This window comes from Zingiber officinale, chromosome 6A (assembly GCF_018446385.1).
Source record: "Zingiber officinale cultivar Zhangliang chromosome 6A, Zo_v1.1, whole genome shotgun sequence".
Classification (NCBI taxonomy): Eukaryota; Viridiplantae; Streptophyta; class Magnoliopsida; order Zingiberales; family Zingiberaceae; genus Zingiber; species Zingiber officinale.
Genome location: NC_055997.1, coordinates 105,767,288 through 105,839,376, shown reverse-complemented (window position 1 = coordinate 105,839,376; position 72,089 = coordinate 105,767,288). Strand labels below are relative to the sequence as shown.

Genomic DNA, 72,089 nt, shown 5'->3' with positions numbered 1-72,089 from the left:
CCCGACAGGGTAATTAGGGTTAGAACTAAAAGGGCTAGGTTTAACTTGACCTATGGTATTGGTGAAGTTCTGAATGATAGTACATTAGGGAAGCTTAGTCTATGCATATCTAGGAAGATATGGCTTCGACCTGGTGCATTTGGCTAATCGGAAAGGGTAATATCGAACTTAGTTCCAACTTCATTATTCAAAACATTTAATTAGTTGAAAATTTTAACTTTAATTTACTAAGTATAAGTCAATTGTGTGATAGTGGCTACTTAGTTACTTTTGATAATTCTGGGTATTTAGTTAAAAATATTCATAACCCTGAAATTATACTTAAAGGGCTTAGGAAAAATAACTTCTACACAATTGACCTGCCCATATCCTCAACAAAGTGTCTCTTGACACAACAAGAGGAAACCAACCTGTGGCACAGAAGACTGGGTCACACGCATGTCAAACTCATTTAAAAAATGAGTCAAAATGGCTTAGTTAGAGGGCTACCCAAATTAAGGAAGTTAGAGAATACAATTTGCCAAGCTTGCCAACAAGGTAAACAAACCAAATCAACCCACAAGTCAACCAATCTAGATAGAACTGACTCCTTACTTGAGCTCCTATATTTAGATCTATTTGATTCACATGGAGTCAAGTCACTAAGCAAGAACCAGTATTGCTTAGTCATAATTGATGATTACTCTAGGTTCACTTGGATAAAGTTTCTAAAAATAAAAGATGAAACCTTTGAAACTTTTAATAATTTTTGCAAGATAACAGAAAATGAAAAAGATACCAAAATTAAAAGAATAAGAAGTGATCATGGGGGTGAATTTAAAAATCATAGGTTTACCTAATTTTGTAAAATCAATGGATACAAACATGAATTTTCATGCCCTAGAACCCTCCAACAGAACAGTCTAGTGGAATGGAAAAATAGAACCCTATAAGAGGCCGCTAGAACCATGCTAAATGAGTATAACTTAAGTCATCAATTCTGGGCCGAAGCAATAAATATAGCAAACTACATTCAAAATAGAATTCTGATTAACAAATTGTACAATAAAACCCCTTATGAAGTATACTATAATAAAATTCTCAACTTGAATTATTTAAAAGTATTTGGATGTAAAGTTCATATTTTAAACACTAAAGATTACTTAGGAAAATTTACACCCAAATCAATCCAAGGAATATTCTTAGGGTACTCCTCAACCAGTAGAGCCTATAGAGTCTATAACCAAAATACCCTAAAAGTTGAAGAGACAACTAATGTAATCTTTGATGAAGAGAATAACCTACCTAATATAAATAAAAATGTTGATATTATCCCAAGAATTACAGAAGATGATGAAATTCAACCTAACACTAGTAAACCAGAGGAACCAATTGCTGACCCAAGCATAAGACCCACAAGAATAAGTACTTCTCACCCACCTGACCAGATTTTGGGTGACCCAAACCTAGGAGTTAGAACTAGATCTTCTTATCGAAACCTGAGTCAGATTGCCCTTATCTCCAAGATTGAGCCGAAGACTATAGAAGAAGCTCTTCCTGACCTGGACTGGATCATTGCTATGCAGGAAGAGTTAGCCCAATTTGATAGAAACCAAGTCTAGGAACTTATACCTAAACCCATAGATAAGTCCATAATTGACACCAAATGGGTATTTAGAAACAAATTGGATGATCAAGGTGATATAGTAAGAAATAAGGCAAGACTAGTAGCCAAAGGGTTCAGCCAGGTTGAAGGGTTAGATTATGACAAAACCTATGCACCAGTAGCTAGACTTGAATCCATTAGGATGCTGTTGGCCTTTGCAGCACATAAAGAATTCGGATTATACCAAATAGATGTCAAGTCAACCTTCTTAAATGAGTTTATTAAAAAAGAGGTATATGTAAGCTAACCGCTAGGATTTGAGGACCTAAACAACCCAAACCATGTGTTTAAATTGAAAAAGGCCTTATATGGACTAAAACAAACACCTAGAGCATGGTATGAACGGTTATCTAACTACCTTATATCCAAAGGCTTTAACCAGGGTCAAATAGATCAGACCCTATTTGTCAAAACCTTAGAAAAAGATATTTTTATAGTCCAAATCTACATTGATGATATAATTTTTGGCTCAACCAACACTAAACTTTTAAAAGAATTTGTTAGATTAATGGAAAATGAATTTGAAATGAACTTGGTGGGGGAATTTAATTTCTTCTTAGGCTTACAAATTAAACAAACCAGAGATGGAACATATATTTATCAAACTAAATATGCTAAGGAACTGATTAAAAAATTTTGCATGGAAAATTCTAAAATTATAAATACTCCAATGGCAACAAATATCAACATTGATTCTGACACAGAAGAAAAACCAGTAGACCCAAAGTACTATAGAAGTTTAATAGGTAGCTTACTCTACTTAACTGCAAGTCGACCCAATATATTATTTGCAGTAGGTATGTGCGCAAGATACCAATCTTGTGCAAAAGAGTCACATCTAACATATGTTAAAAGAATACTTAGGTACATTAAGGGGACCCTAAATGTAGGACTCTGATACCCTAGAACTTGCACCATTGACCTATATGACTATTCTGATTCAGACTATGACAGGTTCAAACTAGATAGAAAAAGCACAGTGGCAGTTGTCAATTTCTAGGTCAATGCCTAGTAAGTTGGTCAAGTAGGAAGCAACACTGTGTTGCCCTATCTACCACTAAAGCTGAATACATAGATTTAGGAGAATGTGCATCTCAATTATTATGGATGATGCATACCCTAAAAGATTACCAATTAGAATATCAAAATACTAAAATCTCAATCGACAACATAAGTTCAATCAATTTAACTAAAAACCCAATTCACCATTCAAGGAATAAACATATAGATGTAAAACATCATTTTGTAAGGGATCACGTAGCTAGGGGAGATATTGTACTTAACTACGTTGAGTCTAAATCAAACCTAGCCAACATATTCACAAAACCCTTACCTGAACTTGAGTTCAGTGCACTTAGAAGATAAATAGGAATATGTTTAGTAGAATAGAACTTATTCAGTGTTTTTTTTTTGTATTTTAAAACTTCTAAGAAAAATGTTGATTTCAAAATTTCAACTTTATTAGATTTTTAAAATTGAACTTAGCCTAGGCACTTACCTTTAGATATCATGTTCTCCTAGTATCAGCCAGAGCATCTCACAAGCACACTAGGTATAACTTGTTTGTGATTGAAAAAACTTAGAACGACGTGAGATGCATAGGGTGTAACCTAGACTTCAGTATGCTTATTTTTGTGCATCGCAGGAAATCTGGGCATTAAATACCAAAAATACAGTAATCAAGTTGAGTGATCCTAAATTAGTCAAATCTAACTGGATTTTCAACTTAACTTGACTAGCCAAGTGAAAGTTGTTACCTTCTAGGTAAGCAGTGAGTAGCTAATGGTTAGACACTTGACCTAGGGGATTAAATAATTAATTTTAATTATTTGTGCTTGGACCTTAGGACTACTTAAATGAACAACCTTAGTTAGAATTTTTACGAGTTAAGCTCCTCCCTCTTAGCAGCTAAGATTTAACCAAATCTTTCAAACTAAATATCTTTCAAAAATTATCTTTTAAAATACTTTTCAGTCCAAAATAAAGCAAAGTACTTTTTAACTTTAGCTATATTTTCTAATAACATTTTTTTTCAAAAGGCTTATTAAAACTTTTAGCTAAGTGACTTCTATAGTCATTTTCATATATTTTTGCAAATGCCTTCAAAACTTAACCAATTTTGAGAAAAATTCTATAAAGTCCTTAAAATCTAACAAACTTTTCTCACAAAGGTTTTTCTTTCAAAAGTTACCCAAGTACTTTTTCGAATTTTGGTTTTTCAACATGTATATGTTTACAACATCAATGCATGTGTCATAATTTAAACCAACAATAAAGCCAAGAGACTTCTAATGTGGAACTAAACCCATGCATAATAAAGTCTCTTCGTTTCCACCTCTTTATTCCATTCACATTTCCAATAATCCCCCACATGAATGGAAAACAAGGTATATGATAGCATTCAAAAGTTGAGTCAAATATAGGATAGGTAGATTTTGTTGGTGCGGGAAGCATCCGACGATCGAACCCGTGTTTTGATAATGGAAAAGAGTTCAAAGTTAAGTTGTTTTGTGATCTAACAGTTTGAATGAGCTTGCAGCAAAGTCCTAACTATACTTAGGCAAAAGTCCTAGTTGCGGTTAGCAAGTGGAAACCCCTAGAGAGAGGTAACTCTAGGTCATAGGGGGTGGTAACCCTATGTGGAAAGTCTCGGCGGGTCGAGGGCTTCAGGCAAAAGTCCTAGGGGTGGTAACCCTAGGTGGAAAGTCCTGGTGTCGCGAACCAGGTGGAAGACTGGAGGGGTCGGGGAGCGGGCATCCAACAGAAAGTCCGGAAGCATCGAGCGCTGAGCAAAAGTCCAGTCGATCTAGAGGATCTCACTGGAAATAGGTAACTCTCCTGAGTGGAGTAGGTGAGGACGCGTTTCCCGCACAGAGAACAATAGGCGTCTGGTCGACCTAGGGTTTTTGATAAGAAATCCGAAGTCAGACCAGGACAGTCCGAAGACTGCCAATATTTTATTTACTATGACTATTATGTGCTAACTTTGTTTTGCAGGGTATGTGTTTGGGACTAACACATTTTGCAGGAACAAAGGAGCAAGTCACACCTTAGATGAACAATATCCGAGGTGCCTCCATGGAGCTTGGAGGCGCCTCGGGTGCAAGGCGGAAGCTGTCTGCAGTAAGGAGCTGGAGGCACCTCCATGGGACTTGGAGGCGCCTTGGATTGTTGCTTGGAGGCGCCTTAGAGTGGCGTTGAAGGCGCCTTCAGATGGATAATGGGCAGCAAGCAGAGGCTTATAGTAGAGTGGATTTCGGGATCAAACTTCAGGTTGGAGGTGCCTTGAAGCGTGATGGAGGCGCCTTGACCACCCTATATAAGAGGGTCTCAACCAGCAGCTTAACAACACACATTCTAAGCGATCCTTCCATGACAAGCTGCTAACAAGAAGTACCCGAAGTGCTGTAGCAACATCCCAACGACTCGGAGCTCCATATTTGATATTCTTGTTGTCGATATTGCTTTCTTTATAGTTCAAATTGTAATAAGTTTGTAATAATCTTTCGAGCTTATAGTTGTTGCCTACAGGAAGCGATCATCGATCGCGGGCCTTGGAGTAGGACTCGCCATAGGCTCTAAACCAAGTAAACAACCTGTGTTAGCATTTGATTGTGTTCTTTTCTTTTCCGCTGCATTTATTATCTCGAGTGTTTTAAATCGAACGAAATAGCCACGTGCGCTATTCACCCCCCCCCCCCTTTTAGCGCTTCTTGATCCAACAAGTTTTACCCTTTGAACCTTCTCTTGTGAAGATTTGTTTGCTTACTAGCTGATAGTAGACGCAATGTCCTTGAACTATTCTGTCATTTGTGAAAGCATTGACATATCTCACCTATGACTCTTCCTCAATTCTCATTAGTATGTTCGTTCTTGGCCATGAATACGATATGATCATCTAGAAATAATTATTCTTTATTTTCTTTGATTTCGATCATGGTATCAGAGTCATGATCTATTATACCTATTTCTTCTTTCCGCATATTTGTTGACATTTATTTCTCACCTTCAAGAAGGAGTCAGGATCGAGAAAGATAAGAGAGATATACAGCCAGGTGAATGTATAATTAATAAGATAATGAGCGACCAGGTAAAAGGCTTTTTTGTAGGCGCTCGGTTAGATAAAGTCTCACCGAGTGTAAAGGTACTTAACCTTATAGAAGCTTTTAGTATATTACCTACCGAGTGAAAGCCAAGCGAGCACAAATGTGTCTTCGCACACTCGGTTAGACAAAGTTCGACCGAGCGTAAAGGTACCTAGCCCTATAGAAGCTTTTAGTATATTACCGGCCGAGTGAAGGCTGAACGAGCACCACTGTGCCTTCGTGCACTCGGTCAGGCAAAGTCTGACTAAGCGTAAAGGTACCTAGCCTTATAGAAGCTTTTAGTATATTACCGGTCGAGTGAAGGCCGAGCGAACACCAATGTGCCTTCGCGCGCTCGGTCAGGCAAAGCCCGACTGAGCGTAAAGGTACCTAGCCTTATAGAAACTTTTAGTATACTACCAGCCGAGTAAAGGCCAAGTGAGCACCAATGTGCCTTCTTACGCTTGGTCAGACAAAGCCCAACCGAGCGTAAAGGTACTTAGCCTTATAGAAGCTTTTAGGTGGCGTTTGGTTTATGGGTTTGGGAATGAGGGAATGGATTCATTCCCAAACCTTGTGTTTGGTTAATGGGAATAGAATCAAGATTTTGGAATGAAACCCAAAAATTTGGATATGGATGAAACCCACCCCCTCCCTTGGGTTTTGATGGAATAGGATTGTGAATTAAGTTTTAGACAAAAATACCCTTAGTATATTTGTTCAATTTTTTTTATTTCGCACACTCTCTCTCATCATATTTTCTCTCTCCTTATTTTATCATCACATTTTCTCTCTCAAGATACTTTTTCATCATACTTTCTCTCTCATCGTACTTTCTCTCTCCTCAATCTCTCTCAGCATACTCTCTCTCCTCATTTTCTCTCATCACACTTTCTCTCTCTTTATTCTCTCTCATCACACACTCTCTCTTTATTTTCTCTAATCACACTTTTTCTTTAAGCACACTTTCTCTCTCATCATATTTTCTCTCTCCCAATCTCATATTTTCTCTCATCACACTTTCTCTCTCTTCATTTTTCCCATCATTCTGTCTCTCTCATCATACTTTCTCTCTCCTCACTTTTTCATCTTCTCTCATAATACTTTCTCTCTCTTCATTTTTTCCATCATTCTTTCTCTCTCATCATATTTTCTCTCTCCTCAATCTCTCATTTTCTCTCATCATACTTTCTCTCTCTTCATTTTTTTCAATCACTCTTTCTCTTTCAACCCACTTTCTCTCTCATCATACTTTTTCTCTCATCATACTTTCTCTCTCCTCACTCTTTCATTTTCTCTCATAATACGTTCTCTCTCTTCATTTTTTCCCATCACTCTTTCTCTCTCATCATACTTTTTCTCTTCTCAATCTCTCCTATCATGCACTCTCTCCTCATTTTCTCTGATCATACTTTCTCTCTCTTCATTTTTTCCCAACACACTTTCTCTCTCATCATACTTTCTCTCTCATCACACTTTCTCTCTCATCATTTTCTCTCATCGTATGTTTCTCTCACATTCAACTTTCTCTCCCATTTAATTTTTTCTCTTATTTTCCTATAAGGGTAAAAAAGGAAATTTAGGTTCATTCCGATTGAAAATATTTAACTAACCAAACATCATTTTTAAGAATGATACCCAAACTCATACTCATTCCCATTCCATAATACTATGATATCCATTCTCATTCCGATTCGTAGGAGAGAACCAAACGCCCCCTTAGTATATTAGCGGTCGAGTGAAGGTCGAGCGAGCACCAATGTGCCTTCGCGCACTCAGTCAGGTAAAGCTTGACCGAGTGTAAAGGTACCTAGCCTTATAGAAGCTTTTAGTATATTACCGGCCGAGTGAAGGTCGAGCGAGAACCAATGTGCCTTCGTGCGCTCGGTCAGGCAAAGCCCAATTGAGCGTAAAGATACCTAGCCTTATAGAAACTTTTAGTATATTACCGGCTAAGTGAAGATCGAGTGAGCACCAATGTGCCTTCGTGCACTCGGTCAGGTAAAGTCCGACTGAGCGTAAAGGTACTTAGCCTTATAAAAGCTTTTAGTATATTACCAGCTAAGTGAAGGCCGAGCGAGCACCAATGTGCCTTCGCGGACTCGGTCAGCAAAGCCTGACCGAGCGTAAAGGTACCTAGTCTTATAAAACATTTTAGTATATTATCGGCCGAGTGAACACCGGGCGAACACCAATATGCATACACGCGCTCGGTCAAGCAAAGCCTGACCGAGCTTAAAGGCATTAAGCCTTATACAGCTTATATTATATTACTAGTCGAGTGAAGGCCGAGCGAGTGCCAGTATGTGCATATGCACTCGGCTGGATAAAGACTGATTAAGCGTAAAGGCATTAAGCTTTATATAGCTTGTAGTATATTACCAGTCGAGTGAAGGCCGAGCGAGTGTTAGTATGTGTATATGCACTCAGCCGGATAAAGTATGATCGAGCGTAAAGGCATTATGCCTTATATAGCTTGTAGTATATTACCGGCCGACTGAAGGTCGAGTGAGTGCTAGTATGTGTACATGTGCTCGGCCGGATAAAGTCTGATCGAGCGTAAGGACACTTAGCCTTATATATAGTTTTTAGTACGCTCCCGGCCAAGTGAAGGCCAAGCAAGCACCAGTGTGCATATATGTTCTCAGCGAGGCAGAACCCGACCGAGCGTAAGGACATTCATCCTTATAAAGCTCATAGACATTCTCAATCGAAACATGCTTAGCAGAATGTATTCTCAAGGTATTTTCAATATATACACGACCGACTTTAATGATCGATCGAGACATGCTTAATAAAAATATATAAGTATGACAGCCTGGTAAATTTGGCGGAAAATATCTTCTATAAGCTTCTTCAGTTATAATGATGTGTTCCTATATATACCTCATCATAAATATGAGTCACAAATGAAAAAAGAGGTACATCTGAGGTACAAAAAAGATTCCTTAAAAGATTATTACATGAAGCTTAGAAGATGACTTCATCTCCTAATAAACTCAAACAAATCGGGGACCACTTCATGACTACGGAGATTACAAAAGGTAGTATAAAAAGGGGGGTCCTCTCCGTTGGCCAGGTAAGTAAGTTCTAGCATCCAAATTCTGTTTCTAAGTACTTCAGTTACTATTCTTATTCTTCTTCTTCTACCCTTGAGAGAGATGCTGACTTGAGCATCAGAGGGCCTAGCCAGAGATCTGCGCCTCAGTCTTAGGTCACTAACGCTTTGTTGGCTTGTCTCACTGTGTGCAAGATCGTGGAGGGGTTCTTCCGGATCTTTAGGAGGTCATCTTCATCAGAGATCATCGTTCGTCGGAGCCAGCGTACCACTTCACAGATTTCAGACAAGATCAATGATCATCTAAAAATAATTATTCTCTATTTCCTTTTATTTCGATCATGGTATCAGAGTCATGATCTATTATACCTATTTCTTCTTTCCGCATGTTTCTTGACATTTATTTCTCACCTTTAGTCTCTGAATCCCTCTTTACTAATTCTTTTCTTTCAATTTCCCACACGTTCTTTTTCTTTCTGTCTTTTCTTTTTTTTCTTTCTCTGTCTTTATTTTTCCTATGTTTTTTTCACTTTCACCTTTTTCTTTCTCTATTTTTATCCACTATTTTGGTTTTTTGCTCTTCTCCTTTCCATGTTTTTATTCCTCTATCGCCACACCAAACAATAAGGTGTTCCATCGCCGCCCCTTCTTCATCCGTCTAGCTCCATCGGTGAGCCGCCCCATCAGCATCACTGCCCAGCAGCTCTAGTCTCTAGAAATTAGTAGACGGTTTCTACTGCTACCCAACCAAGAAGTTGTGATCTCCTTGCGCCGTCGGACAACAAGTTTTCAACCACCAAAATTTCTTCCAGCAAGCCACAGCCGCAAACAAGGTCTACTACTATCAAAGGACGAGTTATTTTATTTTCGATGTCAAATACTCAACGACATCATGGTGGCCCAAAGCAAAGTTCAAACTGATGTCAAATTTGTCGCCTCGTTGGTCATACTGGTATCAATTGTTCTAAAAGATTTGATTGATCTTATAGTCAAAGAAGATGTCAAATTTATTTCAGAGTTGGACATATTGGTATTCAATGTCCTAAAATATTTAACTCAAATTTTGTTGGTGGTCTTGCAACATTAAGACAACCAACTATTTCACAAGAAAAACTTGGAGCTTTAAATCGACCATCTCCTAATATAGTTTCATCGATTCCTGAGAACCCAAGATGGCATCAAAATTCAGGAGCAACTCATCATGTTACACCGGAGTATGATATTCTCACAAAAGTTTTACCTTATCATGGACCTGACATGGTACAAATAGGTAATGGCTTAGGTTTGCAAATTACTCACCTTGGAAACACATCCTTTCACTCATGTGGTCGAACTTTTCGTATGCGTAACACTCTTCATGTTCCTTCTAGCACCAAAAATTTACTTTCTGTGCGTCAATTTGCTCTTGATAATAATGTGTTCTTTGAATTTCATCCTCATCATTGTCTTGTAAAGGATCTCACAATAGGAACTACTCTATTCCGAGAAAACATTAAAGACGGCCTTTATCATCTTCAACCCACTTATACTAATGCTTTTGTTGGAGAACGCACTGACAATTTCTATTGGCATGCACATCTTGGTCATCCATCTCTCCGTCTTATTCAGAATATCATTAATCAGTATAGTTTACTAATTTCTTTAGCATCCTCATCTCATTTATGTGAAGTCTATATAAAAGCAAAATCTCATGAATTACCTTTGTGTCTTCTATTCACACCTCTAGTTTTCCTTTATAAATTATTCACTCTGATGTATGAGGTCCTGCTCCTATTCTATCTAATCAAGGTTTTCTTTATTATGTTATTTTTATTGATAATTTTAGCAAGTTTACTTGGATTTTTCTTATGAAAAGAAAGTCTGATCTCTTTGATATTTTTTGTCATTTTCAGAAGCATGTTGAGCATTTTTTTATCGTAAAATACTCTCTTTTCATTCTGATTGGGGAGGAGAGTATCAAGCCCTTCATCGTCATCTTACCTCCTCAAGCATCCTTCATCGAGTCTCTTGTCCCCACACTCCTGAACAAAATGGATCAACTGAGAGGAAACATCGTCATATAATTGAAACTGCCTTAGCACTTCTTAGTCATGTCTCAGTTCCACTTAAATTTTGGGATGACGCTGTTCAAACCTCAGTATACCTTATCAATCATCTGCCCACTCCAATATTTCAAAACAAAAGCCCTTGGAAAGACTTTATAATCGCTCTCCAAATTACTCTTTCTTCCGTATCTTTAGTTGCGTATGCTATCCTTGGTTGCGACCTTACTCTAAACATAAATTAAACCCTCAGTCTCAACAATGTGTTTTCCTTGGTTATAGTAGTTTACATCATGGGTATCGTTGCCTACATATATCAACTGGGCAGATATATATTTCTCGACATGTTACTTATGATGAGTCTCTCTTTCCATTTGCAGTTGTTTCCTTGAACACTCCCTCAGATAATCAAGGTACTTTTCTGATTTCCCCTAATAGTATACCAGAACTATCACAGGTTGCTCCAACAAGACATACTCAAAGTACAAGGGAAGATGGAATTTTGGGCTCTGCTCCATCTCCACCAAATCTTGCAAACTCAACATCTAGCAATGTTCCGCTCTCTAGTCCTGATTCCCATCAATATGACCACTCATCTCTGAGTAGTTCTGATAATGATACTTCTCATTGTATGCTTCCTCTAAGCGAGATTTATGCCCGATGTCCACCAGTCTCCACCCGTTATCCTCTTCCACGGGCTCTAATTGCTTCTTCAAGTTTTGTTAAACCAATTAGCTTTATGCAGGCAGTCAAAGACCCAAATTGGCGTGTTGCGATGGCAACAGAGTTAGATGCTCTTCTCCGTAATGAAACATGGACCTTAGTTCCTTGTACTCCATCTATGAATATTGTGGGCTCTAAATGGGTTTACCGAATTAAGTATCACGCAGATAGATCCATTAAACGCTACAAAGCTCGCTTTGTTGCAAAAGGTTTTAATCAACAACCAAGCATTGACTTCAATGATACTTTTAGTCCGATCATCAAAATTATAACTATCAGATTATCACTATCTATAGCTGTTAGCTCCAATTGGCCGATACAACAATTAGATGTTTTCAATACTTTCTTTCATGGTCAACTTGAAGAAACTATTTTTATGGAGCAACCACCAGGTTTCATCCACCAGTAACTTTCAACCCATGTTTGTAAACTTCAAAAATCTTTATATGGTCTTCGACAAGCACCTCGTGCATGGTTTCATCATTTATCTAATTGGCTTCATATTCAGGGGTTTTCTCGATCAAAAACTGACTCTTCGCTATTCTAGAAATACAATGAAAAATGTACCATATTTTTCCTAATTTATGTGGATGATATTTTAATAACTGGTAGTGATCAAGAAGGCCTCTCTTCTTTCCTCCATCTTCTTAATCAAAAGTTTTCCGATTCGGGACCTCGGGAAGGCTCATTTTTTCCTTGACTTCTCTCTCAGAGCAAATATATCACCGGACTTCTTCAACGAGCTAAAATGGATGGCGCGCATCCTATCTTCACACCAATCATTAAAGGAGATTTTAATGCTTCTTCTTCCTTTAATGGTTGGCCCCAGATCTACCGAAGTATTATTGGTACCCTACAATATATCACCATTACATGACTTGACATTGCTTTCGCAGTTAATCATGTCTGTCAATTTATGCATTCTCCCATCGAGTACCATTGGGAAGGTGTTAAGAGAAGTTTTCGTTAACTTAAAGGCACGATTTTACATAGTTTTCTTTTATATCATCAGTCCTCACTAGAGTTGAATGCCTATAGTGATGCAGATTGAGCCGGATCTCTTGAAGACAAATGTTCGACTAGTGGATATGCAATATTTCTTGAACGAAATCTTATTTCTTGGCTCTCAAAGAAGCAACTTACAGTCTCACGCTCTAGTACTGAAACTGAATACAAAGCTATCAACAATGCGACATACGAAATTATTTGGCTCCAATTTCTTCTTTCAGAATTACATTTTTCTCCACCCACTACACCCAAAATCTGGTGTGATAATATAGGAGCAACTTATCTTGCGGCAAATCTAGTCTTTAATGCTCGTACCAAGCACGTGGAGATTGATTTTCATTTTGTTCGCGAACGTATGACGACTCAACAACTTTTGGTTTCTTATGTCTCTACGGAAGATCAAATTGCTGATATATTTACCAAACCATTATCTAGACAACGTTTTACTAAGTTAGCAATCAAACTCAACGTTCGACCACCTCCGTTAAGTATGTCGGGGAGTAATGACAATAAAGAAAGCAATTATAAAAAATAATCTCGAATTGATTTCAATCAATTGAGATTTATCATATTTGACATCATAATTAAAGATTGACAGCAAAAAATAATATTTCTAAATTTATTATATTCACTACTACAAATTATTAGTCAGATAATTTGTTTAAATAAGCATTTGTCTTCATCAATATACATAATTATTCTATATTTTCTTTTATTTCGATCAGATGTCTTATTTCAAAATTACTATAACTAGGAACATCTGATAGTATCATCTTGTGCTCTTTAGGATCATCTCATATCATTATAGATTTGTCACTAAAATATTATTATTAGGAAAATCTTTTATTATAATCTGTCACTTGCATATAATATGAGACTGACAATAAAAATAATAAATTCATTAGTATACTGAGCAATTATAATACAGTGATTCTCTTTACAACCATATTGTTTTAGGGCATCACTATTAGTTGCTAGAGGATGATATAACGTTAATTAGCTTTTATAATTGGATTCTGATTAAAATTAATTATTTTGTTCTATAATTATCAACTTGGCATTGTTTTAACTAGATTAAGAGTCTAATGCTATTCTTTGGCCCCTTGTGAATTGATTTAGAGAATTTGGTTACAAGTACTCACAAATTGTAGGAAAGTAGGACTCCATCTAGATTCTAGAAAGAAGTGAATAGATGGTATTGTATTTTTCTCCAATATCAAATTTTTACAACAGTCGATCCTCAACCATTAGAAATATGTGTCTAACAAGATCAAAGTGATAAAAATATATGCATTGGAGAAATAAGAGAATCAATAACACAATTAGTTTAAAGTGGCTCCAAAAAGAGTTCCTACTCCATGACCATGTTGATCTAGCATAATAATTCCAAAATAATAATCTCAGTGAAATTCTCCTTAACACAAGGCAGCAAAGCAATCCTTTATAGGTATTGAGGATAAGACTTCATGAGGATGAAACCTCAAGTTCACAATCTAGATCGGGACATAATCAATCAAATCTCATCCTAAAGAATAAGGATCAACACAAAAATAAGACTAGGTATACAAAATGTGAGATTTGGAAATAAAAACAGAGTTTATATCACACAATTTTAACCATGGAAAATCTAGATCCAAATTGTTAGACATCATAGCAATGAAGTTCATCATCCATGTGAATTATCATACAACACAGTGGATGTGTATACCTCTTAGAGGGAGTGTGAAAATGGCTCCATTAGTAACTAATACCTCGGGTATGCCCTCTTTATGTTTTTGATCATGGCTTTATTTGGTACTTGAATATGACTAGTAAGTCATTGGATAACACAACATTTGTCAATGGTATGAGATGTTGGTTTGAGTGAATAATATTTCAATGTACATCCTTCTATGTTTAAATGATACTATGTACTTGACTATGACATCTTTTGCTAAAAAAAAAGCAACCCGATGTATAAAGCTCTCGTCAATGTAAGGTCTCAGGGAAGAATTTTTTATACGCAGTCTTACCTTGCATTGAAAGAGGTTATTTTCACTGCTCAAATTCAGGATCACCAAGTCACATGACAACAATTTTACTATAACATCTTTTGCTTAATTTATAATATTCCTATTGAATACTCATAATTATTAATCTTTTACAATAAAATTGTACCCTTATATGCACCTCTACATCATTCAATGCATGTTATCTACATGTTATCTTGGCAGTCGGTTATAAACTGACTCTGTGATTTACCTCTCTTCACATAACTTAGAGAGCTATGAGAGACGTCTGGGTTGAGCATAATCACCTTTTACTACAACACATGTTATCTTAATTGCTTTAAATTTAATTTCTATATCTTATTATTTGAACACTTAGCTTTCTATATATAATGTTTGACCTTATTCTAGGGAATCTACTTAGAATGTCCCTAAAATGTTGCAATGATTTTTACATCTTTTAGTAGGAGTTGATAGGAAGAGATTTATATTTTGATGATTTTAGCAAGGCTATAAAAAATTAGAGGAGATTTTACATTGAAAATGTTGTATTATGTCATTTAATTTTTAAAAATATTTGCTTCTTTTGATGAATTTTGTAAGAGAAATACATGCACAGTATGGTTCATATTGTTAGGTTGTATTGCGGTGTAACATTATCTTCCTCAATAAGAGTGAAGGATGTTCCTCTAAAAGACTAAAGATTGTTTTTCTTTTTGTTGTTTAAGATGAAGAGCTTTTCGGCTCTATCTCATCAGAGGATATAGACAACTTGAATACATTTTCTCAAGCAAGTGTGGATGACTAAGTTGTTTGTCTTTATTGGTTTTCACAAGTAGTGTTCAATTCTATAGATAATTTTATGGGTGTATGTATTTTGATTTCTGAAACTGTGTTTAATTTTGGTTGTTATAATAACTATGCACACAAGACTATGCTTCGCTTAGCCAACTGATTGAACCATCTCTACTGGCACTATGTTCAAAACCATTCTGTGAACCAGGAGCAGCATGGAGATCAATGATGCACTTTTTTAGACTATGGTTCCTGCATCAAACAAACCGAATTTCAAAATTTGAAGAATTTGCAAACAAATGGAATTAACCCCAAAGTTTTTTCCATACATGTTGCAAACAACATTCTAAAAAACACAAATAACATTTCCAATGCTCTTTAAATGAATTTTAGCCTAATACCCTTCTCAAAAGAACAATAAGCTAAGAAATAGAAACATACTCTGCCCATGCGAATGCTCTATCCAATGCTGCCAAGGATCCTCCAATAAAAGGAGCAGGTGGGTCAGGATCATATGCAATCCACCATCCAACAGGAATTCTAACAGTATTGATACCATGTTGTGATAGGAAAGCAAAATCTTGAGACGAAACAAAGTTGCTTCTGTGATCCTGAACAAATATAAATCGATACCATGTCTAAGTCAAAACAGTATTGCTTACCATGCAATAGGTAGAAGATTGACCCAAGTGATAAGAAGCACCCTACATCACCAATCAACATTATGGAATAGCTTTCTAGTGGATATGGTATTTAGTGTGATAAAGATGAGAATAAAGAGTCTAACCATTCATACGATATATCCGACTGCAAGTCACTAACCATCAGGATCTCTTCAGCTTTGTCATGTCCATATCCATTCGCAAGCTGGAAATCTCCAAGCAACTGGTGAACAATAGTCATTTCAAATGTTGCCTCATTATTATCCCAACCTGGTCCCCCTTGATAATTCGCCATGAGAGTTCTTTCTTCTGTTACCTATTTTGAAATTTTATAAATTTGAGATGTCCCACTTGGCTTTTCTGAAATTTTTCTAATTCAAAATGCCTTGATAATTATGCTGGCCTAGTTACTATAAAAGTTAAGGCCTTAATAGTAATAATAACTTTATGTAGTTTCCATTTGAAAGTCTGATGTGAATCCTGGTGTTGTTCTTTTCGATATAAAATGGTTCATTCTCTGATGGTGAATTTGCAGCAGCAGAAACTGGACCCCCGCCATTGTTTGATGTTAGAAACTGACCTCCAAAACATCTGAACTGAAATTCCCACTCAGATACTCGCCACAGCTGGCATAAAGCAGCTTCAATCAGAATACTAGTTATCATGTTAGGACGAACTCTTACCATGAAACAGTTAAGATGTTCCTTGAAGAAGAGGAAAACCAAGATAATTTAAAAACTAAATCAATAACAGTAAAAATAAGAGATTAAGTGTAAATTTGTCATTAATAATTTTTAACACTATTTACCAGATTAGCAACAAGTACTGGCATATATCTTCACTATAACAAATGCAGTTCACCCACATATACCTCCCTAGATTCCATAGCATAGTCTCGCATTTGCTTAGCCATACTGATTTTGTGGCAAGTGTTGTAACAAAATGAAAAGGTTAGTTGTAGGCTCCTAATTTTTTTGTATAATATTCAGAAACTCTCATGTGAAGCAGATGTCAAAGTCTGGCTTACTTATAAACTCATCGAAAATGCAATTTCTTAGTGTTAAGCATTTTTAAATGCTACCACATGAAACTAAAAGATAGGTGTCTTCATGTATTCCCAAACAGTAAGGAAGCAAAGTGACAATAAAAAACTAAATAACATAAACACTCGATTTGAATTTGTATGCATGAAGCCTAGCTGTGAACTTTACTGAGGAAACCAAGGTACAAAAGACATTAATTATTTCTTGAGTACCTAAATGAGGTTTAAGCCCAAACATTATCGATGAAATACCAAATCAGGGTTAATCAAAATGCTCAAAATTGCATATTCCATCCGAATTTCAACTTCCCCTATTATCTATTTTGATCACCTAGAATACCTTGTTTAAGGATTTCAGTCATATTGGTTCTTGGCTAGGAATGTAATCTCAACCAAATGTATAACAACCAAAGAAATGAGTTAAGTATGTTCACCCCATATCTAATGTCAAAGCTTCAAGAATCAATCAAAGTCAAATGAGTATCAGAAGGTTGAAATACCAATTGAATAATTATTGATCCATTATTCATACTAGTGTTGGATTTTATCCCTTTTGGTCGGCTCACATGCGATTTGTGATATACAGACCTATGTCATTAAAAGAACCAAACTCATCAAGTGATCTAACTCGTGCTTATTAAGTTTGAGTTATTAGATGCGGGGTTCACATGTATAGTGTCACGCCCCCAGAGGAGTTCCTATCGACAAAATTTCGGCAACACCGCCTCTGTACTAGTGACAATATGAATCAATATGCATACACAAACAACATATAACATATTCAGCCCACACGGCTGGATATAAACATAACCACGCAATTTAATATTCTACAGCCTACTCGGCTGGAACAAAACACAGCGGAATAATGAGAAGAAAACCCACAAATGCAAAGTCCACAAAACATCGTAGATACAAAGTCCACAAGAAAAGTATTAAAACATATTTAGTTCTCACAACACCAAATCCAACGAGTATGAAATGCAAGTGAAGAGAAACAAAATAAAAAAGAAAGTTATCATCAAGTGTGACATGAGACTGGCAGCCGGGACTCTCCAAGCAACTTCTCAATCATTTACTTGTTACCTGGCGAAAGAAAACCAGTTTACGAGGTGATGAGTATTGGAACTCAGCGGGTAAAGGTAAGATAGTGCATGAACAAAATAAACCAATAGAGAATGTCAAAAGGAATAGAGTCTCATAAGGGAAGTAGCAGATACTAAAATAAAATTATAATAAATGCTCATACCTGAAACCATATCCTAGGCTAGTAATAGAAGGTCAAAAGTAGTACTAATCTGCTACAGTACTGCTCATAACTACAGAGGAAATATGTAAGGTATATATAAAGTTCCAATAAGTAAACCTACAACGAGAGTATATCTCAACATAAGCAAGCATAGCAGCATAAGTGAGCAACAACAGTAAGTAAACAATAATAGCATATGTAAACAGCAGCAGCCAAAGCAAGTATAATAATAGTGTATGCACGGATGGTCATTCCCGCCCACCCCTCTGCACCATGACCCTTGTATGGTCGAAAGGTCGGGTCAGTGACAGACTGTACAACACTCTAGCTACCACTCCCATGAGTGGCCGAGTGGACAGTTGCATAGTAACTAACTAGCTACATCTGCGACGGGGGTCTCTGTTGCTCGCAACTCCATCTATCACTACCTATGAGTGACCGAGTGGAAGCACGATAGGACAAGCAGCATCAACTCCAACTACCACTCTCTCGAGTGGCCGAGGATGCGGCCCTGGTCAACGACTCTCTCGACTGCAAGGGAGAATTGGTCGTTGACATGCATGCCATGATATGATGCGCCAAATGCAACAGTCATCATACAATTATAAGTAGAAATTAGGTATGTTACATGAAGCCAGCATGCTCAATACGGTACATAAATAAACAATAGTCATCATACCAATATAAGCAAAAATTAGGTATGCTACATGAAGTCAGCATGCTCAATATAGTACATAAATAAACAACAGTCAAAGCATACAACCATGGTATCTAATATCTGCTACCTATCATGAACAACAACGAGAGACTTTATAGATATGGAAACGAGTTTCTCAAAGATCGCGTGGAAGTATCAAGCGCAGGAAAATAAGAGTGGAGTTAAGGTAAAAATAGCTTCTTATCCAAAATAGTTCATGCACCAAGGTCAAAGTACTAAAAGAAACAAAGCAAGAAGTACCCGCCTTTATACGTAGATCGTGTCCAAATCGTCTTCTAGTCCGTGAAATCGCATCGAGCTCAAATCCTACAATTATAGGATATAGGAAATCTAAGAGTCTATTAATCAATAATTAAAACCTATTGATTAATTAATCAACTTATTAATTTATTCCTCTATCTATTGATTAATTAAATCAATCTATTAATTAATCAATTAAATAACTTATCTATAATAATCGATTAACCAAATTAACGAATCAACTACTATTCTGTAATCAAAATTACTAATCAATTCATAGATTAGTTGAGTTAAGCCACTTACCGTAATCTAACATGAAACAATAAACCTGATACCTCATTAACTACTTCTTCTTCCTCGGCAGCGAGGCGACACACATTGCGACATCCATTACAGTTGGAAAAAGCTTGGCGCAGCGGGGGCCGACAAGAGGGGGTGAATTGCCTGCAAAATTAAATATACCCTCCTCAAGACTTTCAACTCAAAATAAATAGCAATAATAATAAAATAATAAGACAAAAAGAATCAGAGAAGACTAGAAGTTGACTTGATTACAACCAATATGTTTGTTAATCCAATACGATGAAAAGCGCACTAACGATCTCCTTCTCTGAAGGCGGAGAAACCTTTTACACACTAAAAGCTCAGAACTATTGCTAGAAATGAATACAGAGTTGATTGCTTGAATTGATGAAAAGATCTGGACCAAGGTTTTATTTATAGCCTTGGTCAGGGCGCCCTGAAGGGTTTCGGGCGCCCCGGGGGGGGGGGGTCAAATTTTATCCCCCAACGTTCATATCGAGTTTTGACTCGATCTGGTTAAAATCCAACTCCGGACGCCTGGGATTGATCCGAGCGCCTAGACATGAAAGTCAACTCAAGTTTGACTTTTGGTCCGGGCCTTCTGCTCCGTTTTCAGCTCGCCTCGGTCCGGGTCTTTTCCGCTCCGGCTCTGTTTGCTTGGGTGATTTCCGCTATCCAGAATAGGGTTCACCCGAACCCATCTTCCGATCTTTTCCTCGAGTAGGCTTCCATCCCGATTTCTCATCCCTCGAATGTCGTGCACGTTCTTCTCGCCCACCGGAGTACTCTTTTGCAGCTCTCTCGTCCTTCGGACGCACCGAGCCCATCGGCTCCCTTCCTGTGCTGTCCTTCTCGCTAACTGCGTCTTCCGCTTGACTTCCTGCGCTCCTAAGTTCCTGCACACTTAGACACAGGGATCAAATAACAAGCATGACCTAGCCTAACTTGGTTGATCACATCAAAACAACCACGGAGTTCAACAGAGTAAGTAGCTGTGGTTGGCGGCATCTCCAAGCGGTGTGTTGTGGGGGACAAGGAAACAGCAGCAACCTCGATAAGGACAGGGAAGACCGACGGGGCTATGGGGCTGCTCGTGGTGGTGACGGGGTAGGAACAACAGTGGTTGCCGGTCAACAAAGGAACATATGCAACGCCTGCGTCAGCCGATGGCGTAGCAAAGGAGTGGTGCCGGCGGTCGGGCGAACATGTACTACTATGGGCAGAACAGGGGTTGGCGAAGTAGCGACTAGTGTTCACAATGCAAAAGGGATGCGCTCGATGGTTGGAGAAATCGGCGACGGCGGTCCGCGCCTATGGTCGTGCATGGAGAGGCGAAGTCTTCTTCTCCGGCGGCGACACACGGTACAGGCAGTTGGCGCGGAGGGGAGGAGATGCCAAGGTCGATCGGTTACATCGGCAGGGATGCGACCCCGGCGGTCGGTGCGTAGGCGATGTCATGCATCGCTCTCGCGCGGCAAACAGAAGAGTGCTCGTGGGCGTGGGGAGGAAGGGGCGCGATCGAACTTAGGGTTTAATATAAAGAAAACCTAACATTATTTAATCAACTCCTCATTTAAATGTGTATTTATAAACAGGTCTTTCTCGAGCCCATAAGTGCATCCCCTTTAAATACATCGTATGAACTCCGATTAATTCCAGAATTTTTTTTAAAAATTCCATTAATACTATTAGTCTATTAAACCTTATTATTTAATTATTATTTGTTCAATATTTTACATATAGAACCGGTTAACCCGCATCTTTATCATTAATGGATTGATAACTTATAGGCTCTTATATATAGGGCATGGTCTCCGTTGGATTAAGTATTCTAACAGATCTCCCTGCTCCCATCTGTGAAGAGGCTACGACTCCGTCAACCTAATTCCATTGGAAGACCGACCTTTTACTCTCCTTCTTCTGTAGGATTTACGGTGTTTTGAACAATGCATATAGACGATGGCTATTCTGCTACATTTAGATCCATCATCTTACCTTTGTATTTATTTTCTACTATAGAACTTGATGAAACTAGATTCTTGTGCATCTCTTGTTTTCTTGTGTCAAGTTCATCTTGTTTAGAATTCATGCGGTTAGGAAACAAAGATTCTCAACAAGTGATATCAGAGTCACAACTATTTCATCATTTTCTATAGCGATAAAGTTAGAGTTTTCGTCGATTTCATTGTTTCTGTGCTATATTCGGTTTTCCTTGCATAAAACAATTCTTGTTCATTGAAATCTAAAAAAGAAAACCTAGGGTAGGCGATGTGATTGAGTGTTTTGCATTTTTCTGTAAAGAACGACGGTAACTATCGTTGTTTTTCAAAGAAAATCATAGTTTTGATCTGATTTAGGGTTTAAGGCTTTGACATGCTACAATCGTATTGAAAAACATGGCTAGGTTGTGTGGCGTGCTAGTGCGCACCATGGCAGTGTGACACACCAGGACAAACACAACCGAACACGACTGTATAATGGTTGGGCCAATTTTTGGTCGAGTCGAACATAACCATGTGGCTTTTTGGATGAGCTAAACATGGTCATGTTGAAGAACACGACCAGGTCATGTGGCATGCTGGTGCATGCCACGATCGTGTTAAATAGCATGGCCAAGCTGTTGTTAGTATTAGCCCTAAGAGTCAATTATAAGATGATTAGACTTTTTGAGTTACTCATTGAGTTAGACTCATTGGATTGGATTGAGTCTAATCCAAGATAGATTCATTGAGTTAGACTCAATTGAATCCATTCATTAAAGAAGGAAGATCAAAATACAATGATTATTTTTTTGATTAATCATGCATTAATAAAAAGGAAAACCAAAAGCCAAAGGACCTTTAGTATTCCTTGGATGAGTACAAAAGGTTTGTAATTCATTTTCATTGGGTAAGACTCTTGATCTTCTTCTTCTTCCTCCTCTTGGCCAAATCCTTCCTATGGTCGAACCTTCTAAGTGGCTAACACCATAAAGTTAGTTTTTCTCTAAATTATGAGTTCGTGAGATGGGTGGAACGTGCTCATGTGGATACTGTAGAGGCACGATCACTTAATCGTACTGAGATCCACCGAGGACAAAATTATTGTCGGGAGTTCGTGTTTACGCAACAAAGGTATAACTCCCTTTTAACAAACTTAGTATATGGGGTTCTCCTTTGCATGGATCTTCTGGAAAGGATCTAGATAGTTTTTCTATTACGCTTTCTGTATGTTTAATGCTCTAGATTCTTATAGTGGTATCAGAGCTACTTGCGAAGATGTATACTAAGTTGTAGTTAGATTTTTATATGTGATATAGAAATTGCATGAGATGTTTACTATGATTTGCATGATTATGAGTCTTTGTTTTGTTGGGAACGAAACAATTTGTGTTGAACAAACTAACGGATATAGCATCTTCATGCATATTATGAATGCGTGCTATAGCCGATTTCATTTGATAGAAATATACTCCCAAGATCTCGGCCAAAAACTATTGTGAACATCAAGGTTTCGGCCAAACTATTGTGAACAACAAGGTCTCAATTTTTATGGGCAGCAGAGTCTTGGGTACAATAATAACTCATACAATGACTATGCAAAATAGTTTTACGTTGGGGGGCACTACTCCCTCACCCCCCACAAAGGCGCTGCCCCTTGGCCCCACCTACTAACCGACTAGTGGGACCGCCATGACATTACGACTCATAATTATTTGTTAAAATCATAGTAGATTTTATGTCATAAAGATATTATGAATGTTATATGACATGATGCATGGTTATGACCCTTAACCCTAATATGATTGGATGTGTGTGTTGTAATTCATAATACGACCTGCGTGTCGTGCATTCATCTTTTTTATTCTTGTTGTAAATTTAGACTACCCTCAAATGTAACTCAAGGTTTCTTTTAGTTTTGTAATATGCAAATTCAAAAAAGAACTGGTCTACTGGCCGATGGTGAAAAAGGGATAAGGACAACAACACACGACGACCAAGAAAGCACTTGGAGAATATGCTTTTACCTAGATTGACCTTTCGACCTTCTCATTGGCTTGAGAAGATCGTAGTTGATGGGGCCATAACATGTCATGTTTTAGTTAGCATATATGTTGATAAATGCCATGATATGTCATGATTGTATGTGATGCATGTGTAGTTTAATCGTAATTAGGTCTTTCTCATATGCCTACCAAAGTTTGGTATTCACTACCATCTCGATCAATCGTAGTCAGGTTTTGCCAAAGCAAAGTGACTTGATTTATCTTGGTAAGTGCGATGGGATAATTATGATGTCTGACTATTGAACTTTGAGTATAACTTAACTAAGTTACCTTAATTGGATTGAGAACTTAGAGGCATATCTCATACGATGTAATTCAAATTATACTAGTCTTAGGCAATTTGCCAAAGTTAACTCAAGATAAGTTATAATATGAATTTCATTAGATAGGAAAACAAACAAATAGTTTTGTTCACTCAATGATACAAGAGTTACATATGATGTAATTGGTAAATGTTGCCTACCTAACTTATACAAGTCTTGGGCGATTATCCAAAGCTAACTCAAGATGATGTATAATATGGATCTTGTCCCACTTGAATGTCATTGCTTTTGGGTTTGGATCTAGTAGTGTGGGTAAAACCACATCCATGACTTGCTCCTACCAAGCTTTACAATTTAGTAGGAGAATCATTTAATTAAAGGCCTAATTAAATAATCTAAATATAATACTTATTTCTGTGTTTTATTATTGTAAATCACCATGTCGTCAATACATCGAATACTCTCTCTCTCGGATCTGTCCTTGATAAAGACAAGCTCAATGGAGCTAACTTCCTGGACTGGTATAGAAATATGAGAATATTTCTCAAGCAAGAAAGAAAATTATACATCCTAAAGCATCTCATTCCTAAAGCACCCCCATTACTGCCACTAGAGCTGATAAGAATATACTTATAAGAAGCATCAAGATAATGTATTAGATATATCATGTCTTATGCTTGTCACCATGAACTCTGAGCTTCAAAAGCAACAGGAGAACGTGGATGCTTATGATATGGTTGAACATCTTCGACAACTATATCAAGGATAAGAAAGACATGAAAGATTTGAGATTTCTAAGGCTCTATTTCAATGCAAGATGTAAGAAGGAAGTTCCGTAGGACCATATGTGCTCAAAATGATTGGGTATGTAGAAAACCTATTGATCCTGTCCGAACGCTGAATCAGCGGATGCTGGGCACGAGGCGCTCTCCGATTGCTGACGTGGATCTTCGACTGGAGGCACGAAGCTCCGGCGAACCTGCACAGAAGTCGGGCCGGGAAGAGGTTCCCGGCGGCGACCCTCCGACGCTCAAGTCAGGCAAGCAAGTGGTGGAAAAAGTAGCTCCAAAGGTGTCTCACGCGTACCTCCGGCGAAGTATGAGGCTCGTTATATAGAACGGTGGAAGGTTCCCTATGCGTCCACCGAAGCACATACATGTCCGCAGCCCATACTTCGGTATGTGTCTGTCAGAAAGCTTACCTGACGTCATACTGCTACAGTCCAATCACGTCTTCGATGGGACAACAGAACACCTCATTGTCAGACTTGGAGTATGGCCTAGCCATAGGACTTGACGGCTGTCAGAAGATGTTCCTGTCCCCCCTTTACCCACCGTCGGCCGGGACGTACGTCCGGCCGGCTGGACGGAGACCGTCGTCCGGACGGCCCTCATCCTCTACGCCGGCCGGGCGGCACGCCCGTCTCGTCTCGCCTGTCGCTTGCATTAATATGCTAGGGAGACTTCCGGGCGAGTGCCTTCCGCTCGGCTCTTAGACATTGTTTCCACTGAGCATCGGAACCCTGATTTCGACAGGGCGCCTTTAACCATCAGCTGAACATCGTCCGGTCGGCCAGCCGATAGGACCCATCCCTCTCCAGACGTTCGATTCCACCGGACGGCAGGCCGGACCCGGCCCTCTCCGGATAGACGACTGCCACTTTGACTTCCACGTGGCGTTGACTCCACAGGGCGGGGCCCCCTGTTCTTACTACCGGATCACTTGCCTCCCCTTCAAGTCTAGTCGAAGGAGGCGAAGTCCAACTGACTGGACTGCCGATCTGGTCGAGTGGCGACCGATAACTTAGTCCGCTCGGACAGGATGAGGGTCGCTCGGCCGTTCGGCGATATCTTGCCCGTGCCTTGGAAATTATGCCGAGGCGTCTGTCAACCACGTGCGTTCACCCATGACTTGCTGACACGTGGCTACCTTTCTCTTGTCAGGGTATGGCGGTGGCATCACTTCCGATGGGACAGCCGCCGTTTGAAATGAACGGCTAGATGATGACCTCGTTATCGATGACCTGGATCGGACGGCTGAAATTAATAGCGGCCGCCCTTATAAAGCTTCGACTTCCGCTTTCCGCCGCATTTTGGCCTCATCTCCTCCCGACGTCTCGCTGCTCCTTTCTTCTCCGGCGACCTTGCGTTCCGGCTCTCCGGCGACCCCACAGCTTCTTCCGATCATCTCCTTTGCCCGTAAGACTTCCTTTTCCTTGCTGCCTCTCCTTTCTTCTCTCTATTAGCTATTTCTTTTATCATCCCGCACTCTTTCCTAGTTTTATTTCTCCTTCCTTCCATCACGCGTCCATCCCTGGCCTTATACCATGACCAGCACCTCACAGCCGACCGGCGGTGCTCTTGGTCTTTGGTATTCTACCATGGAAAGTCGGTTCGATGAGGAGGACGCCTTGCGCCTCACTCGAACCTATGATCTGCCGACCGACCACCACATCATAGTAGCTGACACCACCGACCGGTCACATGAATCGCCGCCCGGCACCGTTCTTTTCTTCCGAGACCAATTTTTGGCCGGGCTGTGTTTTCCACCCCACAAGTTCTTCTTACAAATTTGCAATTATTTTCGCATTCCGCTCGGCCAGGTAGTCCCTAACTCCATTAGGCTGTTGAGCGGAGTGATAGTCCTTTTTAAACTGAACAACATCCCCCTCAACCCTAAGATTTTTCACTAATTTTTTTATCCCAAGCAAGCCGAGTGGGGTACCTTTATTTTCCAGTCTAGGATAGGTTTTGTCCTTTTTGATAATATGTCGAGCTCCAACAAACATTGGAAGGAGCACTTTTTCTATGTGTGTTTTCCCGAGCGGCCAACTTTCCGTACCAAGTGGCAGACGGCGATGCCGGCGCAACCGGAACTCGGCAAATTTAGAGGCGATGCGGCCTACCTTCATGCGGCAGAGCGGCTAGTGGGTCAGCGCTATCACATTGACAAGCTGCTCCTTCCGGGAGTAATGTATATATTCGGCATGTCTCCTACCCCAGCCGATCTGCCCTGCAGCATGAGTAAGCGATTCTCATCCCTCCTTTTTCTTTTGTTCTAATTGATTTAATCTTTGTTTCTGTAGCTGAAGTTATGTGGCGTGCTAAGGCGACCGAGAAGCTCAAATTGAAAGCCGCTCAGATTGAGGCGGTGAAGAACAAGGAGGTCGCCGAGCGGGGCCTTAATCCAGCTGATCCGACCGGCGAAGCAAGTGAGGGGACTCAGGATGCCCCTGAAGCATTAGCAGCTACTACCTCTCACGACGAGGCAGCGGGCGGCACAGAACCTTCTACCCAAGCCGAAGTGGAGGACCGTTCGGCCGATGATGTTCCCCTGCTCACTCGGAAGCGCAGACGGCCAGAGCCGGCATCCACATCAACTGCCTTTGATGAGCCACAGCCCGAGCGGGGCGCGGATGCTCCGATGTTATCGGGGACCATTTCTCTAGAGAGTACCCCGACCCCACATGGCTCTCCGAGGGCAAGCTATGAGGTGCCGCCGTCCAGCCCTTCAAGAACTCTACGCCGTATCAGGCGTTTGGGCGAGCTTCCCTCCTCGTCCACCGGTGGGCCATCCGGTAAGGCCGATGCTTCTCAGAGCGAGCCGAGCGGCCCGAATTTAATTAAAACCGTCCTGCGCCTCCCCTTAGAGGAATACATGGCTGCTGCTGATCGGCCAGTGGTCCCCGAGCAGCAGATCACCTTGATGGGCCCTCTTGCAAAAGCTTGGGAGGACGCTCAGCGCCGCATAAAAGCGATGACTCCCGGGCAGCTCCGCGACAGCAACCTTCAACAGGCCACCGGGGTATGCTCTTTTTCTTTGTTCGTGTATTTGAATTAAATTTTTAACCTGTTCACTTTTGCTCGTAGAACTGGGTGGAGCAGATTGCCGTTAGCAATCGGTTGGCCGAGCTGGAGGATGAATTGAAAAAACTTAAAGCCGCAGGGGACAACCGACAGTCGACGGCCGCTCTGGAGAAGGCCAAAAAATTACTGGAAGCCGAACGGAAATGAGCTTCCGATCTGGCGAGCGAGGTCGCTCGGCTTGAAGCGGTGGTCAAACAACGAGATAAGGATATCAAGACGGCGACCACTCGGAAGCGTCAGGCCATCGATAACATGGACCGAATGAAGGTGGAGATCAGAGGGCTAGAACAACGCATCAAGGATTGGATGCCCTTCTGACCACCGAGAAGGAGAGCCGCTCGGCCGATTTGCTGAAATTTGATGAAGACTTAAAGGCTCTCCATGCTGCCAACGATGCCTCCCAGGCCGCGCTCAAAGAGTATCAGGAGGGGGAGTCGGCTCGCTCTGAGGAAGTGAGGAAGGCATTCGTCCGCTCGGATGCCTTTGGGGAGAAATTTACTGACAAGATCTCCCTCATCTTTGAAGAGGCGATCAAGGCGGATGTGGATCACTTGAAGACCAAGGGCCACCTTCCCGCCGAGCTGACCATCCCCCCAGAGGATCTGGCTACCGTGATGGGCGTCATTCCTGATGCACTTTTTGATTTTGACGCGTGAGGAGTGTTTCTCATCAATTTTTTTGTATCCTTGCCGTTCGGCCAAACTTGTTATTTGCTGTAACTTTTTTGGTTTGCCCAGTGCTCGACATAAATAGATTATCTTTTCCGTTCCTTCAACTTTTGTTTTTTGGCAAGAAATTTTTCTTTCGTCACATTAAGTGTTCTTTAAAACTCCTCCGCTCGGCTCCACGCTCTAACGTGGACTCAAGCCGCTTGACTTCAATAACATCTTTCACTATGCAATTGGGCAGCCGCTCGGCGCGCGAACATCACTCATTCACGTGCTCACATTTTTAATTCTAATTAACCATCTTTTGCTTTGCGCCTTACCTCAAAGGGGTTTTTCACTAAATTTTTGCAATGCGAGCCGATCGGACGTTTATAGACGCCAGCTCGTCTCTCGATATTTAACGTCGGAGCTCGACGGTCTTCCGCTCGGACGTTTATAGACGCCGGCTCGTCTCTCGATATTTAACGTCGGAGCTCGACGGTCTTCCGCTCGGACGTTTATAGACGCCGGCTCGTCTCTCGATATTTAACGTCGGAGCTCGACGGTCTTCCGCTCGGACGTTTATAGACGCCGGCTCATCTCGATATTTAACGCCGGAGCTCGACGGTCTTCCGCTCGGCGCGTTTATAGACGCCGGCTCGTCTCTTGATATTTAACGCCGGAGCTCGGCGGTCTTCCGCCGGACGCTTATAGACGCCGGCTCGTCTCGATATTTAACGCCGGAGCTCGACGGTCTTCCGCCGGACGCTTTATAGACGCCGGCTCGTCTCGATATTTAACGCCGGAGCTCGACGGTCTTCCGCTTCGGAGCCGTTTCCTGCGTCTCTCGATATTTAACGCCGGAGCTCGACGGTCTTCCGCCGGACGCTTATAGACGCCGGCTCGTCTCGATATTTAACGCCGGAGCTCGACGGTCTTCCGCCGGACGCTTATAGACGCCGGCTCGTCTCTCTATATTTAACGCCGGAGCTCGACGGTCTTCCGCCGGACGCTTATAGACGCCGCTCGTCTCGATATTTAACGCCGGAGCTCGACGGTCTTCCGCCGGACGCTTATGACACCGGCTCGTTCTCGATATTTAATGTCGGAGCTCGACGGTCTCCGCCGGACGCTTATAGACGCCGGCTCGCCTCGATATTTAACGCCGAGCTCGACGGTCTTCCGCCGGACGCTTATAGATGCCGCTCATCTCGATATTTAACGTCGGAGCTCGACGGTCTTCCGCTCGGACGTTTATAGACGCCGGCTCATCTCTCGATATTTAACGTCGGAGCTCGACGGTCTTCCGCTCGGTCGTTTATAGACGCCGGCTCGTCTCTCGATATTTAACGTCGGAGCTCGACGGTCTTCCGCTCGGACGTTTATAGACGCCGGCTCGTCTCTCGATATTTAACATCGGAGCTCGACAGTCTTCCGCTCGGACGTTTATAGACGCCGGCTCGTCTCTCGATATTTAACGTCGGAGCTTGACGGTCTTTTTTAAGGCTAACTTCAATACAGCCGCTCGGCAAACCCATTGGCCATGCTTTGGATTAATTTTGCTTCCTGCATTACAAGGGTACGGGCGACCAAAATATATGCAAAAATAAGTTACATTAGTGCACCTTTCACCCAGCCCGATAAGGCTGGAGATGATTCGCACTCCATAGCCAGTCCAGTTGACGCCCGACTTCATCCTCCAAATAATAGGCTCCCGAGCGGAGCTTTTCAATAACCTTGAAGGGGCCTGCCCAAGGAGCTTCTAACTTGCCGACGTCGCCGACCGGCTTGACTTTCTTCTAGACAAGATCGCCGACCTGGAATGATCTTGGGATTATGCGGCGGTTGTAGTTTTGCTTCATCCGCTGCCGGTACGCCATCAGCCGAACGGACGCCTTGGCTCTTTCTTCTTCGACCAAGTCCAGCTCCATGTTCCTCCGCTCGGCGTTGTCCTCATCATAATTTTGGATCCGAGCGGATTCAACTCCGACTTCAACATGAATGACTGCTTCGCTGCCATACACCAGGTGGAAAGGCGTGACGCCCGTCCCTTCCTTTGGAGTCGTTCGGATGGCCCATAAGACGCCCGGTACTTCATCTACCCAACATCCTCCCAAATGATCGAGCCGAGCGCGTAGAATGCGAAGAATTTCTCGATTGGCTACTTCGGCTTGACCGTTGCTTTGGGGATAAGCCACGGATGTGAAGTGTTGCTCGATGCCGTAGCTTTTGAACGAATCCTCTAGCATCTTCCCTGTGAATTGCCGCCCATTGTCGGAAACCAATCGGCGAGGGATGCCGAACCGACAGATGATGTGTTGCCAGATGAATTTTTTGACCATCTGTTCGGTGATCTTTGCTAACGGCTCGGCCTCCACCCACTTGGAAAAATAATCGACCGCCACTAGCAAAAATTTCCTCTGCCCGGTCGCCATCGGAAATGGACCAACAATATCCATTCCCCATTGATCGAACGGACATGAAACGGTTGATGCCTTCATTTCCTCTGCCGGTCGGTGGGAGAAATTATGGTACTTCTGGCATGAAAGGCACGTAGATACTGCCCGAGCGGCGTCTGCTTGTAAGGTTGGCCAAAAGTACCCGGCCAAGAGGATCTTCTTGGCCAACGATCGTCCGCCCGGATGCCCTTCGCATGATCCTTGATGTACTTCTTGGAGGATGTAAGCTGAGTCCTCTAAGCTCACGCATTTCAACAGCGGGCGTGAGAAAGCCTTTTTGTAAAGCTGATCGCCGATGAGTGTGAACCGACCGGCTCTCTTTCTTAGCAGTTGGGCTTCATTCTCATTTGATGGCGTGGCGCCCAAGCGGAGGAACTCTATGATGGGTGTCCTCCAGTTGCTTGGAAACGTGAGGCCTTCCATCCGGTCGACGTGCGCCACCAAGGATACTTGTTCAATTGGCTGCTGGATGCCGATCGGCGTTATTGAGCTCGCCAGGTTAGCTAATTCATCTGCCGCTTGATTCTCGGCTCGGGGTATCTTTTGGATAATTACCTCTCTGAAGTCGACCTTGAGTTTTTCGAAGGCCTCGGCATAAAGTTTGAGCCGAGCGTTGTTAATCTCGAAAGTGCCTGTGAGCTGCTGAGCGGCCAATTGAGAGTCTGAATGCAGCATTACCCGACCGGCACCTACATGCCGGGCGGCCTGTAAGCCGGCTATGAGGGCTTCATATTCTGCTTCATTGTTCATGGCTTTATAATCCAGCCGGACGGATAAGTGCATCTTCTCTCCTTGAGGGGAGAGCAGCAGCACTCCAATCCCACTTCCGAGGCGAGTGGACGATCCGTCCACAAATAATTTCCACATGGCTTCCGGCTCCGAATTCTGCACCTCAGTCACAAAATCTGCCAAGGACTGTGCTTTGATTGCCGAGCGGGGCTGGTATTGGATATCAAATTCACTTAACTCAGTCGTCCATTTGATGAGCCGTCCGAATGCTTCTAGATTCAGCAACACATGCCCTAGTGGGCTATTGGTTTTGACAATGATGGTATGCACCAGGAAGTATGGGCGAAGGTGCCGAGCGGCGAGGACCAGAGCAAAAGCCAGCTTCTCGAGCCCAGTGTAGCGATATTCAGCATCTTTTAAAATGTGACTAAGGAAATACGCAGGCTCTTCTCCGCTCGCCCTCACTAATGCCGAGCCGATTGCTTGCTCGGTTGAAGACAAGTAAATACAAAGTGGCTCACCCGCAGCCGCCTTGGCCAATACCGGGAGAGAATTCAGATATGCCTTCAAGTCTTCGAACGCCCGATCGCATTCTTCATCCTAGTGAAACATTATGGCCTTGCGCAAGATTTTGAAAAAAGGGAGGCTCCGGTCGGCAGTTTTGGAGATGAATCGGGACAGAGCGGTTATCTGACCGGTCAAACGTTGCACTTCCCTTGTATTTCTTGGAGGCGGCATGTCTTGTAGAGCTATCACCTTGCCCGGATTTGCTTCGATTCCCCGCTCGGTCACTATGTACCCCAGAAAGCGCCCTCCTTTTGCTCCGAACAGGCACTTCTGGGGATTTAGCTTGACTCCATATTTGCGCAGCGTTCGGAAGGTTTCCTCCATGTCTTTGAAGAGATCGGCCGCTCGGACGGACTTGATGAGAATGTCGTCCACATACACTTCCAGATTTCGCCCGATCTGCTCTCTGAATACTTTATTCATCAAGCGCTGATATGTGGCTCCCGCATTCTTCAATCCGAACGGCATCACATTATAGCAATAGGTGCCGTCGGCCGTCACGAAGCTGACTTTTTCTTGATCTTCACGGGCGAGCGGCACTTGGTAAGCGTCGAGCATACAAATTAATTCGCAGCCGGCCGTAGAGTCCACCAGCTGATCTATCCGGGGCAGAGGATAAAAGTCTTTCGGGCAGGCTTTGTTGAGATCCCGAAAATCTATGCATACTCTCCACTTGTTGCCCGGCTTGGAGACCAATACTATGTTCGCCAGCCAGCTCGGGAACTACACCTCGCGTATATGGCCGGCTTCCAGAAGCTTCTCCACCTCTGCCCGGATGATGGCATTCTGCTCGGCGCTGAAATCTCTTTTTCTCTGCTTGACTGGCCGAGCGTTCGGTCGGACGTGGAGCTCATGCTGCGCAATACTTGGTGAAATTCCGGGCAACTCATGTGTCGACCAGACGAAGACATCATGGTTTCTTCTGATGCATTGGATCAGCTCCTCTTTCTGCTTCACCTCCAGATCGGACGCAATGAATGTCGTAGCCGCCGATCGGGTTGGGTGTATCTGCACTTCCTCTTTTTCTTCATAAACTAAAGAGGGAGGCTTTTCAGTTATAGCATTCACCTCGATCCGTGGCGATTTCCGAGCGGAACTTGCTTCTGCTCGGACCATTTCAATGTAGCATCGCCGAGCTGCCGGTTGGTCTCCCCGTACCTTTCCCACTTTGTCTTCGACGGGGAATTTGATCTTCTGGTGGAAGGTGGAGACGGTCGCCCGGAACTCGCTGAGCGCCGATCGTCCCAAAATGACGTTGTACGATGAGGGAGAGTCGACCACCACGAAGTTTGCTGTCCGCGTCCTCCTGAGCGGCTCCTCTCCCAGCGAGATAGCCAGCCGGATTTGCCCGACCGGCAGGACTTTATTGCCCGTAAACCCGTAGAGCGGGGTTGTCATGGGCAACAGCTCGGCTCGGTCAATTTGTAGTTGATCGAACGCCTTCTTAAATATAATGTTGACCGAGCTTCCTGTGTCAATAAATACGCGGTGAATAGTGTAGTTGGCTATTACCGCTTTGATGAGCAGAGCGTCATCGTGGGGCACTTCAACTCCTTCCAAGTCCCTGGGCCCGAAACTGATTTCGGGTCCCTCCGCTCGTTCTCGGCTACAGCCGACTGCATGGATCTGGAGCTGCCGGACGCTCGCCTTTCTGGCTCGATTGGTGTCTCCTCCGGTCGGCCCACCAGCTATGATGTTGATCTCGCCTCGGGAAGTATTGCTTCTATTTTCTTCTTCCCGAGCGGACGGTCGGGACCGTTCTCGTGACGCTCGACGATTCCCCTGCCTTGGAGAACGATGCCGATCGGGAGTCTGTTGCTGTCGTCTATCAGCTCGTGTCCGATCGACTTCATTAGTTCTCTGTCGACTGAGGGAGACCGTCGGCCGCCAGTCCGGGGCACGGGATGAGCCACGAAGGGGAGACTTCGACAATCCCTTGTGTTGTGCGTATCCGTCCGGTGGAAGGAGCAGAACATCGGGGTCCACTTCTTCTTTGGCTTGGGCCGGCCGGCAGCTACCTCTTGCACGTGAGACCTGCCATGGGGGGAGCGGATTGCTTCGGCCCTCGGTCCTCTGGTCGGCTGATGAGCGGCGTGCTGTTTCCACTCTGCAGGAGGAGCCCGCTCAGTTGGAGTTTCTTTTTTCCTGGCCGCTTGCGCTTCTTCCACGTTGATGTATTCGTTAGCCCGGTGTAGCATGTGATCATAATCTCAGGGCAGCTTTCGGATGAGTGATCGGAAAAAATCCCCGTCCACTAGGCCTTGTGTGAAGGCATTCATCATGGTTTCCGAGGTGGCCGTTGGAATGTCCATCGCCACTTTGTTGAACCGCTGGATGTAAGCTCGAAGCGATTCACGGGCTTCTTGCTTGATGGCGAACAGGCTCACGCTCGTTTTCTGGTAGCGTCGACTGCTCGCAAAATGGTGGAGGAAGGTCGTTCGGAAGTCCTTGAAGCTTGTGATGGATCCGTCCGACAGCCTCCAAAACCATCGTTGAGCCGACCCAGAGAGGGTGGTGAGGAAAACCCGACACTTCACCCCATCTGTGTATTGATGCAGGGTTGCCGTGTTATCAAACTTACCCAGATGATCATCTGGGTCGGTTGTCCCATTATACTCGCCGATCATCGGAGGCACGTAATGCTTCGGCAGGGGATCTCGTAGAATAGCCTCTGAAAATTAGCGATTAATCCTCTCGGGCGATGCGTCCGCTCGGGGGGGCTTTCCCTTTTCTGTCATCTCGTCTAGGCATTTCGTCCGAGGAAGATCCCCGATCTCTATGAGTGGGTGCGGCGTCGGGGGTGCGGAATAGGGCTCGATGAAATTTAACGATGGCCGGCGGTGCTTCCGCTCGACCGCCAGACGCTGACGTTGCTTGTTGCTCCGGCCGCTCGGCTGTGGCTTTCTGTTTTTGCTCCACAAGCTTGGCGGCCCTTATCTCGACCAGAGCGTCGAGTTCCTCCGTCGAAAGCGTCACAGTGTGTTGTCGTCCAGCCTCGTCCATTGTTCCCGTTCGGATGCAGGAGCGTTCCCACAGACGACGCCAAATTGATCCTGTCCGAACGCTGAATCAGCGGACGCTGGGCACGAGGCGCTCTCCGATTGCTGACGTGGATCTTCGACTGGAGGCATGAAGCTCCGGCGAACCTGCACAGAAGTCGGGCCGGGAAGGGGTTCCCGGCGGTGACCCTCCGACGCTCAAGTCAGGCAAGCAAGTGGTGGAAAAAGTAGCTCCAAAGGTGTCTCACGCGTACCTCCGGCGAAGTATGAGGCTCGTTATATAGAACGGTGGAAGGGTCCCTGTGCGTCCACCGAAGCACATGCATGTCCGCAACCCATACTTCGGTATGTGTCTGTCAGAAAGCTTACCTAACGTCATACTGCTACAGTCCAATCACGTCTTCGATGGGACAACAGAACACCTCGTTGTCAGACTTGGAGTATGGCCTAGCCATAGGACTTGACGGCTGTCAGAAGATGTTCCTGTCCCCCCTTTACCCACCGCCGGCCGGGACGTACGTCCGGCCGGCTGGACGGAGACCGTCGTCCGGACGGCCCTCATCCTCTACGGCGGCCGGGCGGCACGCCCCTCTCATCTCGCCTGTCGCTTGCATTAATATGCTGGGGAGACTTCCGGGCGAGTGCCTTCCGCTCGGCTCTTAGACATTGTTTCCACTGAGCGCCGGAACCCTGATTTCGACAGGGCGCCTTTAACCATCAGCCGAACATCGTCCAGTCGGCCAACCGATAGGACCCATCCCTCTCCAGACGTTCGATTCCACCGGACGGCAGGCCGGACCCGGCCCTCTCCGGATAGACGACTGCCACTTTGACTTCCACGTGGCGTTGACTCCACAAGGCGGGGCCCCCTGTTCTTACTACCGGATCACCTATAATGGTTGGGATTTTCATTAGGGCAAAAATTGACTGCTGACCTTATTCTACAGTCATTGCCTAAGAGCTACAGTCAATTGTTTATGAACTATAACATGAATAAAATTGGTAAATCGTTGCTTGAGATGTTGAGCATATTGAGAACTACTGAACTCAATCTTAAGAAGTCAAAGCCTAGTACGATTTTGATGGTGCAAAAGGGCAAAGGCAAATGGAAGCCCAAAGGTAAGGGTAAGTCCCAAGTCAAAGGCAAGGGCAAGACTCATGCATTGAAACCCAAAGATGGGGTTGCTAAGGAAGGAACCTGCTTCCACTGTGCTAAGACCAGACACTAGAAGAGGAATTGTAAGTTATACCTAGAGGAACTGAAAAAGGAAGAGAAGTGAGACTTCTACCTCATGTATATATGTTATAGAAGTCAATCTATCTATCTCGTCTTCTTGAGTATTAGATATCGGTTGTGCATATCACATTTGTACTAATGTGCAGGGCCTTCAAAAGACTAGATCATTGGCGAAGGGCGAAGTGGACCTACGAGTAGGCAATGACACAAGAGTTGCTGCCATAGCTATAGGAATATATTCCTTATCTTTGCCCACTGGGCTTGTTTTAAAACTAGAAAAGTGATGTTATGTGTCTACTTTAACCAATAACATTATCTCTATTTCTTGTTTAGACAAGAAGGATTTTTCATTTATAATAAAGGATAAATATTATTTCATTTATTTAAATGACATGTTCTATTGTAGTGCACTTCTTATAAATGGACTCTATGTTCTAGACTTTGAAAACCCAATCTATAATAATAATATCAAATGGTTCAAGTCTAATGATTTGAACCAAACATATTTTTGGCATTGTCGCTTGGGTCACATAAATGAGAGGCGCATATTCCAACTCCATAAGGATGGACTTTTGGACTCATTTGATTTTGAATCATATGAGGCATGTGAATATTGTCTTCAAGGTAAGATTACAAACACTACATTTAGTGGACATAGCGAAAGAGCTAATGATTTGTTAGGGCTCATACATACTGATGTCTTGTGAATCTTTCAAAATAGTAGCTAAAGGAGGCTATCAGTATTTCATTACTTTTATTGATGATGTCAGTCGATATGGCTATGTGCATCTAATAAAAGACAAGTCTGAATCCTTTGAAAAATTCAAAGAATTCAAAAATGAAGTACAAAATTAACTTGTAAGTGTATTAAGATGCTTCGATCTGAGGTGGGGAATACCTTAGCCAAGAATTTCATGACTATCTTGTTAAGTGTGGAATCATATCTCAACTCACTCTACCTGGAACATTATAATAAAATGGTATATCAAAAAGGAGGAATCGTACTTTATTAGATATGATACGATCGATGATTAGTCAAATAGATCTTCCTACTTCCTTCTGGGGGGCATGCTTTAGAGACAACCACTTTTATACTTAACTGCATTCCATCTAAGGTCGTCATAAAGACACCATATAAGATATAGACTAGGATGATTCCCAAGATATATTTCATAAAGATTTGGAGTTGTGAGGCTTACGTTCGATGACAAATCTCAGATAAACTAGGACCCAAATTGGATAAGTTCTATTTTATAGGATATCCCAAGGAAACAGAGGGATATTACTTTTATAATCCCACACAAAGGCAAAGTATTTGTAGCCAAAAATGGTATTTTTCTGGAAAGGGAATTTATTTCTAGAAAAACTAGTGGGAGTAAAGTTGATCTTAAGAAATTCAAGATACACAAACTAGCACTGAAGCCTTAATGGAAACTAAACAAGTACCACAAGATGTTGTGGATAATGATTTTATTGCACGGCAAGAAGTTGTAGAGAAATAACCTGTTCAAGTAGAATAAGCTCTACGCATATCTAATAGGACTCATCGTCAACCTGAGAGATATTCCTTTCTCTTGTCTGACCACAGTGATATAGTTCTTGTTGGTCTCAACGAGCCTACATCTTATCAAGAAGTTGTACAGGGATCAGATTCTGAGAATAGCTAGAGGCCATGAGATCCGAAATGAAATTCATGTACACTAACCAAGTATAGACCTTGGTTGATCCACCTAAAGGGATCAAACCCATTGGGTGTAAGTGAGTTTTCAAACTAAAGACTGACATGGATGGTCTTATGTATACCTATAAAGATAGATTGGTGGCTAAAGGATTCAAGCAGATTCATGGTATAGATTATGATGAAACATTTTCACCAGTTGTGATGCTTAAGTCTATTCGAATCATACTTGCTATGATTATGAGATCTTGTAGATGGATGTCAACATGACATAACCTGAGGGATTTGTAGATCCAAAGCATACTGAAAAGGTGTGTAAGTTGTAAAGATCCATTTATGGATTGAAACAGAAGTTGAAATCTTTGATTTAATGATACAATCAAAGAGTTTGATTTCATCAAGAATAAAGATGAACCTTGTATCTACAAGAGGGTTAGTGGGAGCACATTCATATTTCTCATATTGTATGTTGATGACATACTTCTCATTGAAAATGATATCCCTACTCTTCAGTCAGTGAAAACTTGGCTTGGGAATTATTTTTTGATGAAGGACTTAAGTGAAGCAACCTACATTTTAGACATTAAGTTCTATAGAGATAGATCTAAGAGATTGCTTAGTCTATGTCATAGTATATATATTGACAAGGTATTTAATCATTTCGTCATGTAAAATTCCAAGAAGGGATTCCTACCGATGTCACATGGTGTAAGTCTTTCGAAGACTCAATGCCCCTCTTCTAAGAAAAAAATGGACCACATAGATCAGATTCCTCATGCATCTACTATAGGATTTATCATGTACACTATGCTTTATTCTCGCCCTGATGTCTCGTATGAATTAAACATGACGAGCATATACCAGTCAGATCCAGGTGAAGATCACTGGACAGCTATCAAGAATATTCGTAAGTTCTTGATTTTTTGGAGGTGATGAGGAGCTCATTGTAAAGGGTTATGACTATGCAAGCTTCCAAACTGACAAGGATGATTCTAAATTATAGTTAGGATATGTATTTTACTTAAATTATAGTGTTGAGTATTAGATAGTGCGGCGGTTCCATCTCATTCGATAGATCATCATAGAGGAGATGTGAGACTATACAGAGTTTCGACCGATGCTAATATCACAGATCCTTTGACCAAGGCTTTGGCACCGAGAAAGCATGTTGGTCACACTAGATCAATGGATATTAGATATTTCAGTGATTGACACTAGTGACATAAGGAGATTGTTAGTGTAAGCCCTAAGAGTCAATCATGAGATGATTATCAAGGACATTTTTTGTATCATATTTCATTAGTAATAAAAGACAAAGTTGATTATTATATTTACTTCAGTTTAGTGTCAAATGAATAAGTATAATAATGTCTTAGGATAATATGTTCTAGTCTACAATATATCAATTGATTGAATTTATTGTAGGATGTTGTATATATATATATAACACTACTCTAAACTATTCCTAACTAGGCATTAATATGAAAAGAATAATATTAATGTGTTAAGACTAACATATAGGTCAATTGATGACTTAATCTCACAAGTCATGAATATGAGATATCGCCTTGACATATGGATATATTAGAAAATATATACTGAATTGACCCTCCATGGAATGTTTCATGGATCATTATATGAGTGTAAACATTCTCATAGTGGTTATTAGTATGAATAATCCTTAGACCTGAAGTCACTACAGTTCTCTACATAAGGAGTTGTGTACTTTGGTATCAACAAATGTTATCTGTCACAGGATGGACTATAAAGTCGATTACTGAATATGTAATAAGTTATGCAGAGGGATATGAGTGATGTAGATGGGATATATCCCTTTCCTATGACAGAAGAGATATCTGTGGGTCACTTGATTAAATAAGACACAAGAATACATGATTATGCTCAAATTAGTCAATATGAGATATTGAGCTTATTTAATTGAGTGTGTCTACTTAGGGATCAAGAAACACAAAGATTGATAAGAGGATGGCACGGTCTATGCATCATTGATCAATCTAGATATTAAGGATAGAAAGACCAATTTATACAAGATAATAGATACAGAAAGATTATGACATTCTCGTCACTTGGGTAGCAATGATATCTTGCTAGATATCACTTATTGCTTATGTATCTAAAGTAGTTTTAAATACATTGCCAACGTTACGAGAGTTTATTGGGCCATACACATAGAATATGTTGGTTTGGAGATGAGTTTTCTTTAGTTTGATTAAGATACTATGAACCTTAAGAATAATAGATTAATCCAAAGTGTTGGTGTCATCTTTTAGTGATTGGCACTAGTGCTTGTAGGAGATTGTTAGTATTAGGCCTAAAAGTCAATTATGAGATAATTAAGCTTTTTGAGTTACTCATTGAGTTAGACTCATTGGATTGGATTGAGTCTAATCCAAGTTAGACTAATTGAGTTAGACTCAATTGAATCCATTCATTAAAGAAGGAAGATCAAAAGACAAAAATTATTTTTTTGATTAATCATGCATTAATAAAAAGGAAGACCAAAAGTCAAAAGACCTTTGGTATTCCTTGGATGAGTACAAAAGGTTTGTAATCTATTTTCATTGGGTAATACTCTTGATCTTCTCCTTCCTCCTCTTCCACTTCTTGGCTAAATCCTTCCTATGGTCGAACCTTCTAAGTGGCTAGCACCACAAAGTTTGTTCTTCTCTAATTGTGAGTTCATGAGACGAACGGAACGTGTTCGTGTGGATATCGTAGAGGTGCAACCACTTGATCCTGCTGAGATCCATTGAGGACAAAGTTGCTATCCGGAGTTCGTGTTTACGCAACAAAGGTATAACTCCCTTTTAATAAACTTAGTATATAGGTTTCTCCTTCATATGGATCTTCTAGAAAGGATCTAGTTAGTTTTTCCGCTGCACTTTCTGCGTGTTTAGCGCTCTATCCTTATAGCTGTGTGGGGCTAGTCCACCTTAAGTGTTGACCATGGTTGTGTTATGTGACACGTTCAGGCCGTGTTATGTTTTAAAAACCCAGTTTTCAAGTCTCTTGGGGGTTTCTTGAGTCTATCTATACATATGCTACAAAATTAAACTATTATATCGATCCAAAGGAAGACACATTAGATATATTTAGTGTATTTGGTATCGATAGACATATATTTATGCTAAAAATGATTGGTCTAAAAGAAAATTACTTTTAGGATAGATATATGTTTAAGAGTAGCTCACAACTAAAGAACAAAATTTTTTGTTCGAATTATGCACGTAATATGTCGACCCAAAGAAAAATATATTACATGGGTGATTAAGGTTTTGGAGAGCTATGATCTTATATAGCTAGCTTATATAAGGTGTCAATTATGTGCATAATATGTTGGTCCAAAGGAAGACACATTGTGTGGCCAACTAAGGTTTGACCTATAATAGAGAGTATCGCTAACAAATTATATTTTAATCCAAAGATTAAAAATGTAATGTTGTATTTGGTATCTCATTGAGAGCCTATTCATATGCATGTTTTATTGAATAATTTCTTATATATATCTCTGACTATGTTCTTGGCGTTAATCGTGAGCTTAGGATATTTTCTCTTTTCAATTCCAATGTAATCTATAACTGATAACATTAACAACATCCTCATACTTACCGGATCAAACTTTACCCAATGGAAATAATATGTTACCATATTCTTGGGTTGTACAGACTTGGAATATGTATTGAGGCACGACTACCCTGCATCCCTAACTAGTACTAGCACTATAGAGCAAAGGACTAAATTTGACAAGTGAGAGCGATTGAATCACATGAGTCTAAGCATCATGAAGCTCTCAATTTTGGAACCTCTAAAGGGTTAAATAACTGGAGAGGAGGATGTGAGATTTTTCCTAAAACAATTAATAGATTGATTAGTGTCAAACAAAAAGGTCAAGACTACCACACTTGACACTTTTATCAAAGTTAGTATCCATTCGGTATAATAGAAAAGAGTAACATACAAGAGTACATTATAGAGATGTCTAATCTCTCCACAAGACTAAAGGCACTGAAACTTAAAATGAAAGAGGATATGCTAGTGTACATTGTCTTGATGTCTCTGCCTGCATAGTTCACTCCTTTTACAATTACCTACAATACTCAAAAGGAGCAATGTACATTAAATAAGCTTATACCTCGATGTATGCAAGAGGAGGAAAGACTGAGGCGAGATATATCTAAAAGTGCTCTTCATGCATCCACTTATCAGGATTCAAGTAACAAGAGAAAGAGGACCACTAACAAATTCAAAGGTAAACAAACTATAGATTCTGGGGTTCATGAGCATAAAGAGCAAAAGAAACAAGATAAGGAATCTCCTTATTTCTTCTATAAGAAGAAGAGTCACATGAAGAAGGACTATCCTAAATATTCCAACTGGCATGCTAAGAAAGATAAACTTCTTAACCTAGTCAGTTTAGAAGTCAACTTAGCTATTGTGTCAATGACATTTGGTGGATAGATACTGGTGTTATTAGTCACATAAGTGCCACTATGCAGGGTTGTCTCAGGAGCCGACTTTCGTTTGATGGTAAAAGATGCATCTATACAGGGAATGACAAGAAGGATAAAGTAGAGTCCATAGTTATTTTTAGGCTTTATTTATGAACTAAAGCTTTTTGGGATTTGGATAATACATTCGTTGTACCTTCATTTAAACGTAACTTTATTTCTATTTTTTATTTAGATAAATTTGGTTATTCTTATTAATTTAGAAATGAAATTTTTAGTATTTTTCTTAATTTAGTATTGGTTGGTAATGATTCCTTGATTGATAAGCTATATAAATTAAACACCTTAACTGATAATAATGACAACATAATTATGCATATCATAGATATGAATGCAATTTGACCTATGAGAATTCCTCCATGTTATGGTATAGGCGTTTAGGATATATATCTAAATAATTGTTGGTGCAGCGGAGACCGGCAAGAGGGGGGTGAATTGCCTGCAATAAAAACTAAACCCTCCTCAAGGCTTTCAACTTAAATAATAAAGAAACAGTTATGAAATTCAACAGAACTAACATAAACAGAAATATAAGACTCAGCTATTTACTTGGTTACAATCAAGAAGGTTGTTAATCCAAGACAGTAAGAGAGTGCACTAAAAGAAGTCTCCTTCTCTGAAGGCGGAGTAGCCTTTTACACTTGAAGAGCACAGAACTGTTGCTTAGGAAATGAGAGTCCAGGAGTTGTATTTTGAGATCGTTCGTATTCGTTCACTGTTTTCGATATTCCTAAGAGCTACCCGAGACCCTCTTTATATAGGTGTTCTCGAGCTTATCAGTTCACCTGATCCTTCGGGATCAAGTTTGACTCGAGAGGGATCAGTCGACCGATCCCCAGGTTCGGTCGACCGAACCTGCTATACCTGCCCAGCTTCGCGTCCAGGTGCAGTCTCTGTGGATCGAGCTTGGGTTCGGTCGACCGATCCTTTTGTTCGGTCGACCGATCTGCCAACGGTTCTTCTGTTGAGTTGGCCCAATCAGATTGCTCGACTTGGTCTCTGGATAGACTTCGGTTCGGTCGACCGATCAGAAGGTTCGGTCGATCGATCAGCTCCCCAACGGTTGGCTGCTTGACGTGGCTTCTGACGTGTCACCAACAGCTGGCTTCGGATACAAAAGGGTTCGGTCGACCGATCAAGGGGTTCGGTCGACCGAACCATTGACAAGTCAACTTCCAGTTGACTTGTTCCGGTTCGGCTCCTTGGGTGATTGCGGCCTACCGGAATAGGGTTCACCCGAACCCAATTCCCCGCCTTCTCCTTGAGCAGGCTTCCTCCCCGGCTTTACGTCCCTCGAACGTCGTGCACGTTCTTCTCGCCCACCGGGTGTACTCTTCCGCAGCTCTCCCGTCCTTCGGACGCACCGAGCTCGTCGGCTCCCTTCCCGTGCCGTCCTTCTCGCCAGCTACGTCTTCCGCTCGACTTCCTGTGCTCCTAAGTTCCTGCACACTCAGATACAGGGATCAGACAAAACGCAGGACCTAACCAACTTGGTTGATCACATCAAAACTACCACGGGGTTCAACAATAATATCTAAAAAGATTAATGTCATATGGAATTCTCAATACCCTTGACATGACAGACTTTCATGTCTACATAGAGTGTATTAAGGGGAAGACAACGGACAAGAGGAATAAGGGTGTGAATCGATGTAGTGACGTCTTGAATTAATACATATGAACATTTATGGACTGTTCGTTAAGGCATCTTGGAACAGACATATATATTTCATTAGTCTCATAGATGACTACTCACGATACATCTATTTATACTTTATTCATGAGAAGTTGCAATCCTTGGACATATTCAAGATTTTCAAAGCCAAAGTTGAAAATCAACTAGATAAGAAAATTAAGGTTGTAAATCCGATCATGGTGACGAATACTATAATCGGTATGACATATCAGGTGAACAACATCTTGAACATTTTGCAATTACCTTGCCAAGTGTAGGATCCTACCTCAGAATACCATGCCTGGTACTCTAAGTCAGAATGATGCAGTTGAGCAATGAAGTCATACCTTAAAAGATATAGTAAGAAGTATGATGACTTTTTCTTCAATACCGAAGTTTTTGTGGGGTGAGACACTCAAGACTATAGTATACCTTCTTATTAGAGTACCTAGTAAGATAGTGATCAAAGATCTTATACAAGATGTGGGCAGGTAGGATGCCAAGCATTAGACATTTACGCATCTGAGGTTGTCCAGTTGAAACTAGGTCTTATAGGCCTAATGAAAAGAAACTGGACTTAAGAACTGTCAACTATTATTTTGTGAGATACCTTGACAAGTCAAGGAACTATAAAGTTTATGACCCATCAAATAGATTCTTTTTCGAGATGTAAAATGTCAAATTTATTAAGAACAGTAGGAGCACTAAAATTAGGGATATAGCTGTTAATGAAAGCATTAACGATCCTTCTATGGTCACTATAAGTGCAACAAGAAGTGGAATGGTACCCATGATCTACATTATGGATATTGCACGTCTAATTAGAGTAATGAACCAAGATATTCACATATCATCTCCAATGCAATTAGAAGGGTCTTTTATTCAAGTTGAGATATTGCCTCATATTGATGAGCAAAACATAACTCAACCATCTCAACAACAAGTGTCTTTAAGGCGATTCATAAGGGAACAACGATCCATAGTTACCCGTGATTATGTTTATCTTCAAGAGTATGAATTTTACATAGGATTGGAAAGTAATCATGCATTTTCAAAGAAGTCAAAAATTGCTTTAATATTGAGAGATGGATCTAAACCATAAAGGATGAGTTGAAGTCTATGGTAGATAATGATATTTAGAAACTTGTAGAATTACATCAAGGTACAAAACTCATTTATTGTAAATGGATATTTAAAACTAAATGAAATTCAAAAAAATAATGTCGAAAAGTATAAAGTTCGCCTTATTGCCAAGGAATTCACTCTGAAGGATGACATTGATTACAAAGAGACTTTCTCGCCTTTGTCGACAAAAGACTCCCTTAGGGTAATCATGACACTTGTAGCTCATTTTGATTTGAAGTTACACCAAATAGATGTGAAAACTACATTCCTCAATGGTGATATTGAGGAGACTATTTACATAGTGCAACCGAAAAATTTTGAGTCTAATGACTCAAAGCACATTGTATATAGATTAAAGAAGTCCATTTATGATTTAAAATATGTGTCCTATCAATGGTACTAAAAATTTGATTAGGTGGTAACTTGATTTGATTTTAAGGAGAACCTTATGGATTGATGCATATATATCAAGTTCAGTAGGAGCACGTTTATCATACTTGTTATGTATATGAATAATATATTGTTGTCAAGCAATAATAAAGGTCTGTTGCAAGAAGCAAAATCATCTCTATCAAATAATTTTGAAATGAAAGATCTTAGTGAAGCTATCTTTTGTATTGAACATACAAATATGTCCTAATCGTTCAAGAGGTATTCTTGGACTCTTAAAAAAGACCTATATTGAAAAGATACACATACGGTATGACATGCAAAACTATGCACTTGAAGACACACCCATGTCTAGAGGTAACAAATTCAGTTTGCAACGGTGTCCATAACTTGAAATTGAAATAAAGGAGATGCAACAATTCCCTTATGCATTAACTATGGTAAGTCTCATGTGTGCATAAGTTTGTATGTATCTAGACATTGCATACATAGTAGGGATGTTAGGTAGATACTAAGCAATCCAGGACTGGCGCACGGGAAAGGAGTGAAAAGTGTGAAGTGATATTTGCAGGAAACTAAAGATTACATACTCATGTTTCGAAGGTCTAATCAACTGGAGGTGATTGAATATTCAGACTCTGATTTTGCTGGATGCTTAGATAGTAGAAGGTCCACTTCGAGCTATATCTTCATGATTGATGGAAGGGCTATATCATGAAAAAATGTCAAATAGACGCTTATAGTCACTTCTACTATAGAGGCAGAGTTGGTAGCTTGCTATGAAGCATCTAATAACAGGATTTAGCTACGGAACTTCATCAGAACATTGGAGATCACTCATGACATCGACAAGTCATTAATTATCAATTATGGCAATAAAGCCATAGAACTTTATGATAAGATTAATCACACTTTATAGAAGTTGAAGCACATCAGCATCAAATTTTTAGTGGTTAAAGAAAAAGTTCAGAATCGTCAAATGATAATAGAGCACAACAACACACATTCATGCACATTTTGTGGATATGAGAGTTCTTCTATTTGATGAAGTATCTGTTTAGTGAAAGTTTGTATTTATTTTGGTGCTTTATGTTTGTAAATAAACACATGCATTTTGTTTTGTTTTATGATACATAATAAAGATCAAAATATTTATGTGTATTTTATTTGATGTTTTGAATAAAGTTATCATGATTTACTAATGTTGATTAGCATATGATGCTTGTAAATATGATATGAACTCCTTTTAGAATCATAAAGTTTGGGCAGTGATTTACTACTATAATTTAGCATAAAATGTTTACAAATATGATTAGGACCTTTGGTTCATTAGTAGGACTAATTGAAAATTAACATGTATAGATCGTATTTCATGTAATTTTCATATTATACATCCACATCTTGATCTATATCATTCATGACATTGATATTGTGATTACTTAGGACTTATTAAAGTCATATTTTAATAATTATGACATTTTGGTCTTATACCAATAGAGTTAATGGACGAGATTATTTTATAAGGGTATTATGTGTTAAAGTGTATACTAAAAGTCTAGCTTTGTGTAAACATTTATTTTTAAATAAAGAATCACATTGGTCAAATGTCTACATTTATATGCTAAGTGTAGTTGTTCAATTAATTTATATTGTAGATAACATGGTGTGTGGTGTCACACACAGAAGATCATGTTATCAGTTCCTTATAAATTATAAATAGTAGCTCACGACTAAGATGGATAGGAACAAATCATTGGAATAGTCATAGTGTAATTTGGTATTAGTTTATCTTAACTATAAAATTATACTAGTACACTCTGAGTGTATTGAGCAGAACCATTTAAGGTAGTTTCTTTTTATACTGACTACATAAAAGAACAAGACCTTTGTTATTATGGAAGTGTGTGCTCTTAATCCTGATAAAATAACAAGCGCATATATTTAGTATTTATTTCTTTAATTTATCAGTGGGTGAGATTTAGTTTGATAAATCAAGAGGCCCGATAAGTTGGGAAATAATATTATTTATAGTGTGTGTTGTTGATTATAGAAGAAAACTGTGTCCTAGCAATCTAGATTGATGATGTCCCCAAGAGGAGCTCATAAGGATTGTCATGTAAATCCTGCAGGTGGACTTAGTCCAATATGACAATAAGGTTGAGTGATACTACTCTTGGAGTTAGATATTAATTAAGTGAGTTGTCAGTAACTCATTTAATTAGTGAGCATTCGATTTCTTAAATACAAGGAGATTAACACACTTATGATAAGAAGGAGCCCATATAGTAATATGGGATTGGTGCGGTAGTTCAATAATAACTCTTTAGTGGTATGAGTTATTATTGATGAACTAGAGTTGGATGTTCGGGGTGAACACGGGAAGCTCAAGCTCATCGGGAGACCAAAACAAATTCCTCCTCTCGGTCCCTGTCGTAGCCTCTTAATTATAAAGTCTTATATCCACCTAAAGCCCACCTTCTTACCCATCCTTAGGTGGCTGGCCAAGCCAAGCTTGGAGCCCAAGCAAGGGTCGGCCAAACCAAGCCTTGGATGGGATTAAGATGTGGCCGGCCTAGCTTGGAGCCCAAGCTTAGGTGGCCGACCGCATAAAAAGTAAAAGGGAGTTTATTTTTAAAATCTGTCCTTATGTGGAAGCCATGATTTTAAAAGAGAGTTTTAAAAATTAAATCTTTCCTTTTATAGTTTCTACAAAGGATTAAGAGAAAGGTTTGATATCTTTCTTTATTTGTAGTTAAAAGGAAGATTTTAATTTTGGAGAAAACTTTCCTTAATTGTAATCATCCACATGTTTTAAAAGGGGAATTTTAATTTATAAAAGTTTACTTTTTTAGCCAACCATGAAGGGAATTTAAAAGAAAAATTTTTATTTTAAAAATTTTCGAAAACAAATAAAGAAGTTTTAATTTTATGTTTAAAACTTGACTTGTTTAGTGCACATGATGTGGCCGGCCATTGAAAGATTAAAAGGAAGTTTTAATTAAAATTTTCTTTTAGTCATTGGCAAGGAATATAAGGAAGTTTCAATTATATTTAAAACTTTCTTTATTTACTAAGACCAAGGAATATAAAAGAGAGAGTAGAGGTGCCTCACCTTAGAACAACACATCTATTATTCCTCTCCTCTCTTCCTTGGTGGTGGTCGGCCCTCTTCTTCCCCTATTCTTCTTCCTTGGTGACCGGTGGCATCTCATCTCTAGGAGTTGTAGGTGGCCGGATCTTGTTAGAGGAAGAAGGAGAGATAGGAGACATTGTTTCTTAGCATCCCTTGGAGCTTGGTTGGTGGCCGAAGTTCTTCATCTCTAGGAGATTGTTGTGGCCGAAACTTGCAAGGAGAAGAAGGAGGTTTGAGTGGATTCTCATCTTGGTAGATCGTCGCTCACACGACGTTCGAGATAAGAAGAGGAATACGACAGAAGATCATGAGGTCTATAAGCTACAAAAGATATAACTAGTTTTGTTTCCGCATCATAACTAGTTCATCTTTTGTATGGATTTTGAAATACCAAACACAAGAGGCTAATGATTCTAGGTTTCAGATTTATGATTCGATTTTATGTTTCTTTTGTTTTTCGATCTTGTGATTTGATTGTTCTTAATGGTTAAACCTAGAGTTACTGTAAGGAGATTAAATATTGAATTTCGTTGAAAGGCTTTGTCTAGGAAGTGGTGGATGATCTCATACCTAAGAAGGTCTAGTGCCTCACCATGTTTAACCTAGAAGTCGATCTCTGAAATAAATATTTAATCAAATTTGTAACATGGGTGGATTTGGATTAATAATGTTAAGTATCGTTTACGATCCAAGTCTAAACCTCTAAGAATAGATAAGTTGAATTTGGAATCAATAATGTTAAGTTCTGTTTGCGATTCCAAATTTAATTTCTAAAGAACACAATAGATTGTTACGAAAGGTTCGGGACTTGAACAAAATTTTTGTACAGGGGAACCGGTACGATATTCCGAGTAGCAGCCAACATTATGTGCATATAAAGTTAGACATTGTTGTTGACATCAACTAAGATGTAGTCATGTCATATACAAATCACATATAGCCTAAGTGATAGATTGCTAGATTTTTTCCCTTTTAGTAGACTTGCATGCGATCTGTGACATGTGAATCTATGTCATTAAAAGAACCAAACAAATTAAGTGATGTAACTTATGTTTATTGAGGGTTTGGGTTATTGGATGTGAGTTTATATGTATAGAATCTGTTAACCCGCATCATTATTGATCTTGACTAAAAGTGGTGAAGATGGAACGCTGGGCACGTGGCTCTGTTATTGACTGGGGAAATACTTCGAACTAGAGAGAAAATGACTTCTTCTTCTTTACACACACCAGAGAGAGACCAAAGAAAATATTAGAGCGAGAACCAGGGAGGGGGTCCCTAGCACAGGCCCTCCAACGCTCAAGTCAGTACAGTGGTTGAACGAAAGGTGCAGAAGAAGAACAAAATCTACGTGATGTCAAGTTTGTAAAAATGTATTGCGTAAGTAAAAATATGAGCATACATCGCCAATGGAGAGAATCCCTTTTTATATCACCTCTCATAATCTCCTCAATAATGAGGCAACAAATAATATTTGGTATCAGAATATGTCTGGTGATGGAAGATGTACAGCCTGGAGGATGCCCAGTCATCCTCCGAGGAATTTTCCGTTACCAGTATATGAATCGCGTCTTATAACTTTCGTCATCAATGAGGCGGTTGAGAGAATATGCTGTCAGAATATTGGGTCATGAAAGATGTATAGCCACCCTTTGAGGAAGGTTCCATCACACATATATGTTATAGTAATAGAATATTCTCTGACAAGTAGTTGTTATTCTTTGACGTGTTATTTCAATTCCCTTACAATGTTGTCCCCCGAAGGTATCCCGACCGGATCTTTAGCTGACCGCTTGTATACTGTGATACCTGTTTTTGAAGAGACAGGAGCCAAGCCTCGGAAAATCCAATCGACACTTTGAACCGAGCGGCCATATGTTATGAGACTTGCCCCTGAAATGTTGACCTGGGAGTCCGACCGACCTTATGTCCGACTAAGTTTGCACTGAGAATTCATACATTTGCCTTATATATAAGTGGGGGCGCTGAGCCTCGTAAACTCGACCGACGTTGTGATTAGTCGGCCATAATCTGGGAAGTCCGATCAGCTCTAGGATCAACTGACCATATGTTGAGTTGTCTTAGTGCTGCAAAATAGGAAACTATGCCTCGTACCTGACCGACCCTTGGGTTGACCGAACATATGCTGAGAGTCGCATTAATGCTAAGATAGGGAGCTATGCCCTGTAATCCCGATCGACCATTTGGGTTGACCGAACCGTATGCTAAGAGACATTCATGTTGGATCAAGGCACGTTAGAGAGGGGGGAGTGAATAATGCTCGTGGCTTTCACTTTTCGTATCGGAAAACTATCGAGTAAAGCAACAGAATAATAAAGAACATAACACAGAAAGACCCAAGTATTTACATGGTTCAGAGCCTAGGGTGACTCCTACTCCAAGGCTCATGCTCGTTGAGTGTTTACTTTGGACAACAACTATAATCGCATAAATAGGATTACAAGAAATGATTACAATTAAGTGCATTGGAAACTTATACCAACAACAAGAAATCGAAAAGTCGCAGCTCGAGGTCGTCGGGAACTTATGGTAGCTTAGTCAGAACGTCTTGTTAGCAGCGCACTGGAGAAAGATGACTTTTCAAGTGATTGTCATAGCTGCTGGTCGAGATCTTCATATAAGGACTGTTGAAGGCGCCTCCAAGCCCTTGAGGGTGCTTCCATCACCTCCGGATCCGCAGCGTGGATCAGCTCCGAAGAAGTCTTCGCCTATCCACTTGAGGGCGCCTCCAATCCCCTGGAGGGCGCCTTCAATGTCGTCCGAGGTGCCTCAAGCCTCCATGAGGGCGGCTCCAGCCTGGCTTCCTGCGTAGCTTCTGCCTTGCACCTGAGGCGCCTCCAAGCTCCATGGAGAGCACCTCGAGTACTGTTCATCCGAGGCAAACCTTGTTATTTTGTCTCTGCAAGATATGTTAGTCCACAAAATAACAATATATCCTGTAAAACAAAGTTAACACATAATAAAAACATAAATATAAATGTTTGACAATCGCTGGACTGTCCGGTTCTGATTTCAAAATTTCAACCGGAAACCCTAGGTCGTACCGACGCCTATTGTTCCCTCACCGGGTAACGCGTTCTCACCTACTCTACTCAGGAGAGTTACCTGTTGTTAGTCCGGTCCTCCAGACAGACTGGACTTTTACTCAACACCCGAGTCTTCAGGTTTTTCCGCTGGACGTCCGCTCTATGACCCACCCAGACTTTCACCTGATTCGCGACACTAGGACTTTTCACCTAGGGTTATCACCCCTAGGACTTTTTCCCGAAGCTTCGACCCGCCAAGACTTTCCGCATAGGGTTACCACCCCCTAGGACCTAGGGTTACCGTCCCCTAGGGTTTTCCTTTTGCCTAACCGCAGCTAGGACTTGTCTTCACCTAGGATTACCACCCCCTAGGACCTAGGGTTACCACCCCCTAGGATTTTCCACCTGCCTAACCGCAGTTAGGGCTTTTTCCTAAGTACATTTAGGACTTTTTCTGCAAAGCTCATTCAACATATCAGATAACATGACACTTTAACTTTGAACTCTTTGACAAAATCAAAATATAGGTTTGATCGTCGGATGCTTCCCGCACCAACAGTTCAAAATAGGAAGTACGCCCTAGAAGTTCGGTCTGCCTTTGGGTCGATCGGTTGTACATTGAATGAACACAGATGGAGTACTAGATTTCGCAAGTCTGACCGGCTCTCGGGTCGACCGTCATCATATCGAAGGTCTTAGCGTTGAGGAGTGATGAGCTTAAGTCCCGTTGAGAGTGACGCTCTGACCACCACCTCACTTTGACTTTGACTATCACATCACCTCTGGGTCCACTCACAACATATCATATCAGTTATTATTAATGTACAGATAACCATCAACCTAATTTTTTTGGAAGACCAGCCTTTTGCTCTTCGGGATTTCAAATTTCTTGAACAACACTTAGGTCCATCATCTTACCTTTATATTTATTTTTTGCTATAGAACCTGATGAAATTAGATCCTTGTTTTCTTTTATCGAGTTCATCTTGTTTAGAATTCATACGGTTTGGAGATAAAGATTCTCAACAACTAGACCTTGAAGGTCTCCCAAGAGGATGTCGTATCTCGATCCACAGTCACTTTTTCACCACCCCCGCCATTAGCACTGACATACTTCTGCAGCAGCACCGACTTAAGCTGCACTTTAGTTCCATCCTGAACACAATTTCAGCCATAAATTTCACCATTCAAATGAAACCAGTTAGAAGCAACAATAGAAGGAAATTAAGAGACGCTAGTAATCCAGAAACGCACAAGCATGTCCCGGTTAAGAATTTCGTTGACAGGGAAGGCCTGATCCAACCCTCCACCACGAACTAGCCTCCCAAATTCACACCCCTGACTTTTTCTGACAACCCGTCAACTAGACAAACTCCAATCAGAATGAGCGAGCGAGCAGAGCAGAGAGCTGGATCAATCTACAACACCAGGCAGAGAGGCAATGAGCATACCTGATGAATGCGACGACTGGGATAGGAGAAGCAAAACCATTAGGGAATAAGATGTGAGCATGCTGCGGTGGATGATCCCCATCGCGGCCAACATCTGGAAGTTTAGCAAAGTCATGCAAAGATATACCATTTTAAGGTGCGAATGTATCGAGTGCAAAGACTTGTAGTTGTATTTTTTTTTCAAATTTTTTTAGCTAGTATATGGTATCCATCCCTTTCGGAGGATGATCTACCGTTGCACCATAGCTGGGGGGGGGGGGGGGGGGTGACTTCTTGTTGTATTATGGATAGTGCATGTATGTGTCAAACACGTCTCGATTGTGACCAATGCAACCATCCAAGCATTGCTCTACACAATTATCCATGATCCTGTTTGGAATCTGAGTCAAACGAAGGCCGGATGAGCTATTGATGGCGTTGACAGAGGGGCGACTCGGACACTATTCTCGTATGCGTCTACAAGAATGGACCCCCACATGGTGCTAACGGACGACGATGACTGCACCGGTGGTACTTGAACTCTGTACACAATCAGACAAGCACACATGACGTTAGAGGCCAGAAACCAGGGAAAAAGTCCCTGGAGCAGACCCTCCGACGCTCAAGTCGGGTACTTTTTCCCCAGAAGAACAGTGTACAAAGGAGAAAGAAAAGTAGAAGACAAGTGCGAATGTGCGAGAGAGCGTACCTGTGTAAGGGAGAAGACCTCCCTTTTTATATGACAGTGCGTACCTTTGGAGGCTGACCGATGTCAGAGAATGTCGGATGTCAGGACCTGTCGGGTGATGGAGGACACGCGGCATCCTCCTGTGGACTGAAGGAAGGTTCCATTCGTAGATGACTTCCGACCGTTGGAATATTCCCTGACACTCAGTAGTTATTCTCTGACAGGCGGTTACGATTCCCTGACCTTGTTGTCGTATAGCATCTTCTGTCCTGACCTTCTGCCCCGATCGGGTATGAATAGGGCAGCTTAGGATGATCCGTCGAGTATAATACTTGGCTTAAACCTTGAGGGGTCGGGAGCTATGGTGAGATCGTCCAAGAGTCAATCGGGAGTTGGCTGATTTGGAGTTAACTTGCTAAGAGAACCAGGTCTAAACATAGCCGAGCCGTGAGAACCCGACTAGTCAGATCCGAGTCAGATATCACCTCGACTCCTCCCATGTCTTAGATCAAAATGTCTCAGATCTGGGGTCCTGGTCTGTGAGAACCTGACCGGGAATCAGGTTGCTGACGTTGTCACACGGTTCTACTTTTTTTTCCCTAACTGTTGACTGTCACGCTCCCTTGACTTCTGACTGTCACACCCCCTTGACTTATGACTGCTTGACTTTATCGGACCCCACCATTATGCACCGTATCAATCCACTAGTCTAATTAAATAAAAAAAATATTTTTTTCTTTATTATGTTAAAAGAATATTGAATTATATTCTATTACAGACTTAATTACAAGCTTTCAACTTGTTGTAGTCATGCTATTTGCATTAGTATGACTGCACATGCCAACCAACACAACAGGAGAAGTTCTGGCTTTCTAATCGATGAGCTTCCTGCAAAACGAGGTCACAGTAGTAGTTAGTAATGTTTCTAAATTTTGTGTTCGAGGAATGGAAAGATACATGGATGTCAGAAAGGTGATGTTCAAATAGTTGATGTCTATGATAATCATAATTGAGCATGATGATCTGTGTAGTACCGAGCAGAAGATATCGGTTGTTGATATTCCATTCGAAGTCCCAATGCATTCGAGCATTCTTCAGTGTCCAGTAGGACCAACCAAAAGAAGCATCACCATAAGCTTCTAACTGAGCCATACCAAACATCTGATATTCCGATCTTGAGGCGTTTGCCACCTTCCACTCGTTAACCCACTCACCTGTATCGTGTAATTCATGTCAGTAAAGTAATACACATCGAACAACTAGTATTCACAGATTCAGGACAATGCCTAGATAGACAATTAGTTTAAGATTGGGTTTCAACATTTGTTATCTCATTTGACTCTTCACATGAGAGTAATGCAAAGATATTAGTGTGGTCGAAAAGCTAAAAGAACAAACTTACCAATAAAGATGAGAGGCCCGTTTGCGCTGTTTAATTCTTGCACTTGCGGAACTCTCTTCTTATATATGAATTTGATATTTTCAGAAACATTCATGTTATCAAAATATGGATCGAAGAGATTGTAGTAGTGCAAGTCCACAACAACATTTGAAGTTCCAATATTTGCTTGGTAAAGCTCTGCTGGGTCTGCATTTCCTATTCTTTGACATACTATAACATAAACAGAAGTTGAGTAGCTCCGAACAATTTGGTATCCCCTTGTATAATACGAAACTAGAATGTCTAAGGGGACTAATGTCGCAGAAGGCTCATTTAGGAGTTCAATCCCTAATAGGGCAGAGTGATTTGCATACCTGTAAATGAAATGAAAATCATTGAATTGTATTGAACGGAAAATGTTGTTTTTATAATGTTCCATAACAATCTATACTCTACTTCTTTGGCACCCCACTGGCACAAAGATGCATTGGTTGTTCACTATCTTATTGGTATAGACAAACAAGAACTTTGATCCAGCTGTAACTAACAAATGCAAGTGGAAATTTTTAAACTTGATTGAGGATTATGTAGGACTTGCTAATAACTTAATTCCAAATAGTCGAGAGTAGAAATACTGAAAATTACACTTCTATCTAAGAAGAAACAAATCTTTAGCTAAGAAGAAACATGGACAATGAAGATATCAAACATAAAATATGTTGAACTGAACATCTTGATAAAATGCCATTGGAAACAAATGCTAACTGAGTTCACGATTTTCACCACCTTTTCTGGTTTTGGCACGAAGTCAAAATTAGCACATTTGATTTCGATTTTAGCAATTTTACCTATATTGTGTTTACTTATTTGGATTGAAATAAGAGAGAAAAGAAAAAAAAATTACGTAAAATAATTCATTTTTCTTGTTTATTTGGAGGGAAATAGAGAAGAATGAATTCAATTTCATCAATTTCTTCTATTTATATTTCCAACAAAATCAGACAAAAATAAAAGAATTGAAATTTACCCATCCCATAAACACATATAAGCTTGGCACAGTATTTCTCTCCTTTTAAGTATTGAGTATAAGACCTCATGAGGATGAAACCTCGAGTTCACAATCTAGATCGAGATGTTATCAATCAAGTTTCATCCTAAAGAATAAGGATCACACAAAAATAAGACTAGATCTATTGAACAAGAGCTTTGGCAATCATAAACAAAGTTTATATACACAATTTGTCAGACGTGGTAACAATAGAATAGCTTTTACCTCGCTGCTAAGAAGTCAATGACATCTAGTGTTTGTGAGACATGGTCTGGTGTTGGCCAACTGATCGAACCATCTCTACTGGCACTATGTTCCATACCATTCTGTGAACCAGGAGCAGCATGGAGATCAATGATGCACTTCAGACTATGGATCCTGCATCAAACAAACCAAATTTCGAAATTTGAAGAATTTGCAAACAAATGGAATTAGACCAAAAGTTTTTCCCTACATGTTGCAAACAACATTCTAATAAACACAAATAACATTTACAATGCTCTTTAAATGAATTTTAGCCTAATACCCTTCTCAAAAGAACAATAAGCTAACAAATAGAAACATACTCTGCCCATGTGAATGCTCTATCCAATGCCGCCAAGGATCCTCCAATAAAAGGAGCAGGTGGGTCAGGATCATATGCAATCCACCATCCAACAGGAATTCTAACAGTATTGATACCATGATGTGATAGGAAAGCAAAATCTTGAGACGAAACAAAGTTGCTTCTGTGATCCTGAACAAATATAAATCGATACCATGTCTAAGTCAAAACAGTATTGCTTACCATGCAATAGGTAGAAGATTGACCCAAGTGATAAGAAGCATCCTACATCACCAATCAACATTATGGAATAGATTTCTAGTGGCTATGGTATTTAGTGTGATAAAGATGAGAATAAAGAGTCTAACAATTCATGCGATATATCAAACAGAAAGTTCACTAACCATCAGGATCTCTTCAGCTTTGTCATGTCCATATCCATTAGCAAGCTGGAAATCTCCATGCAAGTGGTTGTAAACAATAGTCATTTCGAATGTTGCGCCATTATCATCCCAACCTGGTTCCCCTTGATAATTCGCCATGAGAGCACTATCTTCTGTAACCTATTTTGAAATTCTACGAATTTGAGATGTAGCACTTGGCTTTTCTTAAATGTTTCTAATGCAAAATGCCTTGATAATTATGCTGGCATAGTGGCATAAACAGACAGGGCCTTAATATTAATAATACCTTTATGTAGTTTCCATTCGAAAGTCTGATGTGAATCCTTGTGTCGTTCTTTTCGATATAAAATGGTTCATTCTCTGATGGTGAATTTGCAGCAGCAGAAACCGGACCCCCGCCATTGTTCGATGTTAGAAATTGACCTCCAAAACATCTGAACTGAAATTCCCACTCAGATACTCGCCACAACTGGCATAAGAAGCTTCAATCAGAATAGTTATCATGTTAGGACAAACATTGGAACTACCGATGAACAATTTGGCCAAACTATTACCATGAAACAGTTAAGATGTTCCTTAAAGAAGAAGAAAAGAAAGATAATTTAAAAACTAAAAGCAATAACAGTAATAATAAGAGATTAAGTGTAAATTTGTCATTGATAATTTTTGACACTATTTACCAGATGAGCAACAAGCACTGGCATATATCTTCTTCTTTTTAATTTGTTAGATACTTTATCCGAACTTGTTTTAGGTGTTAGAAACATAAAAATAGAAAACGATGTGCCTCGCAATCCCTGCCTGGGTATACATATTATGTTCACCACATATCTAATGTCAAATCTTCAAGAATCAATCAAAGCCAAATGAACAATTATTGATCCATTATTCATACTAGACCTTGAAGGTCTCCCAAGCTGATGCCACATCTCTGTCCACAGTCACGTTTCCACCACCTCCATCAACAGCACTGACATACTTCTGCAGCAGCACCGATTTGAGCTGCACTTCAGTTCCATCCTGAACACGATTTCAGCCATAAGAATCACCATCCAAACGAATCCAGTTAGAAGCAGCAATAGATGGAAATTAAGAGACGGTAGTAATGCAGAAACGCACAAGCATGTCCCTGTTGGGAATTCCGTCGAACAGGGAAGGCCTGATCCAACCCTCCACCACGAGCCAGCCTCCCAAATTCACACCCCTAACTTTTTCCGACAACCCGTCAGCTAGACAAACCCCAATCAGAATGAGCGAGCGAGCAGAGCAGAGAGCTGGATCAATCTACAACACCAGGCAGGAAGACAATGAGCATACCTGATGAATGCGACGACTGGGACAGGAGAAGCAAAACCATCAGGGAACAGTGGATGATCCCCATCTCGGCGAGCAAAGGCCTGGGATGGTTGGAGGCCAAGGCGCTCTTAAAGAAGATTCCTTGGAGCCCATCGCCATGGGAGATGGCTGTGAAGACTGGGAAGGAAGGTGGAGGAGGAATCTCAGTGACAGAGTATACCTTCCTTACGATAGAGTTTATGCAAAGCAGAGCTCGTTTTATCAATTATTATACAATTCATTGATCATCATGCGGCTCGTAGTGATCGTGTTCTTAATTGTATTGAATTCAAACTAATTTGCTAAAATTTTTACCGGATCGTTGTCTGGATTCAGCCGACTTGTAAGGAAACTAAGAATCTAACGTGCATGAGAAATTCTTTAACCTCTGTTATCTTTCACCGCGCATGATTAATCTGTCTCTGCCTCAAGTTTCACTCAAGAACAGTAAGATACTTTTATTTCTGTATGGGAAAACTTAAACAAATGAAAATAAAAAACTATTGAAATTATTTAACATATTGACCTTTGTTATTGAAACTATTTTCAACATCTAAAACTTCATAGAATAATTTTCTCTGTCTTTTGGTCAACTCAAAAAAGTAAAGTGACTTAGAATAGAATCTTATTGGCTTTTCTTTAAGTGGATCTTTCTATTGGTCGGGCTGACCATGTTTATAACATGTCAACTAGAAAAGTCACAGACAAGGTATGAAGTTGACAGGTTTAGGTCAATCTAAAACATATTCTTCATGTAGTCGACAATTCCTCTCCTTCGAGCTCTTCAAAGCCAAGGATCACCATTTCAACATCTAAAATCATTTCTAAGAATTTGAATAATCTTTCCTTCATTCTCTTATCTATATCAATTTTTTTTTTGCTAGACTTTTGTTAATAAACTTGTCTAAACTAATTTTCATGATTTTCTTATTATTTTTTAAAATATTGTAGCTATTATGCATGATTTACTCATTTGTCTTTTATATTTTGTATTTTTACTCAATGTCATCCACATGGATGTCAACATTAATCTTCATCATCCGTGATCAATTCCATCCTCATTTTGTTTCTAATTGATCGAAGGGCAATTGAATATCCTTCGTCATCAACTAAACCTCTTAAACTCATGGCGACTAGGAGCACTTCTTTTAGCCCTCCCCCTCCAATTATCATATCAAGTCCATTAAATTTCAACTCCAAAATTTCATATGATAGCATCCAATATTTCAACCATTGTACCACCCTTGGAGAACGAACTTTATAACATTCAAGCATGCATATCATGTGTATTATGTTTATTGCATGAGTTTCTTCAACAACCTTACGCTTGTAACTAAGAAAATTTTATTACTTCTATTGTCCAAAGTATTTTTATCGGAAATTTCTATATATATCATGAATTGAGTTTAGTGATTCTTGAATTGCAAATACGTTTAATTACACAAGATCTGATAGAGTTTATTTTTGAGATTTCATTCTCTTTGATAAATTTGTGTATTTTTGCACTTATAAATCTAAAAATGTTGATGTTTTTCCCATTTTGGAAAGTATCGCATTTAAATGATCAACTATATATAAAGTAGGAGATCTCTAAACCATCTTAAATTTTTGTGTTAAGTTATTTTTAATATCATTGTTTCATTTCCTTATCTCTTAATGAAACATCTGGTAATATAAAATGTCCTTATCTTATAACCAAATGACTTCATTTCTCACTCAGATCTTATGTCATATTTTATTTGCCCCCATGGGCAAGGTCATGGTTAAGTCCTCCAATAATACATCGAGGATTTAGAGTTTCAGATTTAGCTACAGCGTATTATTGATTTTTTTTTTTTATTTAATGGGTTGTAGGCCTAGAAATATTGTCGGTCAGGATGAGCTTTCATGAGATCAAATCGATCATCCCAGATTTAATATTATCTGACCTGATTAATTATTTTTTTTAATATTTTATCATACTTAACTTGTTGCATTGTTAAAGTCAAAATCATTTTTTACTTAATTAAAGTTTTCTTATTGCAATTACATACTTTTTATTTCAAGTTATTCTTTTCCTTGCATATATTTAAGAAAAAAACATCTTTTCTACAAAGTTAAATATATGACGATTCACCTTGTCTTAATCTATCACCATTAACTTTCTCTTTGGACTTAACGAGAAATTTAATCAAATGATCACTAATATGTTTAAAAGTTCATATTGAGAGGGTTACAGCTTCTTCTCATTTTTTTTTACTTTTAGTTATGAGGTGTGGATTTCTTTATCTCCACTAGAGACATAAAAGTGCACATCGATGAAGACCTAGGAGAAGCTTCGTCATTTAAAGATGATGTATCATTTAAATTAACAAAAAAAAAGGCTTTCTTCATTTTTTTTTTCTTTCTCATCCTTGGTTTTTTTTTTCTTTCTTTAACTCAAGATATTTATTCTTATAGTGCCATGGCACTATAACTTTAGGGTTTTCTTTATTACCTTTCTTCTTTTTGCCTCTTTGAGAACTTTCATTTTGAGCCTCATTTTTTGTCATGCTTTCAATATTCGTATGGTTAATTCAAGTGCTTATTCTTTTGAATCGTCTTTTTTGCAAAGCGTGGCAATTTCTATCATGATCATCACTATCATAAAGAAACAATAGTTGTTGATTTGAAGAATTATAATCATGATGAACAAGTTGTTGAACCATCTTTTTATAAGTTATTTTCTTTACTTCATTTTTCTTGCTTTTTTCTAAGTGAAATTGGAGCTTCCCTGTAATTCTATAGTATATAATATCTCTAAGTTTTCATTCGGATAAATATTTCAAAAATGATTAGAATCTCAACGTATACAAGACACTAGTCGTTAGTAAGGAAAAAGATCCCGAGCACAAATCAAAATCTAAATATTGATTATGTTATTTGATATTAGTTGTCTAAAAGAGATCTAATCCAATTGATTATTCTCAGAGTAAATTGACTAACTTTCAAGGATTATATATTTAAACAAACTGATTCACTAGTCAACTAATAAAGAACTAACCATTTAAATCCTATAAATAAGCAAATTTAATTCTAAATTAATACTTTTAATCTGTTAATAAAAAATTAAGAGACTAAAATTGATATTAAAAAAATATATAATCTTAGTCTAATCCTTAAGCAACCCATGTGAAAAAGGGGGCATTTAGATTCCTGACATAAATATTTCTTTTCAACTTTAGCTTGAAAATATAATATTGTTTTAAAAAGTATTATTCATATTATATTAAAGTGAAAATCTAATATTATAGCCATTCAAATGTAAATATCAAATGCTAATCCATTTTTAAATTTCCTTATTATTCTTTTTTATTTTGTAATTTTAAACTTTTTACTTATTTTCATACTTTAAGTTTTGTTATTTTATAATATTATTAACTAAACTAACCAATGTTAAAAGAACAACAATGATGTCATGTCGTACAAAGAACATAACGATGATGCCACGAATGCACCAGCCATAACTCAAGACAAAGGCTGACATTGAGCGTGTCTTATAATATGAAAAATTGATAGACGCACTCTGGATTAGGATTGCAAATGAGTCGAGTTGAGTGGAGTTTTGAAATATTTAAATTTATTTGATAAGATAAATTAATTAAGTTGAATCGAGTTTAAAATTAATTAAATTTTTGAAATAATTGTTTAAGTTTTACATGATTTATTTTTTATGAGTTTGAGCTTATTTAAATCTTGATTTGAATTTAGTTCATTTAGATATTATCGAGCTATCAATTCAAACCTAGTTCGAGTTTGATTTGTTTAGATATTATCGAGCTCTTAATTCAAGATTGTTTGAAATTTTTAGTTATTTAATTGGTTATTGGACTTGATAATTCAAATTTATTTATTTATTTTATTTTATTAATAATTTAGCACATTGAAAAGAGTTTTATTAATGAATATGTTGTTAGAGTCAAAATATGTTTTTTTTGGGGGGGGGGGGGGGGGGGGGGTTAATAGCTCGTCGCGCTTTGGCTGCTTGTTCCGTGATGATGATTTACAGCGGATAGTCTTCACAACAAGCTCACAATGCTAACAATAGGATTTATTTGGTATCTACCTCAAGAAGAGATGACTAATCCAAACATCCACACGCGACACACACTCCACTAATCAAAATACTCCTTCTCGGTAACTACCGAAGATGGAGAAACCTTGTACAAACTCTCAATACAAGAAGAAAGAAAAGGAAAGTAAATACAAGTAAAATCTTATAAGATTTACAGCATTAAACTCTAGCCCTAGCTTCTTCTTCTTATGTGGAACGCCTCTTGATCTTGGAAGTGCAACAACACTTTGCTCCAAGAAAGCTTCAAGAACTGGCATGAATCTCTGAGAGTGATCGCTGGAAGTGGAGTGGAAGAACTGCAGAGAAAGACGCTCGCCAACGGCTTTATCCTGCACAACGGTCTCCTCCCTGATCGATTGGGGAGGCTGAATTGATCGGCTGATCGATTCAGCCTTCTTCTGTGCTCTCTGGAAAACACCTGAATCGATTGACCGATCGATTCAGGTTTTCTCACGATTGCGCAAGAAAAATCAGCCCCCAATCGATTGGAGATGCCCAATCGATCGGCTGATCGATTGGAGATGCCCAATCAATCGGTTGATCGATTAGGAAGCGTCCTGTGTCTATGACAAAGACTCCCAATCGATCGATCAATCGATTGGGCCGCTGTTTGTCGCAGCACAATACCAATTGATCGGCTGATTGATTGAACCACTATTCAATCGATCGGTTGATTGATTTGTCTCCCCTTGACTTGCTTAAACCAAGTCTAGGGTCCCCAAATCCAATATCCGGTCAACCGTGACTTGTTGAAATCTCATGCCTAGAATCCGGTCAATCTTAATCTGTTGGGACTCCTTCACCAAGTGTCCGGTCAATCCTTTTGACCCACTTGGACTTTTCTCCTCGTGTCAAGTGTCCAGTCAACCTTGACCCACTTGGACTTACCGTCTCGTGCCAAGTGTCTGGTCCTCCATGATCCACTTGGACTTCCTCCATATGTCCGGTCACCCTTGACGGATCTGGATTTCCTCGTGCTAATTATTTGGTCAATCCTTTAACCTACTTGGACTTCCCAACACTAGGTGTTCGGTCAACCTTGACCCACCTGGATTTCCACGTGTCTGGCTTCACTCACAAGGACTTTCACCTAATTTCACTCACTAGGATTTTCCTTTGCCTGACTTTACTCACCAGGAGTTTCACACTGCCTGGCTTTACTTACTGGGATTTTCCATCTACCTGGTTTCACTCACCAGGACTTTCACCTAACTTCACTCACTAGGATTTTTCTTTGCCTGACTTCACTCACCAGGACTTTCACACTGCTCGGCTTCACTCACCGGGACTTTCACTTGGCTTCACTCACCAGGACTTTCCAACTGCCTAACCTCCAGTTAGGATTTTCTCAGTCAAGTATTCGGTCAACCTTGACCTACTTGACTCTTTTTCACACCAAACTGGTCAAATCCTGACCAAAGAGGAATTGCACCAGCAATCTCCCCAATCGGACGATTGCAGCTGCAATCTTCACATATTGTCAAACATTGAAATACAAACATCAAGACTCAGGCTTGAGCCAACTCAAGCCTAGTCAACCTGGTCAACCTTGACTCAAGGGATATTGCATCAACAATCTCCTCCTTTTTGATATTTGACAATACCTTTAAGTTAGGCTAATCCATAGTCTCAACTTCTTCCTTATGTCAAAGCATGAATGAGAGTTTCCTTCATTCTCTCCCTTTCTTAGAGGGCAAACTCTCTCTTAAGATAATGAAAGCATAGTACAGATCCTGCATTCTCCCCCTAGCTTCCCTAGAGGGGCAAAGACCTAACTTAAACTCTACATTCTCCCCCTATTGGCACACATCAAAAACTCTTCCCCGAAGAGTTACCCAACATTGTTCACAACCTCACATGTTGTTCACAACACCACAATGAAGGTCTCATACCCTTCATTGTTGATCCGGCGGTAAGAATGGGGGACCCATTTCCTGAAGGGTCTCAGCTTGAGGACCGATGAAGGGCTGACTAAGCGGTTAATGGCCACGCCGAGCAGCTGAGTAAGTCCGAGCGGAGCTAGACATAACCCATCCAAGGGTTTGGGTTTCCGACGCCAAGGCAGGAGGATCGAAGGGCCGAGCGGGATGCCGCTCGGCTGGAACCGAAGGGCCGAGCGGGTCGTCCGTTTGGCCAAGATAAAGGGCGAGGGTACAAAGGGGGCCGAGAGGCATATGCGCTCGGCTCGGGATATGGGATATCAGCTAAAGCATGTCTGATGATTAGGCCGTACACAAGATCGCACGATGGAGGACCTTCCTGTCACATCATGGAAAGGTTGATACAGTAGCAGTATGGCCTCATGGACATCTTCCTGACATATCCATATCTGGGCATGGCCCTTCTGACAGACCCATACCTGGGCATGGTCAAAGGCAGGTGGTTACTTTGATTGGTGCGCCCAGGCTTCTTCGGGAGGTCTATATAAGGCCTCCATTTCTTCACCGAAGGTACACGAGTCTTATGAGAAATCTTAATCTGGAGACCACCTTCTTGTTATTCCTCGCCTGACTTGAGCGTCGGAGGGCCGTCGCCGGGACACCCTTCCCGGCTCGGTTTTGCTGCAGGTTCACCGGAGCACTCGAGGACCCAGCAAGGAGCGCCGCATCCCCAGCGTTCGTTGACTCTTGGTTCGAACAGGATCAATTGTATCATATGTTCATCCATGAGCATTAACCTTTTCACAAACACAATGAAGGTCTCATACCCTTCATTGTATACAATGCTCGCCCTTGAGCATATACAACTAAACAATGAAGATATCTACTCTCCATTGTATTTAAATACTCAACCTTGAGCATTTACACTAAGGAAGGTTAACCACCTTCCAAGGTGTGTGAAAAATTAATTTTCATGTCCTTAAAGAGTAACTCCCCCTAAAGACATGCTCGTAACTTCTGTCATTGCACCAACAATGACTTGGAATCCCTAAATCTTTAGGAAACCCAAATTTAGAAGTTTTAAGGTTCAAAATTAAATATTGAAACCGAACCTCAACCAAAAAATTAAACGTAGTCTGCCCTAACCAATCCATTCTTACTTTCAGCATGAAAACTCCCCCTAAATGTGTACAAAAGTATCCCAAGGAGTTAGGAATGGTTATCTAGACTAAAAATGACTTAAAGTGATTAAATCAAACATTTATAGTCGAAAATAGTCTTCTCAATCGATTGAAGTTGAGACTCAATCGATTGAAACCATTTCAACCGATCACCTGATCGATTCCGCGAGCTTCTGTTCATGGAAATTACCTCTGAATCGATCTACTAATCGATCTAGGCAGGTTAAATCGATTGGCTGATCGATCCAACAAGGCTCTGCTCATGAAGAAACGCAGCTCAATCAATCAGCTGATCGATTAAGTTTCTGAAATTCTGAAATCAAATTTCAACCGAATTTCAGAAATACCCTAAAAATTCTACAAAATTCTAAATATCATGAAAACTCTTGTAGATACTATTTAGGATATATACTATCATGGAAAAATAGTTTTCTAAGAAAATACATCTTATTTTCAAAAATTGACATAAAATTGGAAAACTTGTAAAAACTTCAATGTTTCTTCCAAGTTTGTGTCTAACTTTTCAATGATGATTACTATCAAAAGATAGTCTTCACCAAAGTTTTCCAAAGTATATTTAAAATATTTTTCAAAATCAATTTCCAACCATGTTCTTTGGGCTCAATGCACATGACTTGTATATTAGCTTTCTCAATGATTGGAGTACACATAACTATGTGTTTTGATAAAATCAAGACTTAAATAGATGCATTAAATCAACATCTTGAGTCTTTTTTATCATCTTAACATCTCACTTGTATCTAATGTGTATTAAAATATATACAAGTCACCTTATGACCCTTTGTGAGATGTAGATTTGGTTTTGCCCTAAATTAGGGATCATGCACATCTATCTAGGTATTTTAGAAATTATGAACTTCCACCTAGGACGTCACTTGTTAGTAAATGTCATTGTCCTTAATTTTAAGAAAATTAAAATAATGCATGATGGGTTATGACATACATAAAAAAGAAGTAATTTTCAAAAGCATTACACTATTGCTATATGATGTGTGTATGACATACCATGGTATTTTTGTATTTTTCATAATAAAAATGAATGCACACATGATGTCATGGCATATGATGGGCAAACAATCATGGCAAAATAGTGTAAATAAAATATACCTAGATTACCTATCTAAGTATCCTTAAACCTTAGCTAACTTAAAATTAAATCCCAAATTGCCCACTTTTTCTCAAGAAAATGTCAAACTCCCAATTTTGACATTTCTTTTGTTTTTCTTAATTTTTGTCAATTTAAATTAAGTATAATTCCTCAATGTTTGGCACATTTTACTCTTACAAGAGTAAACATCTTAAATTAAGGCCTAAATTTTGCCCTTAACTCCTTAAGAAGATACCAAAATCTCAACTTAGCATTTCTTTTACTCTTGATTTGTTGTGCTAATTACATCAAATTTCTCAAATTATGACACATTTTACTCTTACAAAGAGTAAATCAATAATCCACTTCATTTTGAAAGGTTAATAATAACCTTAAAAATGCTCTCCGAGTATCAACTTAATCGAGGTTAGATTAACTATCCTTCCAATTAGAGTTGACACTCTCTAAACCATCTAAGGGGTAGAGAAAATGCTCCTAGGAACCCAAAACCTATTGGTGCTCGTTGGATACTCTAGGTACTCACTAGGAATAACCTCCCTAGTTATCTTCCTAATGACTTTCCTAGGCATCTTAGAAGCCTTGGTCACCTCCTTTAGGTCAACTCTAGGGATTGCTTCCCTTGTGACCTTCTTAGTGACTTTCTTAGACTTCTTAGAAGTCTTAGTCACATTAGTCGTTGCAAAGATACTTCTAGGGATAACTTCCCTTGTATCCTTGACTTGACCCCTAGACCTAGAGTTGGTTCCATAGCTATATAGAACCCTATGATAAAAAGTCACATTCTTCTTAGCCTTAGGTTTGTATCCCAAACCTCTATGACCATTGAATGACTTGTGTACTCCTAGACCTAGGTTATGCTCATTTTGTCCTTTTTGGATAATTTCCATCCTTTTTAGGGTCTTTTCCATTTTATCAAGCCTTGACCTTAAGACTTGATTTTCTTTCTATAAATCCCTAGATTTTGATTTTTTTTTTATTTAATCCTTGAACATTTTTATTCCTAGACTTATAACTACGATCCTTAGTGTTCTTGTCTAGTTTATCTACCTTCCTAACCTTATGTGAGGTAGTCTTAGCATGAAAAGCCACATGATTTTCATTAATTCTTTCATGCCTCCTATTTTTATAGTAAATAACATTAAAATGATATAAGTTAGAACTAGCATGCTTTTTACCATGATTTAAAGGGATAGACTCAATAATGATACCTTGGGTTTTACCTTGGAAGCTCCCCCTTGACTCGTGCTTCCTCCTTTGACTTTGACCACTCTCTTCCCCTTAGGATATTGACTTCGATAATGTCCTTTTTGGTTGCAAGAAAAGCACACAATGTGCTCCTTGCTCTTCTTTATTGTGGTGATGGTTTCCTTGGGCTTCTCCTTGCTCTTAAGTGCCACTTGACCCTTTTTCTTGGTCAATTTAGGGTACTTACTCTTGTAGTGCCCATGTTCCCTATACTCAAAACATATAATATGATTTTTATTTTTAATTGAATTGATTATATCTTCATGTGTAGGGATAGCACTCGATCCTTCATTTGATTCTTCATGACTTTTTGAGGTTGCATCATCTTCTTCTCTACTTGACCGAGATGTAGAACCTTCTCCTTCTTCTTGATCCGGTGTCAACGAAGGTCACTCCCCCTCAATCCTTGAGGTGGAGACCTCTTTATCTTCATCCTCTAAATGAAACAAAGATTGTGCTCCCTCTTTGCCCTTCTCGTTGCATTCCATTGAGGATGAAGCTTCTTCTTCTTCCGATGTTGAGCATCCCTCAACCTCGATGTCCTCCTCCTTTTGGTCTTGCTCCAATGAGTTACCCTCTTTGGATTTCTCTTGGTTTGGTGTAGTGGAGGGTTCTTCATGAAGTTTGGCCAATTTGCTCCACAATTCTTTTGCATCTTCAAATTCTCCAATTTTGCATAGAATTGTGCTTAGCAATAAACTAATCAATAATTTAGTTACCTTGTCATTCGCTTCACATCTTTAGACTTGCTCTTGGCTCCATTTGCTTTTCTTAAGAATTTTGCCTTTGCTATTTGCTGGAGCTTGGAAACCTTCCATTAGAGCAAACCATTGCTCTATGTCCATCATAAGAAAGTTTTCGATCCTTGATTTCCAAGAATTGAAACTCATCACTGTGAATGGTAGAGGCACCCTTGTATCGAATCCAAGTCCATCTTGGAATTCCATCTTGAAGTTGAGTTTTTTGAATTCTTTGACTTTGATGAACTTAGCTTTAAGAACTGGCGTGAATCTCTTAGAGGGATTGCTGGAAGTGGAGTGGAAGAACTGTAGAGAAAGACGCTCGCTAACGACTTTATCCTGTGCAGCGGTTGCCTCCCAATCAATCGACTGATCGATTGGGGAGGTTAAATCAATCGGCTGATCGATTCAGCCTTCTTCTGTGCTTTCTGGAAAATGCCTAAATCGATCGACCGATTAATTCAGACTTTCTCATGATCGCTCGAGAAAAACCAGCCCCCAATCGATCGGTCGATCGATTGGAGATACCCAATCGATCGGCTAATCGATTGAGAAGTGTTTTGTGCCTATGACAAAGGCTCCCAATTGATCGACCGATCGATTGGGTCGCTACTTGTCGTAGCACAGTACTAATCGATCGGCTGATCGATTGAACCATTGTTCAATCAATCGGTTGATCAATTTGTCTCCCCTTGACTTGCTTAAACTAAGTCTAGGGTCCCCAAATCCAACATCCGGTCAACTGTAACTTGTTGGAGCTTCAAGCCTAGTCAACCTGGTCATCAACCTTGACCTATGGGATATTACACCAATAATCTCCCTTTTTTTGATGTTTAACAATACCTTCAAGTTAGATTAATCCATAGCCTCAACTTCTTCCTCATGCCAAATCATGAATGAGGGTTTCCTTCATTTTCTCCCTTTCCTAGAGGGCAAACTCCCTCTTAAGGTAATGAAAGCATAGTACAGACCCTGCATTCTTCCCCTAACTTCCCTAGAGGGGCAAAGGTCTAACTTATACCCTACATATGTTTCAAGAACATTGTTCACGAACGTTGTTCATGAATATTATTCACGAACGTTGTTCATAAACATTATCCATGAACGTTAACGAGATGAACACATATGTATTCAAGCTTGTTTATTTAGTTTAACGAGTTGTTCAAATTTGTTTATTTAATTAATCTTATGTATATTGAACGAATATAAACAAGCTCTTACCAAGTCGAACATTAAGCTTATTCACGAATGCTTGGTTTATTTACAGTCATATTCTGAATTAGATGTTCATCGAGCCTACCTCCAACAAATAAATATATGGGTATGGTAGGATAAACATGTATGCTCCCATCTCATTATTAAAAAATAATATTTTATCGAATCAAATAGGTAGGTTTTTAAAATTATCAAATTGTGTAAGGTAGTTTTAAAATTATTAAATCACGCACTCATTTCTTATTTTTACTCTTATCAGTAGATTGATTTTTTATCCGAATAGATTTGTTCTATACCAAAACATCAAATTTTTAAGTAAATTAGTCGACTGATTTTTTAAATCACTACATTTATTTATATATTTTTTTTATCAAAATCAATTTTACATAAAATCTATTAATAAACCAAACAACCTCGGATTGACATGAAACTAGCTTCTATGTGTTTGTCTATCTCTTCTGATTATATTCATACCCTCAAACGTCAATTTGACTCAATATATTAAGAACAATAATATTTTGAATACGAATATGTTTGAAAAATTCAATCCGTGTTCAAAAATTTATTACTCTCAATATATTCAATTAAATTAATATTTGAGGATATGTATATAATCATGAAAAATAAACGAACACATAAGAACTAGTTTCATATTTTATCAAATGACTTTGGATTGATATGAAACTAGTTCCTATCTGTTCATCTACCTTTTCTGATTATATCTATGCCCTCAAATACCAATTTAAGCCAATATATTGAGAGCAATGATTTTATAAACACAAAAATATTTAAAAAATATAATTCATGTTCTAAAAATCATTGCTCTCAATATATTGGATCAAATTACTATTTGAGGGCATGAATATAATCAAGAGAGGTAGACGAACACATAAAAACTAGTTTCATGTTAATCCAAGGGCATTTAGTCCATAAGCCAATTTTGTCCAAAATTGGATGATGGACTAAATGACCTCGGATTGATATAAAACTTGTTCCTATGTGTTTGTTTATCTCTCCTAATTATATCCATACTCTCAAATACCAATTTAACCTAATATATTAAGAGCAATGATTTTTTGAACATGAAAATATTTTAAAATTTTAATTTATGTTTAAAAAATTATTACTCTTAATATATTGAGAGCAACAATTTTCTATATATTTAGGTAAAATCGATTGAAGGACCAAATGACCTCGGATTGATATAAAACTAGTTCCTATATATTTGGCTATCTCTTTTGATTATATTCACACTCTTAAACATCAATTTGACTCAATATATTAAAAGCAATAATTTTCTAAACATTAATATATTTGAAAAATTTAATTCATGTTTAAAAATTCATTGCTGTCAATATACTGAGTCAAATTAATATTTGAAGATATGAATATAATCAGGAGAAATAGATGAACACATAAGAACTAATTTCATATTAATATGAAGTCATTTTTTCAATCATCCGATTTGAAAATTATAATAAGGATATAATTTTCAAATATTTTCATGTTAAAAAATCATTTTCTCAATATATTGGGTCAAATTAGTATTTGAGAGTATGGATATAATTAGGAGAGATAGATGAACAGATAGAAACTAATTTCATGTCAATTCGAGGCCATTTAGTCCATCAACCAATTTTGGACGGTCAAATTGGTATTTTAGGACATGGATATAATCAGGAGAGGTAGACAAACAAATAGGAATTAGTTTCATATCAATTTGAGGTCATTTGGTCCATCAACCGACCCAAAATCGGTTGATGGACCAAATGACCTTGGATTAACATGAACTAGTTTTGATCTATTTATTTACCTCTCTTGATTATATCCAT

At 39.7% G+C, this 72,089-nt stretch overlaps 1 protein-coding gene and 1 pseudogene across 2 annotated transcripts; both read right to left on the bottom strand.

The window, feature by feature from the left end:
- Window positions 1-15,481: 15,481 nt before the first annotated feature.
- LOC121995115 lies at window positions 15,482-53,477 on the bottom strand (annotated as a pseudogene).
- A 1,337-nt stretch (window positions 53,478-54,814) lies between these two features.
- LOC121997255 (probable glucan 1,3-beta-glucosidase A) lies at window positions 54,815-59,058 on the bottom strand. Of its 2 annotated transcripts, XM_042551578.1 has the most exons (10): window positions 58,757-59,058; window positions 58,559-58,668; window positions 58,340-58,459; window positions 57,726-57,908; window positions 57,440-57,598; window positions 57,058-57,227; window positions 56,717-56,869; window positions 55,465-55,817; window positions 55,097-55,276; window positions 54,815-54,950 (listed from the first exon to the last, which is right to left on the bottom strand). In XM_042551578.1, exons 1-10 carry the CDS (start codon window positions 58,818-58,820, stop codon window positions 54,871-54,873), a joined length of 1,572 nt encoding a protein of 523 aa, XP_042407512.1. In that variant the 5' UTR covers window positions 58,821-59,058; the 3' UTR covers window positions 54,815-54,870. The 2 variants fall into 2 exon arrangements, with proteins under 2 accessions (XP_042407512.1, XP_042407513.1); XM_042551579.1 differs by lacking the exon at window positions 58,757-59,058 and having other exon boundaries at window positions 57,726-57,921.
- Window positions 59,059-72,089: the final 13,031 nt, after the last annotated feature.

Bases quoted from the DNA above. Each gene is read 5' to 3' on its own strand.
- LOC121997255 (XM_042551578.1), bottom strand. From the start codon at position 58,820: ATGGGGATCATCCACTGTTCCCTGATGGTTTTGCTTCTCCTGTCCCAG. The intron at 56,870-57,057 runs GTATGTTTCTAT...TGTTTGATGCAG, and splicing joins AGAGCATTCACATGGGCAGA to GATCCATAGTCTGAAGTGCA. The intron at 54,951-55,096 runs GTACTACACAGA...CTCGTTTTGCAG, and splicing joins CAACCGATATCTTCTGCTCG to GAAGCTCATCGATTAGAAAG.